General features: G+C 45.6%; 1 protein-coding gene, 3 non-coding genes and 1 pseudogene across 4 annotated transcripts; all 5 read right to left on the reverse strand.

Annotated features, from left to right (window-relative positions):
* Positions 1–4,396: 4,396 nt before the first annotated feature.
* Positions 4,397–9,749, reverse strand: LOC136494806 (probable metal-nicotianamine transporter YSL6). Its single transcript, XM_066490984.1, is given in 8 exon segments — positions 4,397–5,468; positions 5,545–5,677; positions 6,321–6,510; positions 6,814–6,951; positions 8,025–8,122; positions 8,237–8,409; positions 9,254–9,473; positions 9,475–9,749. Coding segments are annotated over 8 exon segments (2,019 nt in total). The 5' UTR covers positions 9,607–9,749; the 3' UTR covers positions 4,397–4,533.
* A 5,062-nt stretch (positions 9,750–14,811) lies between these two features.
* LOC136495032 (U6 spliceosomal RNA) lies at positions 14,812–14,914 on the reverse strand. Its single transcript, XR_010768825.1, has one exon. It is a non-coding gene; the product is annotated as a U6 spliceosomal RNA (small nuclear RNA).
* An 18,983-nt stretch (positions 14,915–33,897) lies between these two features.
* LOC136495044 (U6 spliceosomal RNA) lies at positions 33,898–34,000 on the reverse strand. The gene has a single exon (XR_010768835.1). It is a non-coding gene; the product is annotated as a U6 spliceosomal RNA (small nuclear RNA).
* Positions 34,001–37,276: 3,276 nt separating this feature from the next.
* Positions 37,277–37,385, reverse strand: LOC136495056 (U6 spliceosomal RNA; annotated as a pseudogene).
* A 773-nt stretch (positions 37,386–38,158) lies between these two features.
* Positions 38,159–38,261, reverse strand: LOC136495021 (U6 spliceosomal RNA). The gene has a single exon (XR_010768815.1). It is a non-coding gene; the product is annotated as a U6 spliceosomal RNA (small nuclear RNA).
* Positions 38,262–52,223: the final 13,962 nt, after the last annotated feature.

A 52,223-nucleotide genomic window follows, 5' to 3' on the forward strand; every position in this document is an offset into this window, starting at 1 on the left:
CTCAAGGAAGAATAACCTTGGGATCGTCTAAAAGGTAAGTCTTTTATCCCTTGCATATTTATTGCATTTTAGTAGTTGCATCTCATGTTTAAAATTCCCAATAAAGATTTGCTTGGCATTGCATGTTTAGTTAGTGGCATATAGCTACCCTATGTTAATAAATAAGTTTGGTAGTAGCTCTACATGATAGGATAGAGTTTGCATTTAAAAATCCAAAATAAAATAAAATAAAAGTAGTTGTAATAAATAAATGTAAGTTTAGATATTTATGCATCATTCTAGTGGTAGTAGTTAACCAATAAAGAAAGAATCAAATCACTGCTAGAAGATGAATCCAACCTCTGCTAAAAGCACATTTGGGGGAGAGCCTCTCCCGCTCTGGTACGAAAAATCTTGAATCAGTCTCTTTACAATCAGTCCTTATGTTTCAATATCTATAATAGTAGAATTGTAGACAGATGAATATCTTGAAATTTGCCTTAAAATAAACTCTGCTCTAATAAAATGATGATGATAAGTTCTTTTGGAAATGATGAATAGTTGCTTTATAATACTTTGCAAAAGCTTGTTATACAACCTAATACTTCTTAAGTTTTGAGCATGATAATTTAGAGTTCATCTTAAGTTGAAAGCTTTTGTGGGTTGCAAATGCTAGAACCAAGTATAAGTTCTTGTGAGATATGTTGTGGCAAGGATTAGAATTAATCTTTTGACCTATCAGAGGAATGGTAAAAATAACATGGAGTTTTGTTCTGCAAAATGCTAAAACTTTCTTGCTAGAAGCTTCCTCAATGATGATAAATTCCTACCAGAGCCAAATACATGTTCACCCTGATATGATAAAGCCACTATAAAAGCTGTGATAAGGACATGAGCTCCATGCATACAACCATGCTTGGAGATAGAGGACGAGGAGATCAGCGAGGGTGTCATAACCGAGAAGGAGGCCCAAAGCTCATCCGGTTCGAGTCACCAAGGTGGAGGCCCAAATCAAGTTCGAGCCCATCTTGGGTTCTAGGACCAGTCTGTCATAAAACTGGTCACACGGGCGCGTTCGAACTCCATTTTCGACGATCCACATATAGGATGGAAAGCTAATTAGATAAGGAAGCCAATGCAAGTGGTCTCACATCAAAAGCCCTTCGGAATCAATGGGAATCATCAAAACAAGTCAGCGTCCAGAATCTGCCAGGGTGCTCTGCGGACGCGTAAGGACGAGGTGAGACCACGGGTGCGGGCAATTGAACCAAGACACAACGACGATGACTAATTTTGCCGATGAATTGGAGCTACTCGGCGATGGTGTAGAAAAGAGAAAGAGAGGGGAACGCCGGTGGCGGGGTGTTTTAATGGAGCGAGCGGCTTCACCAGCCTCGCTAGCACCTGCTTGAACTTGGCCACGCAAGCAGGTGCGTGCCATCATGCGCGGACGCAGCGTTGGAGGGCGGCGGCCGTCGGTGAGCAACTGCGTGCCAGCTGCTTGCCGACGCCACTGTTCATGGCTGACAGGCCAACTTCCTCTCTCCTTTTCTCACGATTCCAAACAGAAGCTCGATGATCTTCATTAACAAAAGTTGTTCATCCATCCTTGGTCTCCAACTTTGCTTTAAAGTTCAAGATCAAAAGAGCTCGGGATTTGGGGTTCAGTTTCAGGTTTTGAAAAACAGATTTTGCATAGCAACTTTGGGATATAATTTAAGAACAACCAATAATCAAACATCAGAACTAATTGCACATTATCAAAGCTCAAGTGTAAGACTAAACAATGGAACAAAAGTTGGACACAATTTTTTTTATGAAAATTGATTTAATAAATCTCCAAAGATTGGACTTAATAACTGCATTTCAGGGACTTAACCAAAATGGCTAAGTTTGAGAATCCAGTTACTGAATTCAATCTTTGAGTTCAAAATTAGACATGTTTGATTTGAGAACATTTCACCATTTTGCTTCTATATTCAAGAGTATACTTTAGACAACAAATTTTTATATTATCAAAATCTTAATTGTTTAAGCAAATTCACATATATAAAAACACAAAGAACCTTAAACATTATTTATCATTAACATTTCATGTAACATAAGAAACACCACATATGCAACATATACATGCAACAATTGAAACATGTAGTGCATACATGACATGATACTTTGTGATTATGCTTGATGATGCTTATGATCAAGATTTGAATTGCTTTTTAACATCTAGGATGTCACAGTGTTGCATTGTAGCAACTCCTGATCCAACATGATACACCTGCATCTATGCTATGCTAAACCCGCATCTTTGCTCGGGACGAGCAAATGGGTAGCTTGGGGGAGCTTGTTGATGGTCACTAATACCCATTTTGACCATCAACATTTCACCCAAAAGCAAGATAAACTGAGGTAAAACATCATCACATGTGTCCAATTTGCTTTATAATTCACCTAATTCCACTTGTACTTGGAGATTTATTTGTATGCAGGAAATTTGGCAAAAATGGTGCAAAACATGTACATAGGAGACAAGTGGATGTGGTAGGGAGGCCAGGGCCCATAGGGCCACGTCGGCCGATGCCACATGGTGTCACCAGACGCCACCCTAGCCCCTGCCACGTCACTGATCCGTGGGAGACTCCACAAGGCCTCACCACCCTTGATCAATGTTGGTTTGATCCAAAGGTGGAGGTTGAGCTGCCTTGGATCCCTGGGTCTACCGTCATCCACTTGGAGGGCCAAACTAACCTCAAACTGCCTTCCTGCCCAAAGTAACCGACCAACCTGCCGTGGAACCGACTTTGGAGAGCAATCAAGGCCCTACGATGCAAAGTCGGTGACATCAACGTCGCCCGACGCCCAAGTTTCCTCCATCGCCTCACTTGCTGGCCTATAAGTACCCCCACCGTCTCTACACACTATAAAAGGGGCAGTGATGCTCGGTGGGGAAGTGGCCCATTCATATTCAAGCCTTCCAAGCTTCTCCAAGCTTTCTAGTTTAGAGTAGCTCTAGAGTAGTAGCTTAGTAGTGGAAGTAGAGCTAGAGCGAAGCTTCTTCGGAGTCCGAAAGAGTCTTTTGGGTCTGGTATAGCTCATTTGTAATTCTTTCATTTAGCATTTACTTTATTTAGTACTTTACTTTCAATACTTTATTCGGTATTATTGCTTTGCTTAGTTCGAGTACTTATTCATTATTTTTCATCATTAGTGAGCTTAGGTGCTTGCTCTTAGCATTAGTATCATAGGTTATCTTTTGTTTAGTATTTATTTGTTAGTACCGGTTCCACCGTCTAGTTAGGGTGCTTTGATCTTATTTTATCGGAGCTCGGATCGAAATAGTAAGTTTATAGATTAAGCATGGTGCTTAGGCTATAGATTACCTGTGGATATGGCTAGGCCTCCGAATAGATTGTGGTAGTTGACAAGTGGTGACAGCCTTGTCCATCCTCTGTATTATACCACGATAGGTCTAGTTATTAAATTGTAGGGCTCGTGTTAGACCTTGTCTAGTTAACCCTCTTGATTGGTAGGCAGGTTGTGCCCCGAAGTACTAAAGAATTCCTCGTAGTCATTTGTTTACCTTTGTTAATTAAGATATTGCTCGCTCTCCCACCTAAATATCCTACCTCTAGTTTAGCTTTTTACTAGTTTACCCATTCATTCGTCCATCCATTTACATCAACCACCAATCCATTTACCCACCTAGGCTAAGGACACCCTTTTCCTTTAGCATTCCTAATGATCATCTATACTCATAGCCTTCCTTTGGAAAAAATATAAATTCGACACTCGATACTCATCTGACGAAGTGTTACACGGTAGTTCTATGCGCTTTCGGAATTCCTCCACTAGACATAAGAAACACCAACAGTAAGCGGTTGAGCAAACAAGCTAACAACTTAAATTGATAATAATAAGTTGAGGAAACAATGGCTGCTGTGAAAAGAGCATCCATCTAGCAAGAGGTTGAGCAAACAAGCTAACACTTAGGGACTGTTTGGATGTTGCAGTTTTGAGAAATCATTATATCAATAACTGTAGTGTTATACAAGAGACATACAAAACTACGATATAGAAGAAAAAAAGAGAAAAAAAAAACAAAGTGGTGTTGAGTGGAGTAGAAGAAACCCAAAAGGACTACAACTATGGCAATAGCATGGTTTTCCAAACACCGAAAATTTCAAAACCAAAGTATTCCATAAAACCGTATTGATTTCAGTCTCCAAAATGCATCGAACTCAGGGCCTTAACCCATTTTGAAACAACAGAAATATTTCCACAAAACCTGGAAGGCTTTCACATATAATTCCTACGTTCCGCGCAAGAGTAATTTATGTATCATTCAACCATATAAAATAAAATAACTAAACAAGTTCACAGAACTAGGATAAATGAAAGCTGAATTATCATAAGCATGGCAAAAACAGAATAAGAATCAACAGATTGCATTAGGGGACAGCTTTTCTTCCTAGTACAATTTACATGGAGTAGTAAAGATATACACAGGTAGGTCCTCTTGTGATATCCAGATAATGGATAACACTGGTTCCAATTTTAGCTGCTAACGGATGGTTTGAAGTACATGCAAATTGGTGGGTCAATCCTAAGGATTGACAGTATCGCAGAAGGAACAGTCCAGATCCCATCACCACAGATCAAGCCAGAGGCAACCGCACCTGAGAAGTCATCACACTCCTTGCGGTTAACCCTCTCCCAGACGAAAAGGATAACTGTCCCAACAAACATGTCGATGGCAAAGTATGCACCAATGTAGAAGGGAATGGCCATAGCCATCGGGATTGGGATGAATCTGGAGACATTCTTTGGAGTGACATCCCGAAGGAGGTTGATCACCAGAGATGCAATGAAGAAAAACGAGCAGATCGCTAGGCAGTGCTGAGGCAGTGCAGAGAACCCTTCCACGCCAAGGATTGACATCTCACGGAAGATTACAGCATATGGAGCTTTGAATGCACCGTCAGGGTTACCAATGTCGAAAGCCGACCAGTAAAGCCAAAAGGTGAGTGGAGCAATGACGCAACCAAGGGCGGTCCCAATCAGCTGCGACACAAACATGGACCTAGGGGAAGAGAGTGTAAGGTAACCAGTCTTGAAGTCCTGCATGAGATCGGCTGCAGTGGACACGATGGACATCATAACACCGCAGGCTGCTAAGCCGGCAATCACACCACCATTCTGGCCAACCCATGAGGCAAAAATGAAGAGGCCAATCTTTCCATATGTGGATGCAAGGTTCCAGTCTGTCAGGCCAGTGCCATACGAGTTGCAGAAAGCGAGAAGGGGAGCAACAACATATGCTGAGAGGACAAGGTACCACTTGATCTGTGGGAAGATCATTGGGACAGTTGCAGTCGATATTGCTGCAAGGCCAATATAACCAGATCCTGCCAACCAGGGAGGAATACTGTCCTTTATGAATGTCTCATTCAGATGCTTTTCCTCAGCTGATAATTTTGAACCTTCATCGCCTGTCCAGGAGTAACAGCATAAGATCCTGCTGCGTCGATGTATAAAATAGGAAGTATAAAATAAGAATAAGCATACCATCCTGAACTTGTACTAGTGGCAGTCTTCCTTGCTTAGCCCGTGCATTCATTATTTCCTTGATAGTAGCATAAATGATCTTGATGAGGTTATAAAGGCCATCCCCAAGGATCACAGATACAGATATAAAAACCTGGAATGCAGAGAATATATACAGTTTAACTTTTTGTGAAACATAAAAGTTGTAAATACTGATGGCATGTGAACAAAAAATCTGTAGGGTACAATGAGTTAGATGTTCTATCCACATGCTCTAATCAACCCTAGTCGCAATGGCACTGATCAGACCGACTAATCAGGACTAATCGTAGTGCATAACTGATCACAATGGCACTGATAAGCCTAACTAATCATGATTAATCGGATAACTTGATAACCTTGCGCTAAATACATGACAAAGCATCCAATACTATCAAGGTTCATGGCTGCCCAGAAATTCTACCCAGACCCCCAGAGTGTGAAGGAGCTTTCAGCAATGTGTATGCCCTTTTATCAGTCTTGAACCCAAAGTCACGGATCTCACCAATCCATGCCCACCAATGAAACATATGACAGTATGATAATTGTTACTATTACTCACATCAACAGCCAAAATTCATTTCAGAATTTTAGGTTTATCAAAACAGTGAGGATAAGAATTATTTCCTTTTATCACTCATACCATCTGATTCATTGGCTCCAGATCGATTGAACAAAGAAAGATACTACGAGTAGTTGACTTTCAGAATGAAGTAAAGAATTAAGAATTATTGATGGCATGTAACAATATACCATACCTTGTATCCATAGAGTCCTTTGAAGTCATTGCTTCCAAGGTTAGCTGGATACCAATCCCCAGCTTTTGTGGATATATATGGCCAAAGAAAACCCCACGATATGATGGCACCAAGAAGTGTAGAACAATTAACAATATGTGGACAAATAAGACCGCATCCAATATAGGTTGGGCTGAAATCAAAATAAAACCTACACAAAGTGGAAAAGTCAAGTTTTTCAGAGAACATGGCAATGATATCCCACCTTAAAGGATTGTGTACTTTCATGACATTAAATCAGATTTAGAAGTCAAGACCTCCTGTAAGCTCTAAGGGCTAGTTAAACCCATTCCCTTGTGGATTGGAAGGGACTGTGGGGGTGGGGTGGGGCGGGGGTGGAACTAATTCTCACCCAGTCCCCAGTCCCATCAAATCCACATGTGGAATACTGGAATGGGTATCCAAAGTTCCAAACAAGCCCTAAGGGATATAAAAATAGTCATAGAAAACTTACGTATTCTTAAATGCTGCAAGTCCCAAAGAAGGGAAATTATCGAAACCACAAGAATCTCCAACACCGCTGAAGAACCATTTAAAGCAGTTCCAGATAAAACTAATGCTCAAGTACTTCCCAAGACACCTGACTTGCTTACTGCAACGATAAAAAAAAGTTAGGACCACAAAAAAATTGCAGTAACCGAAAAGAAACAGTTTGTTTGACTATAAATCAGTTCAAACATTTCCATTTTGACCTACACATCTTCATAGGTGTCTACACCGGCTGATGAAATGTGCATAAGCAACTCTGGGTAGAAGAATATTGAGCTCTCTGCACTGGGTACGCCCTTTTTAGGTAACCATACAAATTAAACAGAAAAAATTATGCTTGGAGACCATGTCCATGCATAAAATAGTGTCGCTCCTTCTGATTCTGGATGGAGTTTTTTCTAAACTTAGGATCCATTATGCACATGCAATTCATACATTTGACATTCGAGCACATCTTGTCCAAGAACAAGTCTCCATCTCTGCCTACATCTACCTGTAAGAGTGCAAGTGGGAGGTCTAGGTTTGGCTTGGGGGAAAGGAGCAAAAGCGTTGCCAAGGGGACAAGAGTCCATTTCTGGGTGGCTTCTACCTTTTTTATTTTGAACAAAGCTAGTTATTTCCATTTTCATTGTTGGATGTGGAAAGTATCTGAGATCAATTGGAACTTGAGTGATCTGGCAGCCATTGATGGCTTACAACTAGAAGTATAGAACGGTATAAAATAGGAAAAACTATTACAACATTGAAATAAAAAGATGATTCAATAATGGCTGAGAGATCCTACTAAAATTAGGTGAAGTCATAGGTGATGTGTTGACACTTGGTGAAGCTGGTATAATGGATAAACATTGAAAGGACCACAGAAACCTCTAAAAGTTCTTTCTATTCTTCTGTGATTAAGAACTGTCGACCTTGTCACGACATTTTATTATGCATAAATCGTGTACCATCAAGAACGTACATTGCATGTGTTTCATCAAGAGAGCTTAGAAACAAAGAAACCATCATTGGGCTCCTTTCAATTTGATGTGACATATATTGTGTGTAGGTAAGAAAGGGATCTTAAGGATGGAACAGTCTACAGGAAATCATGACAGCCATTGTATGCAAAATTGCAAATCAAACAAATGAGTATACAAATTAAGGCGCACAGCTGAACGCTAAGCAAAGTCTTACTCTGCAAGCTCAGCTCCAGTGGTTGTGTGGAAACTATTTATCAACATAGCCGTGGCTGTCCCACTGGGATAAGTCAGCTTGTAATCAATTACCATAACCTAATAAACAACAAAACAGATCACAGCTCAGCAGAGAAATTAGACACACAAGTCATGCGAACTGATCGACTCCATTCAAGAATGATGCATGAGTGCATAGTGCTGAATGAGTACCTTGCGTAGTGCAACAAGACTAAATAGCCCAAGGAAGCTAACTACAAACATGAACCCAATCATCCAGCCCAGTGAAGGATTCTTGACATCCACGGCCCTGTTACCAGGATAATCTGGCCCGATAAGCTCATAGGTTCGCTGATCCATTGCAAGCATATAACTTCCAAACCCCCCTGCAACCACAAGATTAGTCATTGATAACAAGACATATTATTCAAAGCAAAAGGAGGAAAGTATTTATTGTGACCAACACTCTGAATGAAACAGCAATGTGATATTAATGCAGCAAAATTTCCCCAATCAGAGTATAATATCAATCATATATAAGGTAATCACAGCATCACCCTAACAAAAAAAAATCATGAAACAACAAATGTGAAACAGAATTAAATCTTTGTCAAATTTTATTGCTCATTGACCGACACAAAATCCTAAACCACTACTAGGGCATACCCAGTGCAGAGAGCTCCCACTCTGTAGCGGGGTCTGGGGAAGGGTGTCAGTGGCAAGCCTTACCCTCGCTTGTGCAATGCGAGGAGACCGTGACTCGAACCCGGGACCTTCCGGTCACGGGCGGTAAGACTCTACTGCTTGCACCAGGCCCGCCTAAACCACTACTAAATAACAGCATTTTTTATATACCGTCTGAAATAAAAACGTTTGAACAATTGAACTCCAGTCTAAACTGAACACAAATTAAACTTAACTGGACTCAGAAAATCTAAATAACATCATGGGTCAAAGGCCTACAGGAAATCCAACTAAGCTAGACTTCAGGCATAAATTATTAACAGCAATCTGACTTAGATAAATTACAGCAATTAAACGCCCGATGAAAAAATAAACTCCGATCCAAATAACGAGTAAAGTAACTTCGTAACTCTAGGCAACATGGACGGACACCTGTACGGCTCAACCAAATTTTGGAACAGATCGCAGCCCAGGAGCACCTCTAGCCGACAACAAGCAAGCTCCTGTATCCGCCGCACAGGCACAATAATACTAATCATAACATACCGCTGAAGGCGAGGCCGTAGCAGGCGACGACGCATGTCTGGATGACGGTGTTCTCCTGCTTGGTGAAGGGCTTGGAGACGACGCCGAACCTCTCGAGCGCCGCCGTCCAGGTGCGGACGAGGAAGTAGCCGAGCAACCCCGCGGCGACGTTGAGCGAGGGGATGATCCCGACGGTGAGGTTGAGCTTGTGCGTGATGAGGCAGAAGAGCACCCCCAGGACAGGCGCTGACCGCCAGCCCCCGCGCCGTCACCTGCTCCCGCCACGGGGGCACCGCCTCCGGCGCCGGCGCCGGCGCAGGCGCACTGTCGCCGGACGCGAGGAGTGGGCCCGTGATCTCCGCCTCCGATCCCATCGGTCGCCGGCGTGGGTATCGGCAACGGCAATGCCAATACTAGTACGGAGTAATAATTAATAATAAATTAAATAATCTCTGCTCTTGTTTTTGTAGGAGTAGTTTTTTCGGTTTCGCGTGTGGTGCGAGCGAGGTAGATGACGATGAGGTTGCCTGCCGACTGCCAGTGTATTATATTAATATTAATGAATCCCCTTCGGCTACCACAGCACGAGCGCCACGCGGACGGCTCTTGACGATGACGTGCGGGGTCGGGACTCTATTCGGGGCCGTAAAGGATAAGCTGGCCCCACATGTCATGGTAATAAATATCACGGCGGCTCGGTTGTTTGCCGGGTCCGGCTGGAATCAGGGGATGGCGACGTGGACCCAGATATACCGCCGGAGCGGTAGCGGGACCGGTGGGTACGCCAGGGCGGCAGCGGGACCCGCGCGTCATAGGCGTCGCAAGGCTGGGCTGTAGTTCGCCGAGCCCGGATCGTCTGCGGCGGCGTTGGACGGGGAGGCCCGTGCTGCTCGAGTTCGCATTGAGCAGGATACCAGTCGGGCCCGGAGTCAGAGGCACGCACGACGAGCTGGCTGGCGGTGGTTGGTGTGTTTGCTGGGATAACTAGGGCCAGTTTGGTTGTCGAAATTTTTGGCAAAATGACACGGTAGCGTTTTCGTTGTTATTTAGTAATTAGTGTTCAATCATAGTTTAATTAGGCTTAAAAGATTCGTCTCGTGGATTTCGTCTGTGTAATTAGTTTTATTTTTTATTTATATTTAATGCTTCGTGCATACGTCTAAAGATTCGATGTGATGGGGAATCTTGAAAATTTTAGTATTTTGGGAGGGAACTAAGGCCCTGTTTAGTTCCCAAAAATTTTTGCGTAATACCCGTCACATCGAATCTTGCGGCACATGCATAGAGTACTAAATGTAGACGAAAAAAAAACTAATTACACAGTTCGGTGAGAAATCGCGAGACGAAACTTTCGAACCTAATTAGTCCATAATTAGACACTAATTACCGAATACAAACAAATGAGCTAAGGTACCCAAAACCAAAAAAATTTGGCTTCTAAACGGGGCGCCCTAGAGAGCATCCAGCGTCGGCGGTGGCGTGACGATAGAGACTTGTAAAAGCGCTCGCGTGACGTCTCCCCCTACTTCCCGTTTCCGTAACATGCAAATATTCTCCCCCAGTCCAAAGTCAAGACCTTCGTTTCGCGGTACGACCTTTCTTTCGCTGGCCGGTGGGCCTAGGTCCCGAGATTCCACACGTGACTATATAGGACCAGGTATATATAGGACCAAAGTATATGTAGGCGACAAGGTGCTCCTGTTCAAAGAAAAGGCATCATAACGTGCACCGGGAAATCACACTAAAAATATAAAATGGATTGGTGATGCTAAAGTGTGTGTGTTCATACCAAATTTGATATGAAACAAAAATCTATGCAAGGAGATGAAAAACTCACTCATTGCTATTTTAATTTAAGTGCTAATTTCACACTTTTTTATCTTCACAGAAAGATTTTTTTGCGTCTCCAATTTGTATTTGACACAGACTTTGCGTCATCTATCCAGCTTTTTTGTGATTTTTTCCATGCATGTTTTGAATGTTTTTTTTAATGGGAGCACATGAGACGGTGCCATGCCATAGCGGATACACGATGGTGCACGATTCGGTCTTCTAAAATAAAGAGCGGGCTATGGTAATATTATAGTGTTGGGAAAAAGTGATCTCGGCCCAAGAGATGAAAATGGGCCAACACCCTGATGCCCGAGTCAAGAGGGGCGCGTAGTTCCCATACGTGCCACGAATCCATGCATGGTTAGGGCACTCAACCGACCGAAGATTGTGCAACCCCCTGGCATATAGTGCCAATATGAAGAATGTATTTCACCTGAGGAAACTAATGTTCCTAGAGGATTAGCTAGCTAAACGAACCTCCTAAGATTCGATCAAAGGGGTGCTGCAAGTGATGAAAAGATTGTCGCCTCTTCTTCCTCGTTGAAAACAAAAGCCGGTGCCAGTGCACTAGGCAAGTGCAGCTACTGACGTCAACTTAGCTCATCGCGGATCTACTTCACCGATGGTTGACTACCTAGCTTGAAGTTATGGTAGTGATCCTAATTCACATTAGATTAATAGGTGTTCATATAATTAAATTAGAGATCATATGGCTTATTAGCGCCTTTGTTTTCTAATATTGTGGCACCGAGAGCCTACTAATCTAGTTAATGAACCACTAATTTCTAGATGGTGCTTCGACTTATGTTAATTGGAGGTCAAATTAGCCTAATCATGTTGTGTTTAGTGCCCTAATTACTTACTATTATGACCTAATTAGTCATGTTGATCATGTCATGTCCTAAGCTAATTGTGCCTCTAAATGTGCGTAATTGTGCATGTTTAGGGCATAGGATTTAGTTAATTGTTATGCATGGTTAGTCACGGTTAACGTTGTTTGTCCCTAAATTAGTGCCTAATTGTTCTTTGATTAGCCATGTTTATGCCCAATTTCAGTCAAACTAAGCCTAATTGTTCTTATGTATATCGTGGACTCATTCTGTAGTACTCTATATTGAAAAAAAAATCTTCTATCACAGCACATACGGTAACTCCTTTTGTGGTCCAGTATTACTCAAAGAATTATAAAAAAGACTACACCAAGGAACGTTATATCCAAAATAATACTCCCTCTATTTCAAATTGCAATACACTTTAGCTCTTTCCTAAGTCAAATTTGTTAAACTTTGACCAAGGTTTAAAAAATGTATATCCACATTTACAATATCAAATAAAGACATTATCAAAATGTATCTCATATGAATATAGTCTGATGTTTAAGATGTTCAATAAATTTGGTTAAAACTAGAGAAAATTGATCTAAAGTATTGCTAAAATGATTTTAAAATTTAAATAAATTGTTTAAATTGGAATGGAAGGAGTATATTATGAAGTGTCTAAGCACTAGAGCGCAAAATTTCAAAAAAAAAAAATTAGACCATTTCTCAATTTATGCGCAAGGGTCAAATCTTCTTTCTACTGTTCTAATTTTGTTGAACGTCTCCAAGGAGGCAAGACTAAGCTAGGCACGCCAGCTTATAAGCAAAGCTTTCTTGCATTGCGCTAGCGAGGTGGCACTAATTAAACATCATTAGTTGCCTCCCCCAATGCTGCTCCATAATTCGATGCCGACAGACCTAAGAGTCGCGTGTGGGCTACTTGCTTTCCAACGGCCATTTAGTTGGGAGGTCGATATGGGCCCTGATACATATGCCTATAGGTATTTTTATTCATGGGATGGGAGGAAGAAGAGATTTATTCATGGGATGGGAGGAAGAAGAGATGACGACGGTGCAAGTGCACACTAATATGGTGTTTTATGGAGCTCTTTTCTAAGTCAAACTTATTGAACTTTGACCAAGGTTTTAAAATGCATATCCATTACATTTTTACAATATCAAATAAATACATTATCAAAATGCATTTCATGATGTATCTAATAATATAGACTAGTCTGATGTTGTAGATGTTCGATAAATTCGGTTAAAACTAGATAGAGAAAATGGACCTAAAGTGTTGCTAAAATGACAACAATCTAAATTAAAATTGAAGTAGATTATGAGGTGCCTAAGGATTGGAGCGCAAAATCTCAAAAACATTTAGACCATTTCTCGATCCTTGTGGGCCATGCTAATCTTCTATGTATCATTCTAATTTTATCGGAAGATTAAGTTGGGCACACCAGCTTATATGCAAAGCTTTCTCGCGTTGCGCTAGCGAGGTGGCACTAATTAAACATCATTAGTTGCCTCCTGCCGCTCCATAATTCGATGTGGACAGACCTGAGGGCCACGTTTGGGCTGCTTGCTTTCCGACAGCCCATTTAGTTGGGAGCCCGATATGGGCCCTGACACATATTCCTCTAGGTATATTTTTATTCGCGGATGACGACAGTGCAGGTGCACACTAGCTAATACGGTGTTTTAGGAAGCTCTAACCACAGCCCATAGACTCATAGAGACAGACGATCTTAATAGCTTTTTTTCGAGATCGTGCCGTGGCACGTTTTTTATTAAGCAGAAGTAGAGTTTGTTACAACCTAAACTGACCACTGGTAATCTACTGATTACCGAGACCAGCGACCGAGAAAATACACGTGGTTGTGATTACATAGTAGTATTTTGCGACACACCAGCTAAGCAGAAGGCCTAGAAAACCTCAAGCGTCAAACCCGACCATATCCAGGTTCATGGCTACCGGATCGAATTCGCCCCCAAACAACAGCTACAGGGCCATTTAGTCTAGGCTTTTCTTTTGAACTAACACACAGATGCCTGTTTAGTCTAGGCTAGTAACACCAACCTAAGTTAAAGGGTCTACGTTAGGTCCCGGCTTGTGTTACCAACCGGGACTAATATAGCCCTTTAGTCTAGGTTGATGTTATTCAACCGGGCCGACGCCCATAAAACTTGTACTTAGGACTAATGTTGGGTATAATTCTAGACGAGACTAATGTGCTAAACCGAAGGGTTGTTCTCTGCTAGTGTCAACAGCCTAAATAGCGACCTAAAGCCAGGGGCGGCATATAGACCCATTCAGACAGAACGTGCACCAAAATCCAAAAGGCGCATGGCCATCTTGGAAACAGCTAGTAATAAACTTGTTGATTCAATTCGATTCAGTTCATCCTAGCCTAAATGCATTTAGTTTGTTCCACCATGTTTGTTTAGGCAAGGAAAATTCTAAATATAATCTTAGCCTAGCCTAGATGTTCTGCCTTGGTCCCGGAAAGAAAGCAACTATAATTTTATCCTTTATTAAACTATTTAGAGTTTAATCAAGTTTATAAAAAAAATAGCATCATTATATATTTATGACACTAATAAATAGGTATACTACAAAAACTATATATTTGGCTGCTCTAACTGAGGAATATAATAACCAAATAAGGATGGTCCATGGACCGATAGTGCCGATTCATCAGCCTGTCTGCACAAGACACCTGACTCTGATAGCGTGCTAACTTATTGCTGAGGTTAGCACGCAGAGAATGAAGTCCATCAACCATGCACTAACCCTAATTAAGAGGATGTACTAAAACTAGAGAAAATTCACCTAAGTATTTCTAAAATGACTTTATTACAATCTATAAATTGAAATGGAAGCAGTAAAGTATGAGATGTCCAAAGTCTAGAGCGTAAAATCTCAAAAAAATGGACTATTTCTTGATTTATGCGTGTCATCCTTGCGCAGGAGCCTTGCTAATCTTCTCTGTATCATTCTAATTTTATCATATGTCTTCGAAAAGACAATGTTGGTCCCGTTCGTTTGGAGGAATTTTAGAGAAATCTAGAGGAATTTAGATGAATCTGGAGAAATTTATGAGAGAGAAATATTCTGTTCCAGATGAAAAAAGAAATAGATGAAATCGGGTTTAAGGGCACGCAAACGAGGCTGTTAATTGGACACGCCAGCTTATAAGCAAAGCTTTTCTCGATTTGCGCTAGCGAGGTGGCATTAATCTTGCCATCGCAATATGGTACATATCTTAGGTATTTTTTTATTAAGGGACGGGAGTTAGAAGAGATGACGACGGTGAAAATATGGTTCGCCTCCCAATTTCCAACGACATTAATAGCTGGTAGCTGCAGTGCTACGGTTCGCCTCCCAATTTCCAACGACATGCGTGCAAATTGACTGGACTAGCACGAATCTAGGCAAATTGATTTTATAATTAATCTATATTTAATGCTCTTTATTAGTATCTAAGTATTCAATGTGACATGAATTTTAGGAGTAACTACATAACCAACACCCCCTAGTCTATGACCCTGTTTGGTTACCCCTCCTAAAAATTTTAGGAGCTAAAATCTAGATAGAATTTGGCTAAAGAACCAAACACCTCCTTCTCCTAAAAGCTTCTAATAACTTTAGAAGGGATAAAAAACTTCAGGAGCACCACCCCCTTCTAAAAGCTCCTAAAGTTCATCCTGAACCCCACTACCCCTCCTTTATTGTCATGTCCACTAAAAGCTCCTAAAGAGGAGGGTTGCATGGTCTATTTGCTAGTGCATTTATTGCTTTTAGTCAGTTTTAGGAGATGGAACCTGTCAACACATAATTTCGTCCCGTGCCGAGGACACACGCTAGCAAGCTAGAAGGATCCGCTCGATGGAGCAGATCCGCCTACCTTTAGCGTAGGGGTGGTCGATCCTACGCAATCCTCCCGAGACGTGCCAGTCAATTTGACCCTACAATTGACAAGGAGAGAAAGTTCATCAGTAATTAAGGGCAGAAACTTGCCGGCGTTGCCAGACAGTTCCGAAAGTACTGGCTATGAGAGCCGATATGGAAGGAAATCGGCTAAATAGCCGATCACAATATATTCATAAGAATAAGTGAAAGGTTCCTTGTTTGGTTTTGGTAATTGAGTGACAACTTAGGTGGACTAATTGTGTTTATATGAGATACACAGGTGATTAGTCCACAGGTACATGTGTGTGAGCAACATATGCCATGGAGGTGAAAATGGCTTGGAGATGTTGCAAAGCTCACACATGTGATGATGAAGGAGCTTATTGCACATGAGACATGACATTGAGTCATGTGATCAAGGTAGAGAAGATCAAGACAAGACTTGGCTTGATGGACCGGTTGCAAGCGTGAAGGGCAAGTCGAAGGGCTTTGGAGCGATGGACCGTGTGGTGGTGAAGCTTGAGCAAGACTTGGCGCCGATAGGACGATGGCAACGGTGAAGAGCAAGTAAAGTCAAGATCGATGAACCAATATGATCACGTAATGATATGAAGTGGATTCATATCATTGTTGATCGTGTTGGTGCATGTGTTGCATCGACATTGAAGGAGATGGAATGGAATGCGCAAGGCAAAGGTATAACCTAGGGCATTTTATTTTACCGGTCATAGATGTGTAGAGAAGTATATGACCGGGTTTAGGATAGATGGCCGTACTATCAAGAGGAGCAAACTTGTTTGCATATCGGTCATCTAGTGCCACTCGAGTGATATAACTTTGCATCGTCGCTAGGATCGAGTGACGTGGCAAGTTGAGTGGCTAATATCCTTTGGGAAATGATTGTGAAAAGCTAAACACACATACACATAGTGGTGTACACTTGGTGGTGTTGGCACATCTATAAAGGAGGTGGTGTTTGCAGGGTTGAGATGGGTTTGGGTCCCTCTCTTGTGTCGGCGTTGTGGGGGTATTAACCCCTGTACCCTTACGGCTAAGCTTGGGCCAGCCCGGATTGATGGGTCCGGTCCATCTGAAAGACGACGTGCGGCCCAACCAACCTGGTTGGAGTCCCGCACAAGGAGTCAAGGCGGATTTGGCGATCAAGCAGGATCCTGGTCGGTTAGAATAGGAATCCTTATCCGGCCACATATGACAATTGTAACTGACTAGGATTAGTTTCTAGATCTGTAACCCTACCCCCCGGACTATATAAGGCGGACAGGGGATCCCTCTAAAAAACATCTCTCATTGACATATAACAATATAAATCAGACGTAGGACGTAGGTATTACGCTTTCTTGGCGGCCGAACCTGGATAAAACCTTGTGTTCGCCTTGCGTCACCGTCTTGTTTGTGGCTTGCGCATCTGTCTACCGACAATCTACTACCTTGGGCATACCCCTAGGTAGACTGCCGACCATATTTCGTCGATAGTGGCGCGCCAGGTAGGGGGTGTGCGTACTGCTCTCCAAGCAAACAAGATGGTCATCTCCTCTAGCTCCATGGCTACGCCGAGCGGCCTCACGTTCACCGTCGGCCAGATCACATGGACCACTGGCTCCGACGACTTCATCGCCATGACCACGGAGAAGGCGTGGATTCAGTCTGCGCCGACCACTACTTCCTCTGCATCAGCTACGACTCCGACCATGATGGATACGGCTCCGACCATGGTACATCTGGCTCCGACCACGCCTACATCGTCTTCAGCCATGCCGACAACCCGTCACCCGCTTCCCCGCTACAAAGGGAAATAGATCGACAACACCGACCTGCTCGATTCCATCGATCGGGTCGGCATCAAACTCGCTGAAATCCTAGCTCTGGTAAGTACGATTCGAAGTCAACCTAATGAGCAGGTAACCGCTTCCTACAACAGATCTACCCGACCAGCTCAGACCAGTCGTCCTACACGACTTGGTACAGATCTCGTGATCATATCTACTCCTGAGGGGCGCTCCGCTTGTCGCCGGCCAGTCTTCGCGATGGGTCTTTAACTCTCTGAGTACGAAGCCTCGACGGGGAGACACCAGGCCCAGCCCTACAGCCTACGAAACGCTGCCTCCAGCTATGCGTATAACTTACAACGTCGCTTGGATCTGTGTCCTATACACCGACCTCAGCCGAAGCCACGCAACTTCGTCAACATGGTCCGGATTGAAGATTATCAAGAAGGATCCGTCCACACAGTCCGAGAGGGCGACTCTAGCTCCTCATCTGGCATCGCATCTGATGCATCTGTCCACACTGAGCTTCAGCATCACGTAGATGAAGGCGTCAAATACGATCTGGATCTCCCAGACCACGCCCCGGGTTTTCCCCAATTTCTGTCTTTCCCGCCAAGACGAGGGGATTTGATCCATGTTGTCAGCAATGACGAGCCGCCAGTAGTTAGCGAAACAGAACAAGAAAGAACTGCTCACGAAGCACGCAATATTGACCAGTTTAATCGTCGACAGATCGAAGCTAAAGCAGACCAGGAGGCATGACGCATAAGGGTCTAGCCACGTGACCTCAACAATGCTTTCGACAGGGTGGGGGACAAACAAGTCTTCAAGACTCCAAGCGCCAACATAGCCATCGCCATGGCGACAATGCAGTGGCTACCCAACACTCCCAAGACCTAGGCAGTTCGCGACGACATACAAGCTTATCTGACGGCTGCTATGGCTTAGACCGCAGAGATGATGAATCAAGCCCGGCCTCCATCTGTTTCAGTCGAATCAAGCCACAGCCACCAATACTCAAGTCGCTCACAGCCACTCAACCAACATGGCTTGCACAACAATGACCCATCGGACAACCGTCAAGGCAGAAACGGTGGTCATGATGGTGGTCGGGACGACAACCGCCGCCGAGAGGATAACCGCCACGACGTTCGAGATGACAACCGCCGAGATAACCGCGACAATCGTCGTGATAACCACGGATCGCAGGGCTAATCCAGATGGCAATCGAGATCGCCGCGATGGCAATAACGATCTCCGTCATTACCTCGGTGGACAGTGACCTACGTGCTCGCATCAACCAGAGAGCCAACAATCGTGCATCCATGAAAGCTATCGCCGTATGACATATGACACTGCCCACGGCCCGCCGGGTTTGAAGCAGTTTACTCCACACCTTCGCCAAGTCATATGGCCCAAAAATTTCAAACTCGAAAAAACTTCAAAAGTACGATGGCAAGGAAAACCCTGAATTATGGGTCATGCTCTATGAGACCGAGTGCAGATCAGCCATGGCGGACGAACACGTCATGTCTAACTATTTCCCAGTCGCTGTTGGCCATGCAGGTCACCAATGGCTGGTCAGCTTGCCTGCAAACTACTTTGACTCTTGGCAGGAGCTCAAGCAAGCCTTCATCGACAACTTCATCGCTACTTGTGAACAGCCAGGCAACAAATACGATCTGCAATGGATTCGAGATCGAAAAGATGAGCCACTACATGAGTACGTCCGACGCTTCTCGGAGACGCGCATCAAGGTCCCATCAATCTTCAACAACGAGGCAATCGAGGCTTTTATCACTAGCCTCTGCTTCCATGACACCCTAAGGGACAAGCTCCTCCGCAAGAAACCTGAATCAGTCACAGCGCTCCTAGCCACCGCCAAGAAATACGCGGATGCCGACGACGCTAAAAAGATAATTGTTGAAGAAGCAGCAAGGGTTCCACGTTCTGACCACCCCCCACACCGCAACGATTACCGCGGCAGTCGTGGTTGGAACGACAATTTTGACCGCCGCAACCAGCGCAACGACTCCCGCAACCACCATGACCAACGTAATCAGCGGCGTAACCGCCGTGACGATTACAGGAGCAAGCGCGCTCGGGAAGACGACGGCGAGGTCAATACCGTTAAAAAGGGAGGCGGACGTCGTAACTATGAAGACGACTACGCCAAAGCATTGAAGGGGCCCTGCCAGCTCCATCCTAAGTCGAACCATACCATGGAGAATTGCCGCGTCCTCAAGACTATCTACATGCGTCAATAGGCTCCGGATACGTCCGACAAGCCTAACGACGCAGGGGAACAGCGCAACGAAGATAACGACGACGATGATGTAGACCCTCATCATAAATACGTCAAGCCAACTGATCGTGTACACACCATCATCGGCGGTAAGGTATCCATTGAGACTAAACGAGAACGCAAGCTGCTCGCCTGTGCTTGCTTGAATGTGGCAAACACCGACAACCTTCTCACCGATCCGTAGCTCCCTCCATGGTCTCACCGCGAAATCTACTTCAGTAGGAAGGACTAATGGGCCACCATACTTGAGCTAGGGCATTTTCCCCTGGTCCTCGATCCTTGTATCAACAAGGTTCAATTCGATAGAGTACTGATCGACGGTGGCAGCTCCATCGATATATTATTCAAGAACAGCATGCCTGCCCTAAAAATAGCCCAGGCGGACCTCAAGCCGTACGAGGCACAGTTCTGGGGCGTTCTCCCCAGACAGAGCTCTACACCTCTCGGGCAGATCACGTTACCTGTGCAATTTGGGACTCCGGACCTCTTCCGCACCGACTACGTCAACTTCATGGTTGCTGACTTCGACGGCACCTACTATGCTATTCTTGGTCGACCATCGCTCACCAAGTTCATGGCCATACCTCATTATAGGTATCTGGTGCTCAAGATGCCTACCGAGAAAGGAGTTCTAACCCTCAGGGGCAACGTATACGTAGCTTATACCTGCGAAGACGACAGCTTCAAAATAGCAGAGGCCCACGACCTCTCTATTCGCATGGCCGAGACCGTGCTCGATGCTAAGAAGACCTCAGCCGACCACCTGGAGATCCTAGACCTTGAGACTCCATGCAAGAACATCAAGTCAAAGGAGCACAAAGTGATCCAGCTGGTCGATGGTGACTCTAGCAAAACGGCCCTTATCGGGGCCAACCTGGATCCCAAATAGGAAGACGCGATCGTCGGGTTCTTGAGGAGCAACGTGGATGTGTTCGTATGGAAACCTGCCGACATACCTGGTGTACCTCGGAACTTGATCAAGCACTCCTTGAATGTCAACAGCAAGGCCAAACCTATCAAGCAAAAGCTATGACGGTTCGCTCACGACAAAAAGGAGGCGATTAGGGTAGAAGTGACATGGCTTTTGGCAGCCGAATTTATCGAAGAAGTGTATCATCCGGAATGGTTAGCCAACCCGGTTCTTGTACACAAAAAGAATAATGAATGGAGAATGTGCGTTGATTACACTGATCTCAACAAACACTGCCCTAAGGACCCCTTCGGCTTACCTCGCATAGACGAGGTCATAGATTCAACCACCGGTTGCGACCTCCTTTTCTTTCTCGATTGCTACTCTGGTTATCACCAGATCGCTCTCAAAAAGGACAATCAGATCAAGACGTCTTTCATCATGCCTTTCGGCGCCTACTGCTACATGACTATGTCGTTTGGGCTCAAGAACGCCGGGGCTACATACCAACGCACCATTCAGGCCTGCCTCGCAGGCGAGATAAAAGATGACCTTGTAGAGGCCTATGTGGATGATGTAGTTGTCAAAACCAAGGAAGCACATACCCTTGTTGACAACCTAGAACGTACCTTCATGGCCCTCAATACATTCCAATGGAAGTTAAATCCTAAGAAGTGCATCTTTGGTGTTCCTTCTGGTATATTGCTAGGCAACATCGTCAGTTATGACAGCATACGCCCTAATCCAGAGAAAGTCAAAGCTGTCTTAGACATGAAGCCCCCCAAAAAGGTGAAGGATGTCCAAAAGCTTACTGGATGCATGACTGCTCTAAGCTGTTTCATATCAAGATTAGAAGAAAAAGGACTACCGTTCTTCAAGCTGCTCAAAGCATCCGAGAAGTTTGAGTGGTCGGAGGAAGCAGACGCTGCCTTCACGCAGCTAAAACAATACCTCACGTCACCTCCGGTCCTTACTGCTCCCAGAGAAGACGAAACTCTCCTACTTTACATTGCGGCAACCAATCGGATGGTCTCCACTACCATGGTGGTTGAGCGCGAAGAGCCGGGCCACGCCTATAAGGTACAACGGCCAATTTATTTTGTTAGTGAGGTACTCAACGAATCCAAGACCAGGTACCCACAGATTTAGAAATTGCTCTATGCCATACTGATAACATCCCAAAAGTTGAGACATTACTTCGACGGATATCGTGTGGTGGTCATGACCGAGTACCCTTTGGGGGACATCGTTCGCAATAAGGATGCGAACGGCCGCATCGTCAAATGGGCAATGGAGCTATGCCCTTCTCCTTGGAATTTGCAAGCCGTACTACAATCAAGTCTCAGGCACTTGTCGATTTCATCGTCGAGTGGACAGACTTAAGCACGCCTGCCTCTCCAGGATCCGACGAATATTAGATGATGTACTTCGATGGCTCTCTCAACATTGACGGTGCAGGAGTAGGGGTTCTTTTCGTATCACCATCCAAGGAGCAGCTCCGGTACATCCTCAGGATTTACTTCCCGGCATCTAATAACGCCGCCGAATATGAAGCATGCCTGCATGGTTTACGCATTGCGGTTGAGCTTGGTGTTAAATGTCTCTATGTCTATGGAGACTCAGCTCTAGTCATCAACCAACTCAACAAGGACTGGGACACGACTAGCGAAAAAATGGACGCATACTGCAAATCGATAAGAAAGCTAGAAGGTAGGTTCTATGGCATCGAGTACATACACGTGGTCCGGGACAAGAACCAAGCAGCGGATGCGCTGTCAAAGTTAGGATCATCCCGAGCCAAAATCCCACATGGCATATTCGTCCAAGACCTGCTCACGCCTTCCATCGAAGAGGAAGATTCCACGATCGACAAAGCTCCAGACCCATAATTGGTGGCTATGGTTCCAGCACCGAGCACAACCGAGCCACCTCCGACCACTCATGAGCTAGACTGGAGAACACCTTTCATCAAGTACTTAACAGATGGCAGTGGTCATACTGATCGGACAGAAAACGAGCACCTGATGCGTTGCAGTAAGCAGTATCTGCTTGTCGGTGGCAAGTTATGGCGCAAAAACGCAAAGGAGGAAATCTTGATGAAGTGTATAACCCAGGAGGAAGGCAAACATCTCCTAGACCAAATCCACTCTAGCTCCTGCAGCAACCATGCGGCCTCAAGAACACTGGTCGGTAAGGCTTTCCGAGCAGGGTTTTATTGGCCGTCAGCAGTAGCCGACGCAGAGAAGCTAGTCTGCCGCTGTGAGGGTTGTCAGTTCTTTGCTAAGAGAATCCACGTACCAGCACATGAGATCTAGATGATTCTAGCCCCTTGGCCCTTCGCATGTTGGGGACTAGATATGATCGGGCCTTTTAAACCGGCTCCTAGGAAATTTACATGCGTCTTCGTACTGATTGACAAATTTTCTAAGTGGATAGAATACATGCCTCTGGTACAGACATCCTTAGAGAAGGCTGTCATGTTCCTCGACCAGGTCATCCACTGTTTCAGCATACCCAACAGCATCATCACCGATCTGGGTACTCAGTTCACCAGGAACGCTTTTTGGGACTTCTGCGATGAAAGGAGCATAGTAGTAAAATACGTCTCAGTGGCACACCCTAGAGCTAATGGACAAGTCAAGCAGGCAAATGGCATGATCTTGGATGCATTAAAGAAGAGGATGTACAAAGAAAATGACAAAGCTCCTGGAAGATGGCTCAAAGAGTTACCAGCTGTGGTCTGGGGCCTCAGGACGCAGCCCAGTCATAACACCGGCGTCTCACCATACTTTATGGTTTACGGCGCTGAGGCAGTCCTCCCACCAGATATAGCTTTCCAATTAGCACGAGTAGAGAACTTCGACGAAGGCAAGGTCAATGAAGTACGGGAGCTAGAAGTGAACAGCGCCGAAGAGAAAAGGCTCGATTCTTGTGTACGCACGACCAAATACCTTGCTGTTTTGCGCAGGTATACAACAAGAACGTTAAAGAGCATTTCTTCGTGGTCGGGGACTTGGTCCTGAAGTGGAAGACGAACCAGGCTGGTGTACACAAACTCGCAACCCCATGGGAGGGACCCTTCATGATCAAGGAAGTCACACGACCAACGTCTTACAGGTTAGCTCACCTAGATGGTACGGACGTACCAAACTCGTGGCACATCGACAAGCTTAGACGTTTTTATGCTTAACTACTGAGATATGTACTCCTCTTGTACTTTCGATTTAATTCAATAAAGCAATTATGATTTCTCCGACCACTCTAATGTGTCACTTCGAGTTTTATGGTTATTCTAACTTAGCCAGTAAAAGCCGACCACCACTCCTTCTATGGTTTTCGGAGCAGGCCCTATCTCCGGTTCCTCCCAATACATGCATGGGATCCGCTCTCTACGTTACGGGTGATCGGCAGGTCCCCCTTGGTATAACTTGTCCGCATCTATGTGTGCACAGGTCACCGGACCTCACACTCCGACCACATGGAAAACTAGGGCCACATAAACTTTTCGGGGTGATGTGTCGAGCACGATGGTACAACTAAACAGAACGTTAACATGTTCTTACTTAGTTACACCAACATAAAGTATCAAGCTTAAATACGCTTTATACAAAGCAAACAAGCTTATAATAATATACAGTTACGTTATTACAAGCTTGCCTAAAGAGGCTCAAGTTCATAATAACACAACTATGTCCTTCTTCTACAGCTCTAAGCCTATTACATTGGCTGGTCGGGGCACATGGCACTTACTGCTCGCCGCTTCTGATACCCTACTCGAGTCTTGGGGACTCTTGTGCTAGTCGAGCTAAAGGGGATGGCCCTGCCGGTGCCTGGCTGGTCGAGACCGCAGGCTTCGTTGGTTGGCTTGCAGCTGATGGCATTTCTAGCTGACTTGTCGATGGCGTACCCTATACAGGTGCTGTCCCACCTCCATACAGGTTAATATCGCCAATTATCTTTGACAACAAGTCCAGCTAGGCCGTCCAAAGCTCCTCTGCCTTGTCTGGGTCTACCTCCTTCAGGTACCCAGCCTCCAGGCGCTTGAGATCGATCAGGGGGTAGTGGGCACGCACCATGCTTAGTACATGGGCACCCGTGTACTCACCCACCTCCTTCATGAACTCTTGGAACCATCCCCACACTTGTCTACATCTCTCGACCAGTCCGAGCTGGGGCGTCCTCGGCTCTTCCTCTATGAGCGCCGGGTCGATAAGGTTGAGGATAGGCACAATGCCAGTTGCCACTTCTTGGCACCGATTCTTCCATGTGTCCCGCTCCTCGGTGGCCTTGAGGCATCGTGCTTTCCAATCGTCACGCTCTTTGATCACAGCCTCTAGGTGCTTCTTAGCATTGACTTTCAAAACTGAACACAGTACAAGACATCAAATGTGATGACACGACAAGGCAAGGTGGGCAACAGAATGAGAAAGGTGATCTGGAATACTTACTTTTCAGTTCCTCCTTCATTTTGGTGGTGTGGTCTTGGAGTTGAGACTGGCTACGTGCCAGTTTCTCGTTGTCCTCCTTTAGGCGACCATAATCTACGGTCACACGGCTATTTTCCCCTTGGAGGCGGGTCACTTCAGCTTCTAAACCTGCATTACAACTGTTACTGCCAAGAATACAACAACACAAGTCCTGCACTTGCTATGATAAGATGAAAATTTACTTGTTTTCTCCCGCTCTTTGTTATTGAGCTGGCCAACCAGGTTTTGGTTCTGTGTTTCTCGCTCTGTCCTCTCCTGGTCGGTGGCTTCAAGTTGGCGCCACAAGCGTTCCACTTCGGCCGCCAGTTCTTTATTGGTCGCCGTGATCCCTTCAATCTGGTCGAAGCACCTCTTTCGGTATTTTGCGGTTTTCATCAAGTCCTGCATACAGACAAGCTAAGTCAGACAGTTCGACTACATAACAGGGTCAAGGATTCAAGCTAAATATACCTGGACTTCTGTCACCAGACGCTTGGCTGCCCGTTTGACTCTTAGGGTCTCTTCGACCTCTGGGATTTCTTCGTGCATAACCCATTCGTCGTTCCGCCAGCGCGACATATATACATGTTGTCGCCTATCTCGGGGACGGCCCAAGACCTCTTCTACTTCTTCCTCTTCAGCCTCTTGTTCGGGAGGCGACGCTGGTCTAGAGTCTGTAGACTCCACGACCACCATGGCTTTTCCACGAGCCGTCGCATTGGCAAGAGTGCTCTGTGCCACTTCTGGCTGCTGCTCCTCGGCTAGATCTAGTTCCCTTGGTGCCAAGGTATCCGCCTTAGCAGGGTCTGTGCTCGGAGCACTTGTACTCTGCTCGGCTGTCTTCTCGACCAGCCGCTCGGGGACAGACGTCTGGTTGTCCGCCTGCTGAGGTCCCAGCAGAGTTCCTACTACAGGCGCCTCCATGGCTGGCTGCTGGGCAGTTTGTCCCTCCATTGCTGGTGAAGTTGTGCCGCACCCGGCTAGCTGGTCGGGGTTCTCGGTGGACACCGACCTAATATATCAGAGACAAGTTCAGAAGATAATAGTATCCAATGCAAATTACAAGCTAACATCAAAGATATAGATACTTACAGCTTTGATTTGCGGAATGATGTGGCAAAGGAGCGTCTCCTCGACCGCCCCTGCTCCACGTGCTTGGTAGGTTCCACCAGGACTCTTTCCACCTCCAGTACAGGTGTCGGGGTTTGATGCTCAATGTTTCCCTCGCTTGTCCTCTGTGTTGCAGTGGTCGGTGATGCGACCACTGCTGGCATAGAGGAGCCACCCTGCTCTGTCGACCCCATTTGTCTTCTCCTCTTTCGAGGGATGAGCCGGAAGATGTCCACATCCTCTGCTTCATCGTCCGACAGGGGGAAGATGGCTTGGCGTCGTTTGCTGGCAGCCGGACGCTTGCCAGCGGCTCTGGTCGATGCATCCTCCACAGTCTTGAGTGCCGCCCAGTGGACGTCATCGGTCCTGGCGCTGGTCTGGGTGGCTGGGCCGGCAGCTTGCGGCCAATCCACATCGGGGGGAGGCGACACGAACACTGCTGCCCGGTCACGACCATTACACTGAGACACAAAATGGGGACAACAGTCAATTTCTTGTTACAACATGACTCTACAGTTAAAAGGAGGCATCATTTACCTTTGAGGGAGGTCAAGCCAGCTTGAAGGCGTGCTCGTTGTCGTTCAGCCTGACATAATTGGGATCGGCCAGGTTGAATAGCTCCCCAATCCTGGCCTTGATTTCCATCTTGTCGAGCGGCTCTTTCCTAGTCCTTGTTGGATCTGCGCTCCCCTAGTACTCGAAGCCTAGATGAACCCTCTTCTGGCAGGGCTGGATCCTTCGGCTAATGAAGTTCCCAACCACACTTGGGCCATCTAGCTTTCCCCATGGGATCATCCCGAGCAGTTCAGCGATCTGCTCTAGGTTCTCGGGCTTCTCTGTCTAGCTATTCTTCTTCTCCAGAATCAGCCCCACGTCGCACAGGGTGATGGTGTTCGGCTCTTCATGGATGTAGAACCACTTCTTGTACCACTCGTCCAGCGAGGTGTTCCAAGGGCAGTGCAAGTATTGGGCTTTCATGCCGTCGCACAGATTCAGGTAGACGCCTCCGGCTATCTTTGAGCCACCGCTCCCTTTCTTCCAAAGGCAGAATAGGTGGCGAAAGAAGTTGAAATGGGGCTAGAAGCCACCATAAGACTCGCAGAGATGGATGAAGGTGGAGACAAGAAGAATCGAGTTGGGATGCAGATTGCAAATCCCAATCTCGTAATACAAGCAGAGACCCTAAAGGAAAGGGTGCACTGGAATCCCGAAACCCCGTTTGAAGAAGTCTTCGAAAACCACAATCTCACCTGGTTGTGGATCGGAGAAGCTTTCTCCTTCCGACGCACGCCATCCCGTGAGTGCCTTGTTGTGAAGCACTCCCATGGCGACGAGGTCTTCGATGGTCTGCTCATTGCTCCGTGACTTCCACCACTCCTTCGCCATGACTCTGCCTTTCTTTTGGGCATCTCTCTTTGCCATTAGCTTGTCCTTACTAAGGGGGTGGATGCGATGGCGAGGGGGTTGGTAATGATTTTTGGAGGAATAGGGTTTGGTAAGAGGAAGAAGAAGGTTGCGGCGGCAAATGACAATGGGGAACGGTGTGAGTAACTTACCAGATCTACATTATATAAATCAAAGAGCTCCGTCGTTTCATCCGCTCGAGATTATTGGGAGACGTGCGCACGCGCCGCGGACGGTTGTTCACACAACCTCGAGATCTACACCAATAAACGTGCTCCTTCATTACCAGTGTACGCGCCTCTTCGCTGATAGTGTAAGAGGGCCCACACTGACGCACCTCCATACAGGTGCCAAGCGACTGTTTGCTAGAAAAGAGTTAGAAGATAGAATGACATACTATACCCATCTGCTTTTTTGACCAGGCGTGTCAGACTGGACTTGGCAGAGAATGGAGATAAATAAATACACCGAATAAATACATCAATGGCGTTCGTGTTTTTATGCCTGTTTTGCGCTCAAGGATGGATCAGACTCTTACAATGCTCTGGGACCACCCAGACCACTGTCGTGCTCGGGGATTACCTAGACCACTGCCATGCTCAGGGACTGCCTAGACCACTGCCGTGCTCGTGGACCGCCCAGACCACTGCCGTGCTCAGGGACTACCTAGACCACTGCCGTGCTCGTGGACTACCCAGACCACTGACGTGCTCGGGGACTGCTCTGACCACTAACGTGCTCGGGGGCTACTCTGACCACTGTCGTGCTCAGGGACTGCTCCGACAACTGATGTGGTCGGGGACTATCCCGACCACTGCTCGAAGAAGGGTTCTCCTTGGCTACATGTGATTTGTACTCACATACAGTTGAGAGACATTTATTTAGACCTTGCTACAAGGCTCATACTTCGCCTTCCAGTAAGCTCGGGGACTACATCGGTACGATGCACCTGCCGGTGCATCTCATATCGCCTGTACGACGATTGGGTTTTCAACTTAACTAGGAATTCTTTTTAGACCCTGGCACCACGTGCCTATGTCACCTACTACCAGGCTCGGGGACTAAGTGGGCACACTTCACCTTGAGGTGAATGTGTTTTAATCGACCTCTATGCTTTAAATGATTGTAAGGATTACTATCGTGCTCGGGGACTGTCCCGACTACTGCTCGGAGAATCGTTCTCCTCGGCTACATGTGATTTGTACTCACATATAGTTGAGAGACATTTATTTAGACCTTGCTACAAGGCTCATACTTTGCCTTCCAGCAAGCTCGGGGACTACATCGGTACGATGCACCTGCCGGTGCATCTCGTATCGCCTGTACGATGATTGGGTTCTCAACTTAACTGGGAATTCTTTTTAGACCCTGGCACCATGTGCCTACGTCACCTACTACCAGGCTCGGGGACTAAGTGGGCACACTTCACCTTGCGGTGAATGTGCTTGTTTTTCGGCCACTACGCCTCTGATGATCAAAGATGCTATGCTTCAAGACGCACTTACATTTCTTTTCAGAAATACAAGTGGGCACACTTCCCAGGACGGAAATCTTTTTCTTTTTTCTTAAGAGCACCATACATTCTTCGGATAACCTATTTCTCCGGCAACGACGGTGGTTAAGAGATGTCAAGGACTCAGGCCTTACTTGTCGGAGAAGGTCGAAATGGCGTGTCGCAGCATAATACATGGTGCTCGGGGACTAGCTATGGGGGTATTAACCCCTGTACCCTTATGGCTAAGCTTGGGCTGGCCCGGATTGATGGGTCTGGTCCATCCGAAAGACGACGTGCGGCCCAGCCAACCTGGTTGGAGTCCCGCACAAGGAGTCAAGGCAGATTTGGCGATCAAGCAGGATCCTGGTCGGTTAGAATAGGAATCCTTATCCGGCCACATATGGCAATTGTAACTGACTAGGATTAGTTTCCAGATCTGTAACCCTACCCCCCCGGACTATATAAGGCAGGCAGGGGATCCCTCTAAAAAACATCTCTCATTGACATATAGCAATATAAATCAGCCGCAGTGTGTAGGTATTATGCCTTCTTGGCGGCCGAACCTGGATAAAACCTCATGTTCGCCTTGCGTCACCGTCTTGTTTGTGGCTTGCGCATCTATCTGCCGACAATCTACTACCTTGGGCATACCCCTAGGTAGACTGCCGACCATATTTTGTCGATAGGCGCTTTTAGAAAAATGGAATGCCTATTTTCTATTGCACTGGATGCAAATTCTTATGGTTGGCACATTGGAGCAAGGGTGAAGAAGTTAGAAGTGAAAATGAGTTGATCGTGAAGACGCTGGCATCGGTCAACTGACCAGACGCTGGGTCTAAAAGCACCAGACCCTGGCAGGGTGCGTCCAGTCAAACTGACGGGTCTACACAGTACCGAGGGTATTGCACCGGACGCTGGTCTGTGTCCGGTCAAGGTGGACCGGACGTGTCCGGTCAAAGAAATATGCCTCGGGGAGCTTACTGAAAACGACCGGATGCTGAGGATTCTGCGTCTGGTCAGTTGAAGCTGCTGCGTCCGGTCAGGTCAAGTGACCATTGGAATCGGGATGCGTGGCCGTCTGCGGGCGACTGGACGCTGAGGTCCAACGTCCGGTCAACACGACCGGAGCGTCTGGTCGGCTCGATTTTTGCCCAGTGAAGGGGTAATGGCTAGTTTAGCCCTTGGGGCTATAAATAGAAGTGGCCTTCGGCCATAGCTAGTGTTGAGCACCTCGGAGGACTTAGTGTCCATGCTTGTGAGTGCTTGGGAGCCCTCCATCTCACACATACTTGATAGTGATCATCCGATTGTGTGAGTGAGCGATTCTAGTGCGATTGCATCGTGAGATTGCATCGAGTGGTACTAGGTGATCGAGTTGCAAGCCAGTGGTGCTTGTTACTCTTGGAGGTTGCCACCTCCTAGACGGCTTGGTGGTGGTCTCCGTGGAAGCCTGCAAGAAGCTTATGCGGCGCTCCAGAGAAGAGCTTGTGAGGGGCATTGTGCTCGCCCCATGAGAGCCGCGAAGAGCAACTTTAGTAAAGCGTGTCATTAAGCTACCCTCACTTCCGGGGTAGGTTCTTGTGGCACCCGACGTGCGGGCTTGGCAGGTGATGCCAATTAGCCGTCGAACCACTAAGTGAGCGGTCAACACAACGGGGACTAGCGTGTTGGCAAACACATGAACCTCGGGAGAAAAATCATCATGTCAACCTTGTTCTTCCCATTGGTTTGCATTCCCGTTACACAAGCTTGCAATTACTTTTATATACATTGAGCTTGTGTTGTTGCTTTAATAATTAGTTAGCTTACATAGCTTGCTAATTATCTTCTTGCTTGTGTAGCATAGAAGTAGCTCCCTTGCGTGGCTAATTTGGTTTGTGTAACCTTGTTAGTCACATTGCTTAGTTTGTGTAGCTAAGTAATTGCGCTCTCTAATTTGGCATTGGTTGCCTTGTTATTGAGCATTGCTAGTGAGCTTAGTTGGCTTTGTGCTTTTGCTTACTAGCATGTGTAGGAGCTCCCTTGTTGCTTAAAGTACTAGTGACATAGGTTTGTGTGACCTTGCTCCTAGAATTGGTTAGGTGAGCTCTAGCTAGCCCGGCACCATTATTGATTGATTAGTATCTTTGCAAGGTGCTAGTGAACATAGATAGAGGGGTGTAGTCTTAGCTAGACCGATTATTTTAATTTCGCACTTGTTTTGGTTAGCCAACATGATTAAGTTTTAAAAAGGACTATTCACCCCCCTCTAGTCGCCATCTCGACCTCTTCAATAAGTCAAGTTAGAGTTCATGGGGTCGTGTGAAGAAGAATCGGTTATCATTCAGAATAAATATCATTTAAGTAAACATTAATCAATGGTAATAAGATATCGATGATGATTGGTTTATGCTGAGCCAATGATTACAAGTAACCGAACTCCTGTTTATGTAAAGAAATAATTCAACACCGCTCAACCATCTAATAAAGATAAATCTAATGAACATGTTAGATCTCATCTATCGTCATGACCAGTGGGGCATGAGGCAGAATCATGCAGGCCGTAGAAACAATAATAGACTCAATGACCCTAACTCATTACTAATACCAGTGGGGCATGAGACAGAATCATGCAGGCCATAATACAATAACAAGATCATAGGGCTAACACATCTTTCAACTTATCTCTACTTCAACGATCTCGTGATGTGAACTGTTCGTGAAAGCATTCGATATCGGCTAAACAACCGATTCAGGCATAGCGTACAGTCAAGGTCATGTCTTCTCAGGAACGGATCTACTAACTAACGATCCCCGCTCCATGGTGCCAACAGTGGGGTGAGAGGTAGAATCCCACAGGCCGTGATGACGGGCCATGAAATGGTTCTCGCTAACCAATAGATCTACTCAAGATCGAACATGCCTTATCCGCACGCTATGCACGATTAAGATTGATATAAAACAGCCAATAAAAGCATAACTCATCATTTAAGAAGTAGATTAGATCAGTTTAAGATTTGCAAACTGATGAGTTAAATAAGATATAAGGCCGATCCAGATCAATCTCAATCGGGCAGAGTGATATTGCTGTAATTAGATAAACAATGAAAGCAATAAGCAATATCGGTAACTTAATGAATCTACCAAAGACTGCCATTCAAAGGTAGAGCCGATAACTTGACCTTGATCTAATTCAAGCAGTGGGGTGTGAGGTAGAATCACACAGGCCATACTTGAATTAGGCGAGAGTCGATAACTAGCTTATACCAGAGCCGCAAGTGGGGGTCAACCGGATCGATGCAGCCATACGAACAGAGGTATAAACCATGATGGTACTTACAACAAGCAGTTGAGGTCGACCGGATCGATGCAGCCGTACTCGCTGAAGAACTCGCCGAGATCTACTCTACTCCTACTCCTAAGGGGTGGCCGGAGCCGAAAAAAGTAATTAACTTGTATTTGATTGATTGGGTTCCTTCTTACAATATCCGCGGTTTGGTATTTATACCCGTGGCCTAAACACGAATCCTACTCGAGCACGATTTGTTACAATCTTTGGTATGAAAGAAAACAATCCTAATTTAAGATAACTTGGACTCTAATCTTTCCCTTTTTGTAGAGTCCGGCATGCCTCGTCCCAGCACCGATCATAGCTTCTGTCGTTATCCGCTGGCGCTATCTGAAGAAAGCCGATTCTAGTGCTGTATCGGAATCATCTGTTTTCGATCTACACGCAATTGATTCCTTGCTGACATGGTTTTTTGGAAGCTTCCGAGCCTCTGAAATCCATCTTCCAAATTATGGTGTAAATAGAACCAAATATTTTTTAGGAGATTTTGATAGCCTCATAAAAGCTCCTGAAACTTTTAGCTCTTACAAATTTTAGAAGCTTGGAACCAAACGGGCCTATGCGCCACAAGCCGATTGCAGTATTGGCTAGCGCTTCCCATAATTCCAACCTGACAAAAATGACTCCGGCTGTCGGTCACATTATTTTGCAAGCTACCACTTCGTCTTCAACAACCTAGACACCAACATCCAAAAGGCACGGCCATCTTGGGACAACTTGTAATAAACATGTTGATTCATAGTCTAAATGCATTTAATTAATTTGTTCCACCACATTTGTTTAGGCAAGGAAATATTCTAAGTATAATCCTAGCTTAGTCTAGATGTACTACCTTCGTCCGGAAAAGTAAGCAATGATTACCCAACTATTTAAAGTTTAATCAAATTTATAAAAATAGTATCATGATATATTTATGACACTAATAAATAGGTATACTGTAAAAACTATATACTCCGTATTTGCGACTCTAATTAAAGAATAAATAACCAGATAAGGATGGTCCATGGACCGACTGTACCGATGCATCAGCATGTGCGCACAAGACCAGGACTGCTGGTATGGAAGAACTCATCAATCATTCCACACTTTGACCAGGACTCATATCCCGTGCTAACTTATTACTAAGGTTAGCACGCAGCAAATGAAGTCCATTATCCATACACTAAAACTAATTAAGAGGATGCACTAAACTAGAGAAAATTGACTTAAAGTAGTAAGCATTGCTAAAATGACTTTACAATCCAAACCCAAATTGAAATATGAGATGCCCGGGGACTAGAGCGCAAAATCCCAAAACAAATAGATCATTTCTTGATTTATGCATGTCATCCTTGCGCAGAGGCCATGCTAATCTTCTCTGTATCATTCCAATTTTATGGGATGTCTCCGAAGAGACAAAGTTAGCATAGGCATTCCAGCTTATAACCAAAGCTTTCTCGCATTGCGCTAGCGAGGTGACACTAATTAAACATCATTAGTTGCCTCCTGCCGCTCCATAATTCGATGTCGACAGACCTGAGGGCAGTGTTTGGGCTGCTTGCTTACTGACAGCCCATTTAGTTGGGAGTCTGATATGGGCCCTGACACATATGCCTCTAGGTATATTTTTATTCGCGGATGAGAGGAAGAAGAGATGACGACAGTGCCGGTGCACACTAGCTAATACGGTGTTTTAGGAAGCTCTAACCACAGCCCATAGACTCATAGAGACAGACGATCTTAGTAGCTTTTTTTCGGGATTGTGTCGTGGCACGTTTTTCATTAAGCAGAAGTAGAGTTTGTTATGACCTAAGCTGGTCACGGTAATCTACTGATTACCGAGACCTAGCGACCGAGAAAATACACGTGGTTGTGATTACATAGTAGTATTTCGTGACACACCAGCTAAGCAGAAGGCCTAAAAAACCTCAGCGTCAAACCCGACCATATCCAGGTTCATGGCTACCGGATCGAATTCACCCCCAAACAACAGCTGCAGGGCCTCCTGCTTGTGCCAACAAAGGGGCCACAAAGGTCGCCCTAAACTTTTCAACCATCTTGGCGTCTGCCGCATTGGAGTCGATGGCGATACCAAGCTTCTGCTTCAGAACATTCTGCGCCTGTAGCGTGGAGTTGGCCACGCAGGGTTTCCTAGCAATGCGTTCGCTGCGCCTCATCGTGAAACCCGACCTCGGCGTCTTGGACCTCCTAAGCTTGGGGCCAGCACGGATGATGGGGGTCTGTAGAGGGATGCAGATCCGCGACTCGATCTCTTCTTGAATCAAACTCTACTGCACCGATCGGGGAGGGGTGCCAAGCGCGTTTCGGGCGCTGTCGTCCTCGTTGTCGGATGTCGGTTGGATGTCACCAGGAGGGTTGTTGACCATGTCAGTGGTCGTCACCGCAACATGGCCTGGTTTCGAAGCGGGGCGACGGTCGGGGGGCGGACCTTGGATTGCCGCCTCAACCATCATTGGATCCATCGTGTCTACTGTCGTTGGCAGCTGCCTCAGCCGACTCCACAGTATGAGGTCCGCCTCACCCACAAGTCCAACTCTCTCGCACAACGAGCAAGAGTGACCGTCCTACTGACACTCGTGTGCAAGGGGCCCCCCAAGCCAAGCACAGACCCTGGTCGCACCCTCAGACACATGGAACTTCGAGGCAAGGTGCGCCTGAAACTCCGTCGGCGTGACAGTAGGCTGATTTCCGCCAACGAGTGCGACTAACACAAGGGAGATGTCCGCTCCAGACATGGCGTCCACATTCCTCTGGATGACGAAGACCTCGACCTTGGGACGGCTATCATCGTCACCCAGAGGCGGTGATAGCAACAGGCTGTTGCTGTGGTGCTGCTGTGGAGACGATGATAGCATGATCGACTACTGCGCATGACGAGGCGACGACGGTGTCGGCGTCTGGTCTGGCGCGGCGCGACTTCTCGACGACGAGCTAGGTCGCCTTGGACCAGCGGGGCGACGCGCCCTTACATCACCCCGGCCGAGGCGATGCGCCACTGAGGACGAAGGCTTACGTGTAAGCGAAGGGCTTCGCTTGCACGCCAGCGAACGACCACGCTTGCACGCCCTGGGCCGATGGCCGTTACCTCGGCAGCTGAGGCAGCGGAATGGGGAGCGACACTGAGCGGCGATGTGGTCGTGCACGAGGCAGTCGAAGCAGAGACCCACAAAGCTCCGGCGAGACGGGGCGGTGGCGTTGGGGTGCCGTTCTCCCTGGACAGCGCCGGTGGCGACGACTCTCGACAATCTGGAATCCATCGGCGTCGACGTTTTGGCCCACGATGGGGCTGCCGTGGCGTGTCAGGTACGGACGCCCTACGCCGCGGACCGAGGCGCTGGTGCACCGGGACTCTCGCCGCCGACTGCGAACCAAGGTGACGCTGCGCGGGCACTACGCGGCGTTCAACAGTTGAGTCCTAGGGCCGTTGGGCGCACTGGTCCTGCTACTGCAAACTGATCTCCAAGGCTGACGCCGGCGACCAAACCAAAACTCATGCATGCAGAGTTAAAAAAAAACACTCATGCATAAGTGACTGGACTAGCACGAATCTACACAAGTGTATGCGCCACAAGCCACAAGTCGATTTCCCATAATTCCAATGTGACAAAAATGGCTCGGTCTGTCGGTCACACTATTTTGAAAGCTATCACTTCACACCAGTACCTGAACAGTTGCGAGGCTAAAAAAAATTTGGTGTGTCTTATGCGATTGGAATCTAAGACCTAGTACACATATTTGTCCACCTCACCTGCCCAACACATCTCACTTTTGATGGGATGTTTTCCTTTTGAACTAACCCATAGATGGCCATTTAGTCTAGGCTAGTAACATCAATCCAGGTTAAAAGGGTCTACGTTAGTTCCGGCTGATGTTACCAACCGAAACTAATATAGCCCTTTAGTCTAGGTTGGTGTTATCAAGCGGACCGACGCCCATAAAACTTGTACTTGGGACTAATGTCCGGGCACAATTCTAGATGGAACTAATGTGCTAAACCGAAGGTTTGTGCTAGTGTCAACAGCTTAAATAGCTACCTAAAGCCAGGGGCGGCATATAGACCCATTCAGACAGAACATGCACCAACATCCAAAAGGCGCATGGCCATCTTGGAAACAGCTAGTAATAAACTTGTTGATTCAATTCGATTCAGTTCATCCTAGCCTAAGTGCATTTAGTTTGTTCCACCATGTTTGTTTAGGCAAGGAAAATTCTAAATATAATCTTAGCCTAGCCTAGATGTTCTGCCTTCGTCCCCCAAAGAAAGCAACTATAATTTTATCCTTTATTAAACTATTTAGAGTTTAATCAAGTTTATAAAAAATAGCATCATTATATATTTATGACACTAATAAATAGGTATACTACAAAAACTATATATTTGTTACTCTAACTGAGGAATATAATAACCAAATAAGGATGGTCCATGGATTGATAGTGCCGATTCATCAGCCTGTCTGCACAAGACACCTGACTCTGATAGCGTGCTAGCTTATTGCTGACGTTAGCACGCAGTGAATGAAGTCCATCAACCATGCACTAACACTAATTAAGAGGATGTACTAAAACTTGAGAAAATTCACCTAAGTATTGCTAAAATGACTTTATTACAATCTATAAATTGAAATGGAAACAGTAAGTATGAGATGTCCAAGGTCTAGAGCGTAAAATCTCAAAAAAATTAGATCATTTCTCGATTTATGCGTGTCATGCTTGTGCAGGGGCTATGCTAATCTTGTCTGTATCATTCCAATTTTATCGGGACACGCCAACTTATAAGCAAAGCTTTCTCGCTTTGCGCTAGCCATCTTATACCTATTGGAACCAAGCAGGGCCTATGCGCCACAAGCCGATTGCAGTATTGGCCAGCGCTTCCCATAATTCCAACTTGACAAAAATGACTCCGGCTGTCGGTCACATTATTTTGCAAGCTACCACTTCGTCTTCAACAACCTAGACACCAAGATCCAAAAGGCACGGCCATCTTGGGACAACTTGTAATAAACATGTTGATTCATAGTCTAAATGCATTTAATTAATTTGTTCCACCACATTTGTTTAGGCAAGGAAATATTCTAAGTATAATCCTAGCTTAGTCTAGATGTACTACCTTCGTCCGGAAAAGTAAGCAATTATTATCCAACTATTTAAAGTTTAATTAAATTTGTAAAAATAGTATTTGCTGTAAATAGGTGTACTGTAAAAACTATATACTCCGTATTTGTGACTCTAATTAAAGAATAAATAACCTGATAAGGATGGTCCATGGACCGACTGTACCGATGCATCAGCATGTGCGCACAAGACCAGGACTGCTGGTATGGAAGAACTCATCAATCATTCCACACTTTGACCAGGACTCTTATCCCGTGCTAACTTATTACTAAGGTTAGCACGCAGCAAATGAAGTCCATTATCCATGCACTAAAACTAATTAAGAGGATGCACTAAACTAGAGAAAATTGACTTAAAGTAGTAAGCATTGCTAAAATGACTTTACAATCCAAACCCAAATTGAAATATGAGATGCCCGGGGACTAGAGCGCAAAATCCCAAAAAAAATTTAGACCATTTCTCGATTTATGCGTGTCATCCTTGCGCAGGGGCCATGCTAATCTTCTCTGTATCGTTCCAATTTTATGGGATGTCTCCGAAGAGACAAAGTTGGCATAGGCATTCCAGCTTATAACCAAAGCGTTGTGGCTTTGCGTTAGAGAGGCGGGACTAATTAAGCACTATTAGTTACCTTCCGCAGTGCCCCTCCACAATTCAATGTCGACAGACTTTAGAGCCGCGTGTGGGCTGCTTGCTTTCCACGGTCCATTTAGTTGGGAGCCTGATATGCGTTAGCGAGGTGGGACTAGTCAGTTTGCACGCTAATATGGTAATTTAGGGAGGATCTTAATAGCTGCTACGAGTACTAGTTCGCCTCCAAATTTCAACGACAGTGTAAGACCAAACAAACCCATGCGTGCAAACTGACTAGAGTAGCACGAATCTACACAAGTGTACTGTATGCCCACAAGCCGATTGTAGTATTGGCCAGGCTTTCCCATAATTCCACAAAAAAATGACTCGGTCTGTCGGTCGGTCGCATTATTTTGCAAGCTACCATAGCCTAGATATAGATAGCTAGAGCGACGGAGCGAGGGCAGGCGCATGGGCCCATTCAGACACAACGTGCACCAACATCCAAAATGCACAGCCATCTAGTGCAGTGCAGCCTCCGTCAACAAAGAGAAACCGTGCCGGTTAAATTAGTTTAAATTTAATCAAGTTTTTTTTATAGTAAATAATATTAACATTTATGTCTCTAAATAAATTTATTATGAAAATATAATTTATGATTAATCTAATGATACTTATTTTATCTCATGAGTGTTCGGACTTTTTTTATATAATTTTAGTCAAAGTTTAAACTGTTTGATTCATCGAAATATGAGAATTGCATTTGAGAATTGCATTTTTTGTGGACAGAGCTAGTTCCAACTTATGGTTTCCGTACATACTCATAAAAAAGAATGTAACTATGGATTGTGTATCAATTAAACATGTTCATGTTTAATCAAGATTCTAGTGAATAGTATTTATATAGCTCTAAATTAATTTATTATAAAAATACATTTCATAATTAGTCTAATGATATTCATTTGATAGCATAAATATTGATTGGTTTTTATCCATAATTAGTGCTGCTGCGAGTTCTTCCCGATGCACAGAACTACGGTACATCGTCAATTCGTCATAATTCACCGATCATTCCGTCCCCTCAGATTACGTACATTCGTAGAGTAGTAGTACGAGTACACCGTAACTCTTCATGACCAGCCAGTACATGTACGGCATCGTCCATGTGCGTGCATGCCTCAGTGTGCTCCTTACCTTGGCAGTCTCCATTCTGGCGCACAAAAAAAGAGATCATGCATGCCAACTCTAGCTAGAGTTTACAGCTATACACGCCTCAAATCTCGCACATAGACCGAGAGATTTATAAAACCAGATTCCCGCTTACGTTGAAGAGACTGTATATGGCATGTGATGTCTCGTGGTGTTTGGTTTCGGATGTCAATTTAAAATATTAAATATAGACTAATTATGAAACTAAATACATAGATTGAGACTAACTTTCGATACGAATCTATTAAACCTAATTAGTCTATGATTTGATAAAGCAGTGCTACAATAACACGTGCTAATGATGGATTAATTAAGCTTAATAAATTCATCTCGTAGATTACTGACGGCTTCTATAATTTCTTTTATTATTATTATTATCAAACACTCGATGTGACACCCCATATAACACTTCTTAAACTTTAGCTCCTGAATCCAAACACCCCTAAATCATACCAGAAAGGAATTTAAACTGTAGTCACATACTCCGTATGCTACTATGCTCTAGCTCTGTCCAATATCACTAGCTCTTCATATGTGTAGTAGCATGTACCGTGAATTTGTCTCAGCAATGCAATAAATGTGCTCTTCGACTAATTATATTATAATATTAATAAGTGAAAAATTTTCATATAAATTTTGGTCCATCACTCTTTTTTCTGAATGTGTGTCTCTCCACTCTACAAACTATAAGAGTTCTAGCCAATTTTACTAAAAATAGTAGTAGTACATAGAGTTATATTGGTTTATTGCCCCGTTCATAACCTAAATTTACCAGCCTGTTCGCTTGTTGGTTTCAACCAGCCCAAACCAGCCAACCAACAGTGTTTTTCTCTCACAATAAACCAGTACCAGCCAGCCCAAACCAGCCCAGAAACCAACCAGCGAACAGGCCGAGTATTTTTCTCTCACAACAAACCAGTACCAGCCGAGCTTACCAGCGAGCAGGCTTACAAAATCTGATTCCAAAACGTACCGAAACAGGATGCAAATTCCTTTGAATGTTTGCTAGTAGCTAATCAGAACCGATGAAATGGTCTAAAAAAAAGAACTGATGAAATGTACCATCAATATTATCATAGTAATAGTGTTCCACCAAAGAAGATCCAAGTCAAAAGAGCACGAGGGCCCAGATCCCTGTGGCCCAGCTGGATCGAATGGGCCCAAGACCACCCACGCGCGCGAGAGCTCTGCAGCTTTACAACTTTTTCACCTCCACCCACTGGCCACTACCACCCTGAGCAGCTGACAGCTTCAGATTGCTGGAGAAAAGCAAGAAGAGCATGAAAAGGGGAAAGGGTTTTCAGGCTCATCAGGGACCAGCGAAAATTTAAAGGGAAGAAAAACGGAGCCTTTTCTTACCTTCTCTTTTTGTTCATTTGCAGAGAACAATTATATAAATACAGTACGATGTACAGAGGCAAATCGGAGCCAACAATACAAAATATATGCACATAAAAAGATTGCAAAATTTGTATATTCCTAGCAATGATGGAGAGTTTGTTTTTAGCTACTAGGGCATGTACAATTAAAAGTCTTACGTCAAGAGAGTACTTTAAAATGCTCACTTCACTAATAGAGATCACAGGGTGACAAGGCCCAACGTCTCTTGAGGTAGTCACTGAACCATTAAAAATGTTCACACATCTCATAAACAGCAGTTTAACGCGTATAAAAAGCGGTTAAACACTAGACAAAGGCCTGTAGTGTTGTTTAAAACGGCGTCCGTCTCATTTCTTTATAGGGTGTTTGGATCGAGGAATATGGTAGTGCATCATCGACTCATTTCTTACTTTTTTTTTTGTTTGTGAAGTGGAATAGAGGGTTTGTTTTTTTGAAACTGTGAAATGGAATACCTCGTTCCCTCCCAACCTAATAATTAGTATTGGTATGGGAAGTGGAGTCATTCCACCAAATTTGAGGAATGAACTCATGATGTATCACCTCATCTATGATTGGGTGGCTCTTCGAACCAAACACCTTATTAGTTGACTGTATATAAATAATAATTATGTGTGGCCGACCGTTATAGCGCTTATATAACGTTTATTTAAAGAGTTCTTTTACCACATGTAAAAGTTGACAGTAGAAAACTCCATGTAAGCATGTGTCAAAAAGTATATACTATACCAAGGAAAAACAGAAAATGCACATGATACTCCTGCCGCACGACCGTTGTGCATGCGGAGGAGATGGAACATTGTACAGAGCAGCATATACCACTCAATAATTTCTTTGTGAAGCAGAGTACGGATCTGACGAATTTGTGCTGTGTTAGTGTTTATATATATCCTGCAGGAGAAGGGGATTATTGTACATCTGAATATCTGATCCAATATATATACCATGGCCGTGTTCGTTGACCAGAACGAAGGATTATCGGACCGTGATATATATATACTCTTGTAGTGTACTTCTTTCGTACCAAAATAAATACACATCTTGTTTTCTGATAAATCAAATATTATTAAATTTAACTAAGTATATAAAAAATAATATCAATAGTTGTATCTCTAACTAAATTCATTATGAAAGTATATACTAATGTCAATCTAATGAGCTTGTTAGTTAGACATTATAAATATGATTATTTTTTTTATATATAGTTGGTCAAACTAAAAAATGTTTGACTCTTTAAGAAACGAGATGTGTATTTATTTTGGGACATACGTATATGCTACGTTTAACTACATCTGTAGAAAATATTAGCAAATTTATATTTATAAATAAGTTTAACAATCTATAGTATTAATTATATATTATAAATATTAATATTTTTATATGTATTGTTTGATTAAAGTTGATTATGTTTGATTTCTTAGAAAGTGAGAACCAAGGTTAAAATTTAAAAAGGGACAGTACATGCGTGCACGTAGATTAGGGGGTGTTTGGTTCTTTAGTTGCTCCTAAAAATTATGTCACATTAAATGTTTAGATATTAAAAGGAGCATTAAATATAGATTAATTACAAAATCAATTACATAGATGGAGGCTAATTTCCGAGACGAATTTTTTAAGCCTAATTAATCTGTCATTAGCATATGTTTACTGTAGCACCACATTGTCAAATTATGGCCTAATTAGGCTTAAAAGATTCGTCTCATAAATTAGTCTAAGTTATGCAATTAGTTTCATAATTAGTCTATATTTAATACTCTATGTATGTATTCAAATATTTAATATGACAGAAATTTTAGGAGGAATGTAGTAACCAATCAGACCCTTGTACTAGAAATAATAATATAGAGAAAGTGGGGAACAATTGGCGTACAAAAAGTACAATAAGTAAAGGAGTGATGAATGGCGGGCCCGGCCGAGTCAGCGTTTGATGGACGTATCAGGCAGCCCGGTACCGTTTCCACGTGGGCTAGGAGACCCACCGCCCGCCTGGCCCGTGGTCGCACGCACCGGCACTGCCGGGCCCACCTCCCCGTACGTGGTATCTCATCATCATCAATCAATCAACAAAACAAAGTCCGGAAAGTTGAAAATTTAGCTACTGTATCACTTTTGTTTTTATTTGGCAATTAGTATTTAATTATTGACTAATTAGGCTCAAAACGTTCGTCTCGCAATTTACAATCAAACTGTGCAATTAGTTTTTTTCGTCTATATTTAATGCTCCATACACGTATCGCAAGATTCGATGTGATGGATACTGTAGCACTTTTTGGGAAAACTTTTCGCGAACTAAACAAGGGCAAAGCATTGAAAATGCCTCACCTCAAGACGAAAATTCTGAATTGCGAAACTTATTTCATAATGATACTTAATAGGTATTAAAAATTATATAAATTTAGTTAAAACTTAAAATTGTTTGACTTCATGTGAAGTGAGAATTATATATATATATATTTTTTGAGATAAAGGGAATATAAACCTAAATCTGAACAAGTATTTGTTCTAGACTCATGTTTAGAATTGTTTTTTTTGGTAGGGAAGAGTAATGATTTTTTTCTTTCTACGAGTTGGAAGGGCCTAGAAGTGAAAGTTAAAATCATTAATAAGAAATTCTAAAAAGTTTATGCACACCAATAGAAAATAGTATTCTCTGTTTCAAAATGCAGGTCGTTAATTTTTTTTTGCAAATTACATAAGTACAGATTCAGACACTCAACACGTACGCTCACTCATCACATGAACACACTACACAAACCCTGCCTGTACAGTGCACAGTAGTGCTAATATCCATCCACGGCGAGCATGTAGAGGTTGGACAAATGCTATCGGCCTGTTCACTTGTTGGTTTCAGCCAGCCCAAACCAACCAGCCAACAGTGTTTTCTTCTCACAATAAACCAGCACCAGCCGATCTAAACTAGCCCAGAAACCACCCAGCGAACAGGCCGTATAGCTTTTGGCCATCCCTCCCTCGGTGACTGTTACCTGAACCTGACGGTCGGACCCACGTGTCCGGCGTGTTGGTGTCCTCGCGCGCGCGGCGCACGCGCATCACATCGTTCACTCAAATCAAATCGACCTCGATCGTGCATGGATACCCATGCATCTCTCACCGTCGAGACGACCCATGGAGTTCCCGGCCAAACAAGACGCCACAATTAATTGTTCTTATTCCGGCCCATTTCTAGCTGCCTGCTGCACAAGCGCGAACAACACACCATATATAGGTATAGGATAGGAGAGTACATCAATACACGTAGCAGGGAGCGTGGTCGTAAAAGCTGGCAATCCTCCAAAAGAAGAAAAAGGATCTTGCATGTGCAATGATCTTGAATTTTCTCTCTCTCTCTCTCTCTCTTTTTTGAAGGGACAATGATCTTGCATTTATTATACATTGCAGCCAATCTAATTGGTAATATAGTACTATGACACAAATAGTATTGTCGACGTAGGCATTTGAAAAATTATGCTATATTCTAAACTAGCTAGTAGATTTGTTGTTCAATCATGCACAACCAAAATGGATCGGAAGCAATACTCTGGGAGGCGAGTGCCGCGTGGCCGGCGACGTCGCTGCCAACAGTGGCGTACCGATCGAGAAATTATTTGAGGGCCTTCAGCCAAACTCTAAACGCGGCCCTACACACTAGTGTCAAAATAAAACGATAACAATGTAAATATAAATCTAATGTATGGCCTGACAAAAGATGGAGTGACTGACGATCGATTTTCCATCTTGTACCTGTCGCTTGCTTCGCTCTCAATGGTGATTGCCTGATTCACCACGCAGGTTCGTGGGAGGCCATAAATAATCTTTATATAGGTGGCTCATATTTCTAATAGAGGTGTACGGTATAATAAACCGCCTGTAACTATGATGGAGAGCATTGTAGCTCACAAATAAACCGTCATGTGGTACCGCCGTTCATACGAATCTTTTTTCATTTAACTATTGTTGGAGTTTATTTTGGGCCACACAACTACGAAACTAGAAGTCTTTAACCATAGAAATATATCAGTGAAAAAGTTCATATTACTCCCTCTAAGTTGGTCTATGTCCAAATAATCCCCTAAACTAGTATTTGGTTCAATTTACTCCCTCCAACTATTTATGCTGGTCCAGTTTACACCTTAAAAAGTTTTTTTTTTCTTTTTTTGTTTATCTATGTACAAATTGTATTTTAGTTTGCCCCTTAAACCTTTTCCATCCCGTCCTGGCGTCCTATACTAATAGATAGATGCACTCCTCTCTTGACACGCAGATGATGGAATTAATTAGTTTGTTTGTGGGTGCATCATCACTTCTATGTTTATCAATATCAAGTTGGGATCGTAGTTTTTTTTTTTCTCAATTATATACTGTAATCAGAAGCAAACATGCTCGCATTTTGTTGCTTGCATTGCAGCGAAGAAGAGCTTTCTCCTAGTCCTTGCATATGTCAAAGTAGCAAAAACTGATTTTACTGTATGACTGCTTCGACATTCGACATCAACGTTTAATTATTTCGACTAATTTAATAGGCAACGAAAGTACAAACAGTGTGTGGCGATTTGTGAAAGCTTATGCTGACGGAGATGAGTTTATACTGACCTAGGGATAGTTAATAGTTTACCCTGACTTCGCCGCGGGTCCAGCGATGGATGGCACGCATGCATGGCCGGCTGGCCGCACCCGCACGTACGAGAAGGAGATGGATGGCCATGGCTGCCTCGAGCTCGACAGGAGCCGCAGCTAGCGCGCGCAGGCAGCCGGAGAAGACGACTCGATCGCGTTCGCGCGTGTGGACTGTGTGGAGTACTCCGTACGTACGTCCACGGCCGCCGGCGCATGCACCCAACAGTGGCGCGAAACGACACCTCGGCCCGGCTCTCGCGGGCCCCGCTGTGGCATCGACGTTAGCGCCGCCGCACGGGCTACGAGGTGGCAGAAGGTTGAATATACTGGGGCTACTCCACTCCAGTCCAGGTAAAGTACTCGTACGTAGCCTGGCAGCTGGGGCCAGCCACTAGCCACGCACCTACCTGTTTTTTCTACGCCCACCAAGCAAATGCTACCACCTCACTTCATCAGCATTTCTTCTTATTTCTTTTTTCCGTAGCATGTTTTGTTATTATTACACAAACCCTTTTCAACACATAGGCCTATTATATTCTGAGATTAGACTCTCTATAAAATTATCTGATTATCTCAGATAAATGTTTTATTTAAACTAAATTTATTTTCCAACACACAGATCCTACCACATTCTCAGATAAATGTTTCTAGTATTTAGTTTTGCTTTAAAAAGAGTAGTTTTTTTTTGCTATCCAACTATTGTCCAAGCCCGACTTTACCGATCACACTCTGATATTGGGTATCTTTGGCCATCGAACTATCAAAGCACGGCAACTTTGGCTATTGATATGCTTTAAATGTGATTTTTCCTACACATGTTCCTTGAGAGAGAGACCAAGTTCGTTTAATTAATTTATTTATTCTGAATTATATCTGATGTCATTTTATTACATTGCATGTTTCCTTTTTGCTCTAGCTCCACTACTTCATGGAACTTTAGAAATGGAATTTAAATTGCTACAATACCACTTCTATAGCTTTATTTATTATAATAAGAATTCCAAAATTTTAAATTATCAAATAAAATTGATAAAAAAAATTGAAATGAAATTTCGCAAATAAAAAGGAAAAAGAAAACAAAATTCAAAAAAACAAATCAGTGGACGAAAAATAGAAAATAAAATTAAAAGAAAAGCTAGTGGGGAGTCCACGGCAGGTGTCCATGTTATCTCATGAGCACCATTTCCATAGAATTTCTTTTTTCCATGGGACTATATCTGAGAGAGGAGCGGGCTGCATGGTCGCGCTTGCTATACTTGGAAACCTTGATCCGCGCGCAAGAATCGTATTCGTGCGTATGGACAAGAGGATACGCGAACAAGTTCCTGAAAGAGAGCCAGCCAGCTCCCGATGACGGCGATGAGATGGGTGAGGTCCGCCCCGGAGCTTTCGGCAGGAATCCTTTTCTGCAGCACCACAAGGGGTGAAGAAGATGACATGGGCACAGCCGCACAGGCCACTGTCGCTCGCTCGTCACTGCCTTGCAGTGAGTGAGAGAGGCCGGCCGCCGGCCGCCGGCCAGTGCGTGCACGTACTCCTGCGTCGAGGGGAGAGAGGAAAGGCGTGCATGTGCTGCATGCATGCCTGTACTACTGTACGTAACCTGCAGATCGATTCGCAATTATATCATGTGTGTGTGTGTGTGCACGGTCGACGAAGCGAGGCGGTGAATGTGATAGATGAAAGGAGACGACGTGTCGAGGATCTCGGCAAGATCTCCCCATCTCTGTGCCACCAGGGCATTGTAAATTTTTGTAATCCGGATAATATAGCATGTTTCGTTTATATTTGACAAACTTTGTCTGATCATGGACTAACTAGGCTCAAAAGATTAGTCTCGTGATTTACAACCAAACTGTGCAATTAGTTATTTTTTTATCTATATTTAATGCTCCATACATGCGTCCAAAAATTGATGTGATAGAGAGAGAGTGAAAAAACTAATTTTGAGGCAATCTAAACAAGGCCCAGGTCGCTGGATGGTTTAAGTGATTTATAAGTTAACTGACGCTGTTTTGTTGTAAAAGAAAAATATTGTATTATAACGGCCGATCACTGCTCGATTGTCGTGCGCTTAATTATTTCGTGGCTTTCCATGCAGCTACCTGTACACGCACGGCACAGAGTCTCGTGCGCCTAATTATTTCGCGGCTTTCCATGCAGCTACCTGTACACGCACGGCACAGAGTCTCGTCCAATGACGCCACTCCGTCTTGCACTATGTTAGCAGCTCCTAGATCGGAAGGGGAAGAGAGACGTGGGGAACGGGAAGGACAGAGCAAGGAGGACGACAGCATAGTTCAATTTCGAGATTACAAGTTTGATACCCTATCTCTGATACAACATTGACCTAAATACATTAGCTAGTGGACCCACTCGGGACCTGACAACTTCAGGTTGGGCTTAGTCTTCCTCTGGGCCTAGCTGCTGCTTCGCCATGGCCATTGTCGGACGGGCCCTGTTCCTTGTCAACACTGTAGCCTGGGCATCGCTAACATCCCCCTCTTGTGAAACGGCGTGTCCCCACGCCGGCGCCTACGGAAACTGCTGCCAAAGTTACTCCAGTGGTTCCCAAGTTAACAGAGAACATGGAGGGGCTACCATTGGGGAGTACCTTTGGCAAGCCGCCCCAGTAGACCCTTGGCCGCTAACAGAACCCTCGGATGATTCACTTAGGCTACATTCGGTTACCTTGGATTTGGCTCAGGAACAATTCCAGCTTATGAAAACTATACAAATTGTGAAGCAATTCTAGCTGGAATCATTCCGGGCATTCAATCCACGGCAAATGAACGAGCCCTTAACAGGAAAGGCGATCGCTTGAGAGTACGGGACCACAGGACTATCGGCCAGTCTACGTGCGAAGCTTTGTCGGGAGCGGAGGTCGGCAGTGCGCCGACCAACAAATGAACAAAGATGACGGCCCTAAAGATGGCCATAAATGGTGTCGTCGTGGGAGTAGTTGGCGGAAGCATGAGAAGTTACTACCATGCCCTCACCAATGTGTAGTCAGGATATATACCTTGAGTAACCAACCCTTATGTAATTTCACCTCGCCCCCAGGTATATCATATAAACACCCGGTGTCAGATATCTATATCCGGGTATCCGAGCCAAAGGATTAATGAGCGTCACGTCGGCTCATCCGATGGTTAATGACGCAACTCCAGCCTCGTCCGACCCTAGGGGCCGGGCCACGCCTTGTCCGACTCTGAGGACGAGGTTTTCGCTTTGTTCGACCCCAAGGCGTGGGTTCCGACTCCGAGGATGAGGTTTCTGCATCGTCCGACCCCAAGGCGTGGGCTCCGACTCCTCCGACCCCAGGGTATGGGCTCCGACTCATCCGATCCCATGGGGAGGGCTCCGCCTCGTCCGACCCCTAAGGGTCGGATTCCACCTCGCCCGACGTCTGAAGTCTAGCTCCGCCTCGCCTGACGTCTGAGGGCTGGCTCCGCCTCACCCGACGTCTGAGGGAGGGCTCCGCTTCATCCGACGTCTGAGGGCTGGCTTTGCCTCGCCCGATGTCTGAGGGCTAGCCCTGCCTCGCCCGACACCAAGGCCGTGGGCTTCGTCTCGTCCGACCCCTCAGGCGCGGCTCCCAACGGAAGCCCATGCTGCCGCCAACCACTATGGGCTTGAAGGTACGACCCAAGGTCAAACTTCTAGCATCATACAGGGAGCGGTCATGTCTCAACATGACCCATCCCTGTGACATGTCATTACAGGGAACTCACACCGCCCACAGTGACGGACGTGTGTTCACTGTGCTGCCTACTCCCTATATGGCCGCTGATCAGCACGCTAGTTTACCACGCCGCCCGCGGGGGTGGAGTGGGACATCACGACCCGCTGACAATGCCAAGGAATGGCATTGTCGACGGATAGGCCTCCGACGTGGAGCCGTCCCTGTCACCGCCTGCAGTGTCGACGGGACCCGCACAAAGGAAAAGAAAGGCCCGGCGACTATGAAGGACTTCCTCTCCCTCTGGTTCTCCTCTCTTCGTCCGCTGTAACCCGTGCTTTCCCTTGGCCTATAAAAGGGAAAGCACGGCACCCCACTAAGGGGATCGAATGCACGAGCATCGCAACACATCACACTCGAACCTCGAACACATAGCTAAGCAGCAACCAAGCTCTCGGCACCCGATCGCTCCTCTCACTAGAGACTTAGGACCTGTCCCTCTCTCGCTAGTTTGTAACCTCCTACTACAAACTCAGTGCTGGTAACACGAGCAGCCCAAAACTAGACGTAGGGACATTCGACCTGAACCAGTATAATCCTCGTGTCCTCTTAGCACATCATCCGGGTCAGACGTGCAATATACAAATTTACTAGTCGGCTGTTCAAAACACCGACAGTTGGCGCGCCAGGTAGGGGCTCTTTGCACGTCACGTCAACAACACCAGGCCTCGGATGGCTAGTCACGGCATCAGCTGGGTCCCGGGCGCACACGTGCGCTTCGGGGACCTGGACTTCATCGTCACGATGGGGGGAGAGCTGGCGCGGGCGCCCATCGTTGTTCAACCCCTCCACTCCGCCGGCCTCGACGTGATCACCAAGGCGCTCGAGGAGCTATGGTTGCGTACACCGGAGGCCCGTGCCCCCGAGAGTGGCCAGCTCCTCAATTTCGACTACGGGAGGTTGGAGCGTCAGCTCGGCGTCTTCCTAGGACCCCAACCATCCTGGGAAGGCCTGCACCACCTCACCTTCTCGTTCGCCAACGTCATGGCGTAGCTTATCGGGCGAGAGCCGCTCTCCCCAAAATACCTCATCTAGAGCGCCCTGACAGTGCTCCCGTTCGGTCTCCGCAATGCAGCAGAGACGTTGGCCACCTTGTGGCACAACACATGATTCCATCCCATATGAACGACGAGTTCATGGGGGTGATCGAGCACGTCATGGAGTCTTTCCATAACCTCCTCGTAGAGGAGTCGGAGTCGCCTCTGGCTCTGACTCCAGCAGGTGTAGCCATCACCCCTCTCATGAATGCTACATGACAGGTACCCCCGAGGGACACATCAAAAGCATCCACGAGGAGGAGGCGACCTCGATGAATGACCTCAACGATGAGGTCGAGGGGGATGTAGGAGCCCCACCCTACCTACGGGTGACGCAGCTGAAGGCCTAGCACCTAGAGCTTGAGGAAGCGTGACTCCAGCTCGAGCAAGAATGCACAGAGCTCCATCGCAAGATCGAGCACCACGGAGAAGGGGCGCGCGCATGCACCATGGCTCATGACATGGCCTGCCGCGAGATTTGCACGCTGCTCGAGCGTGCAGCTGTGCAGCAAGCCAAAAGCTCGATGTCTCAGCGACACGACCTCGACGCCAGCTAGCGCATGCCCTCAGTGCAACCTGACAAGGATGCATCAGACCACCAGGCGCCGCACGGCGGTGGGCCACGCATCACGGTTCTGGTGCATGAGCATCTCGGCCACAACCATGACGCACGCGACACCCTTGACACACGCTGGCGTACCCACAGCGATGCGGGGGAGGGGGCTAGTTGTGGTTACCACCCTCGATGGGGCAGACGCTATGACAACGGCGAGGACTGAAGCTTGAGCCCCGGTAGCCCTTCGGCCGACACATCCTCAATGCTGCCTTCCCGCTAAGGTACCGACCACCAACCAACATCCCGAAATACTCTGGGAAAATGAACCTCGGACTAGGGCTCGAGTATTATTGGCTTGCCTGCCAAGCCAATGGGGTGAACAGTGATGATTTCATTATCCGCAACCTTCCGTTGTTCCTGGCCAATTCGACACAGACATGGTTGGAGCACCTTCCATCCAACAGAATCCAAAGTTGGGTGGATCTAAAGGAGATCTTAGTGGGGAACTTCTAGGGCACATACAAGTGTCCTGAGAACCCATGGAATCTCAAGAACTACCGATAGAAGGCCGGAGAAACCCTTCGGGGTACATCCGGCGCTCCTCCCGGCAATGCAACGAATTGCCCAACGTTGCCGACGCCGACGTCATAGGGCCTTTCCTATCTAGGACCACCTATGAGTCTCTAGTTCACAAGCTAGGATGCAAGGGCCCGTGAACCACCAAGGAGCTCCTCGACATCGCCACCAGCCATGCCTCGGGCAAAGAGGCGGTCGTAGCGATCTTCGATCGCCTCAAGGGCAAGACGAAGCGGGATGAGGACGCCGACGAAGGTGCCTCCAACCATCCCATCAAGAAGAAGAACAAGCACCGGCGCGAGTGCTCACTCGTGGCCACCATCAACCGTGGGGGAGGTCGAAAGCCCACGGAGGGTACTCCGAACCACTTCGAGAAGCTGCTTGAGGTGCCATGCCCGAACCATGCCTTCCCCATCAAGCATCTGTACAAGGACTGCGGCCTCATAAAGCGGTTCTTGTCCAGAGGCTCCAACAAAGGGGAGCACGGGAAGGACCCCGACCCGACCACGGACGACGCCGAGGGGAAGGACGGCGGCCTTCCGCTCATGATCTTCGGAGGGTCCACAACCTACGACTCCAATGCCTGGAACATCAAGCAGCTACATTGCTTTTACCCTTAGTCTTCCCATTCCAAAGCTTCCAATATGCTTATCAAACTAAGTAATGTTTTTGCAAAAATTGAAAAATGTTACCTCCTATCGGGTTCGCTTCTAATCTGATTGATCTTCAGTAACACCCGACCCCGGTAACTACCTGGGGTCAAGTTTTACTCGGAGGCTGATAGGAGTACATATACTCAGAA

Source organism: Miscanthus floridulus, chromosome 11 (assembly GCF_019320115.1).
Source record: "Miscanthus floridulus cultivar M001 chromosome 11, ASM1932011v1, whole genome shotgun sequence".
Classification (NCBI taxonomy): Eukaryota; Viridiplantae; Streptophyta; class Magnoliopsida; order Poales; family Poaceae; genus Miscanthus; species Miscanthus floridulus.